We start from the raw sequence: 72,089 nt of genomic DNA, 5'->3' as shown, positions 1-72,089 counted from the left end.
CACCAGCCTAAGATAGAACAGTCTGTTACAGAGACTAGGGAGTGGTGTGTAAAAGGGTTTCAGTGGGTAATAGGCTGTTTTAATTACTTGGGACTAGCCCCAAAGAGAAATGGGAAGGAAGAGCCCTACCACAGGGTATTTGTGCAGAATTGGCTTCTCTGCTTCTTTCTCTAATATTTTTATTTTAGAATAATGGAAACGTGAATACTTTTGCTGGGGGCAAATGCATTGGTGAGATTCTACTGGACTTATAAGAGCCCACAATGTTTGTAACTAGCTGTAATACTCCATTTTGAGACAGGCGGAGGAGGTCAATTGGGCAGAACCAGTGGGGTGGGGCTAAGAGTCAATAAGGCTTGCTCCAGCTGATGAGGACTTGCTCTAGGATAGGAGTTTACTTTAGGTAGAAGGCTGCTCTGATCTTGGGGAGCTCATTCCAGGTTTGGAGTTTACTGTACTTAAGGAGCTTATTCTAGTCTGTGAGTATGGTGTGGCCTTGGAGCCCAGTCTAGGTTGGAAGTTTTATATAGCTCCTAAGGTTACTCTAGGCTGAGTTTAGTTTAGCCCAGGGCAGGAGCATGTTTCTGTTTTAGGAGCTCATTCCTGTCCTAGGAGCTGGCAGACTTCAGTTAAGGGTTTTAGTTAGAAGTTTTTCTACCTTTTAATAAGGTACTATATAAAGAGGTAGTTCTGTCTTATGAAGCTGCTATTTGGAGTTTTGGAAGTTAAAATTAGGGTGTGTCCTCTGGGATTTTCAATTAAGTCACTTATTTTTCTATATTTTAACGGACTTCTCATCTCTTCTGCTTGCTTTGCCTTTACTGCATTTATGAGTCTAGAACCCACAGCTGAAAACTTAGTGTGACAGATATACATGACTAAACAAGGGAAAGCTCTCTGGTAAGCTTTCTTGTTTAACTTGGAGGAAGAGCCCTTCAGTAGAGTATGTGGTTGAGAATACAGCAGAGCTCTGTGGAGCTGAGAGAATTATGTGGAGAATTATTATGTAAATATTTTATCACAAAAATTTCAATGGAATTATATATATATATATTCAGGAGTATTCACTGATAATATATCAGGCCTGCTAAGCTAGGTGAGTGAGGAGGAAATTTTCAATTTATTTGAAAACTGCCATGAAAATAACTGAATAAATTACTGGACAAATATTTGACTTGCTTTTTTGACAAGTATGTGACACCTTCCTGTTTTAGGCTTGTGTGTAATGAGAAATGAGGGGGAAATGGACAAAAGAACGGAAAGGCATACTGGTCTGCGATTTTGGTTAATCTAGCCCATGGATATCAGTCTAAGAGTCCACCTTTTCCTTTTTATCATTATAAAGGATTTGTATGATGGAGCTGAGAGCAAGATGCCATAGTTAAGAGCTAAAAGATATCCTATCTAAAGGACAACTAAAAGAGAGAGAACATTAAGTGCCAAAGTCAGAGAATGGATGGAGGTTGATTAACACCAGCTGAAGTTCTGGGACTGTAGTGCTTAATATGGGTGCAAGGAACAAAAGTGCTAATTTACAATAAAACCTTGAGGGCCTTATGCATTTTGTATGAGGGTCTCTCTCCTCATATGGGATGCGTGTTTTGTGGCCATATAAAAAGCTGAAATGATCAGGTACTCTAGTTACACGAGAATACCAGGTCATGGGGGGAGGACATTCAGAAAGAAAATCTGATCTGACATTGATGAACTGTAGTTAACAAGACCTCTCTAGGTCCATCCAAGCCCCAACACTTCTATGATTCTAAGTACACCATACAACTCCAACCAACAGACATGAACAAGCAAGAGCCCCTTCCTCAGTCCTTCAGTGGAGGTAGGATTGGGCCCTAGAGATATGAGTCACATTAATAGTTCTTACTAGGAGAAGTTTTAAACATCTAGATGTGGCTGTTTGACACTGACTGTAGAGTCATAGCATCAGAGTTGCAGTTCTCAGATTAATTGCTTCATGCAAGCTATCCACTGGTAATTTTCTAGTCAACCCAGGATGGGCCAATAATACTTTTTCATTTGGAGTAAACATTTTTGAATGGACTTTCTAAACACTCTCCTTTTCTCACCACTGCACTGATTGATACTGCAATGCATGGGGTGTTAAACTGTTTGGTATGTTCAATAAACTTTGCTTACTGATTTTGCTGCATCATCAAACAGAAGTTGAAAATATTTCCATTTGGACTATTCAAAAGTGCCAAGTGAACTCTCTCTGTCCTGAGAACGGTGATTATATAAGTTTCCTGTGTGTCAGCCTAGCTATTGATAGCTGCTAAATAAAAAGGATTGCAACATGCTGACCAAAAAAGAGAAATTATGGGTTATTTTGGGGTTTAAAAAAGTCTTCCCTCCAAGTCTTCAAGATCTCACCTTAATGCACAGCTGCAGTGTGTAAGGGAAAACAGGATGCAGGGTTGCCATGTTAGAGGAACTGAATGTAAATCAAAAAAGACAAACTCATTGCCATATATTACATGGGTTAGACTTCACCATTTTGAGCAAGGTGACTAGTTGTCACTGGCTTGTTCAGGGCACTCCCCGTAACAGGGCTGTCCAGCTGTTTTGTATGTTTATGCTGGGGTGTTAACGTATCACTTTTTCCTCCCACTGTGTCACCTCCTTCCCTTGTGCTGACAAGTGATTCAGACGCCTGCACTGGGAATGTAAATCAAACACAAGGGATAGAAAGCAGGGTTTCAAAGTTGTCCATTAACCAAGGCGGAAGGGGTGGTGCAGCAAAAACAAACATTTCCAAGTTCAAGTCTGAAACCATAGAGTGTGTTGAAAAATCCTTCCTCCTTGTCCATTGCTAGAAAGCTTCAGTGTGAGCCCTTTCCTTAGCGCAGAAAATATTTAGTGGTGCCATGACTTCCCAACCCAGGTGCTGTGACTCCAAATCAAGTCTGACACCAGACTTCAAAGACACAAAGAAGGTGCACATTAAAGAGGTTTGGGTTTTTCTCATTAGCATTTGGTGACCTCAGTCGAGTGTTTAACATTTCTTGATGGTGGGTTCTTGATTTCCTGCGAAAATTCAAAGCTGAGGCAGGCTTGATCTAATTTCCACCACCTAGTGATGCCAAGTTAACTGGCCACTGTTATGAAAGATTAATGGCATAAAGTTTGGAGACTCAGGGCTTGTGCCAGCTGAGCATCTTCAACTCCAATTGACTCCAGTGGGAGTTGAGGGCACTCAGTACCTCACAAGAATAACCCATGTGGGCCCAATCCCCCAGGCTTTAGTCAGCCAAACATTCTCATTAAAGTCAGTGGAAATTTTGCCTAAATAAAGATGAGGGCCGGGCCCGGAATCCCAGGAAAGTTTCAGGAAAATTTATTGGGATTAATAGATTTCTAACGGGCAGGGAAGTACCCCTGGTCAGTTTGAATACCTGATCATATTTCCTTGCTAGTCAAAATGAAATCAAAAAGCAATTGGGTCCCCACGGCATTCTTCAAAATCATTTCTGAGAGGCTTCTCCTAAAATCAGATTTACAGATGTTACCTCAGATTGTTCTGTAGTGTCACCATCACGTGCTGGGGTCGAAACTGCAGATTAGGTTTAAAGCACGTCTACCAGTAGGTGAATTTGAAAGTGCCCAAAGGTTCAGTTTGGCCAGTGAACCACACTAGAGTTTAGATATTTACCAGAGCCTTCCTTGAGAGGTTTCGCGGCTCCCTGGTTGCAGCCAGGCAGGAACTAACACAAGAGCATCCTTTCTGGCTGTATTTAGTCACTTTTACTTCCAGTCCTGACTAGAGCCAGGAAACCCAGCGTGGAGAGAAATTTACTTTTTTAGAAAAGTCTTGAGTGAATTTAGTGCTGGCAAAAGATGCTGAAAGAGAGAGCCTTGGAAAAGTGACATTCATCCATCTCCTGAACAGGAACCACATGGGTAGCACAAGCTTCCCTCCTCTGGCCTACCATTGTGCAGCATCCGTGGCCTGGAGAGGAACCTTTTTTGGAGGGGTGGGGGGGAGCGTAGCTCCTTGTAAACTTATCTGGTCCTTGGCCTCTCTGCTGAGATGGTAAGGAACTAGGTTGTGACCACCAATTCACCAGAGAGGCAGTGTTGTCCACGGGACAGAACCCTGGATTGGGGCTGAAGCGACCTGGGTTTTGTTCCTGGCTTTGCAACTGGCCTGCTGGGTCACCTTGGGCAAGTTATTTCACTGTTGTGTGCCTCAGTTTCCCCATATTTAAAATAATGTCTGCTTTGGAAAGTGCTTTGAGATCTATAGATGAAAAGTGCTGGGGCAGTTATTTCATGGGAGCCAACCATCAGCTGCCAGTTGGCAACAACATTCACTTGCTAACAGCCTGGGCCATTTTCAAACAGGCTGGCTGTACTGTTAGTCTCCTTGAACACTGGGGAACTTGGTCCTAAAACATATAGGATTATAACGATCAAGTAGCCTTTCTGTAAACAGTTCTGTGCCAAATTCGGCTGTACCGAAAGAACAAGTTGAAGGCAGCTTAGGGGAGCAGTGATGGGGATGTCATTGCCTGATCTGTTTTTCATGGAACGGCTGGATCTAACTCTCTTTATTTTTAGAATAACCATGCTGAGCTTTAAAATTGCCTTGATTATAACGTAGCATTTAAATGATTTGCCCTGACTCATTATTTTGCATTTGAAAGTTGCTACTAGCTGGTAAAAAAATAATAATAATAATAATTCCACTTTCTTCCTCTCTTGCTTAGCAAATTGCAATCCTCAATCTGCAGCTTCAAAAACATGTTGCCATGGAAATGATGATTGTGCTGTCGTAAATAAAAGTACTGTGGAGGCATTGGGGTCTGCAGCATACACAGGGACGGAGACACTAAAGGGGAAAATGCCAGAATGGTATAAACATATAGAAAGATCATTTTAGTGAGTTTATATTTTCAAACATTATCCTCCAGGCTGCTGAACAGGAGCGTCTCATTAGAAGCTTGGCACACATAACAAATGTCCTTTTAAAAAAAAATAAAAAAGAAAGAAATTATCTGCTGTTCGTATCCATAAAACCTGAGACTAGAAGAAAACAATACTGTGACCAGGCTGACAATATCTATGTTAAATCAGATCCGTATTTCCCACTGCAACGCGTTGAACAAATACAGTGGTCTAGTCAGTATCTTTATTCAGGGGCAGTTCTATGGCACTTGTGACCATAGTCCCTGCGTGCTCCAATGATGTCTAAGCCCCTCAGCACCAGGGGCTTGTCTACACTTACATTTTATAGCACTCTAACTTGCTGACTCAGGGGTGTGAAAAATCACACCCCCCCCGAGCGCAGCAAGTCTGAGCGCTTTAAAGCGCTAGTGTAGACAGGCTCCCAGCGCTTGGAGCTAATCCTCTCGTGGAGGTGGATTACCAGGAGCGCTGGGAGAGCTCTCTCCCATACCCCAGGACATGCAAAGTGCAGCAGTGGCCATAGTTTGACCTACAAAAATCAACTACCCTGCCTAGATAAATGTTTCCTGCTGCCCTCTCAAACAAGCAACTGCAGCACTGGTCCAGGAAGATGCTTGACCTGCTTGCATAACTGACAACACCCATTAGATGGAATAAGTAATACGAGAGCAGAGGGGAATTAGGTCCAAAGGAGCTGGCCAAAAAAGAAAGAGAGATAGAATAAGCAGGATGGCGGTCAGGGCAGCGTGAAATGCCCTTCGACTAGCTCTACATTTACAGCAGCATGTACAGAACGTACATTGCATGCCCGCCCTAGCATGGGTATAAATAGCAGCATAGATGGTAAGGTGCTGCTTAGGTGAGTAAAGACACACCAGAACTTTAGGGCATGTGCATTACACGGCTCTCTACATGCCCACGCAATGCCTCCCATGTGTTCACCGCTACTTTTAGCAGTGTAGTGTCCCGTGGCCTCCCCCAGCCAGAGCCTTTCACGGCTGCATGCAGCTACACAGCACAGCGGGGACACAGCCTGCCTTTCACTGCTGTGTGTACTACACGTACCGTACGCACCACCGCCAGCGTAAATGAGGCCTTAGAGACTTGGCCCCATCGTAATATACACAGGAAGGATGATCTGGTGGATCACTGGACCAGGATTCAAAAGGTCTGGACTCAGTTTTCACTGCCTCGGACTTTCTGTGTGATCTTGGGCAAGTCACTTAATCTCCCTGTGCCTCAGTTCCCGATCTGTAAAATGGGGATAACAACTTCCTGTCTCCTATCCTATTTATTTAGCGCATAAGCTCTTTGGGCCATCGACTGCCTCTTCTGTGTGTTTATACAGCACCTTGCACAATGGGGCCCTAATCCTGGCTGAGGCCTCCCAGTGCCACTATAATACAAATAACAGTAACACTACTCCTATAGGGTCTTCAATTCATATAGGGCCTATGTTAATTGCAGAAGTAACTGAGAGGAATACAATAGACAAGTATTGTCAGGGGCATGCACAAAGGGGGGGAAGCAGAGGCACAGAAATCCTCCGGCCCCGGCGCCACGGCGGGGAGAGCAAGTTCCTCCGGAGCCAGGGCTGCAGCAGGGACACAGAACGTGCACCTCCAAAAGCCGTCAAATGTTTATTCCTGCACGTGCTCCGGAGTACTGTGCATGATCCCATTAAAGCCAATGGTGCAGCCTCTGTACGGGGTGGGGTCTGTGCTTGCAGATCCAGGTTTGGGGGAGGGCCTTAGGTCGCAATTCTGCAATCACTTATGCATGTGCTTACCTTTCAGTGCATGAGTAGTCCCATTGACTTCAGTGGAATTATTTAGTATTATTATTATTTATTATTAACAAAAAATGGTATTGTGGTGGAGCCCAGAAGCCCTCATCATGGACCAGGCCCCTACTGTGTGAGGCATTGCACAAACACAAAACAAAATACTGACGTGCATAAAATTAAGCACATACACAACCATCTGCAGGATTGGGACCTTAATCTGGAGCTGAGCCAGTGGGGGGAAAATAAATTTGAGATCGACCACTCTCTTTAAGGCACAAACTTACACTGGAGAGGGTGTTCGTCACCCCCCTCCCACAAAGGGAGTTCTGGGAGGAAGGTGGGCTATTAAGTTATGGTGGGTTTTCATTTTCCAGTGGTCTGCTTGGTTAGGTTAAATGGCCAATACATAGGCAGTAGGGTTTATGTGTCAAGGATACATGCCCTTCTCCTTGTATTGTAATATCTGTACAGGCATCTAGTGCTTGGAGACTCACTTCAAATAAATCAAAAGAAATAGCAAATGCAGACCTGACTTGTTTACCCTACCTAGTGATTCCTAGTCTGGCCAAACTGTGGAAATAATATTTCCCGAGGTGCTGGAATTCATAAGCCTTTTAAAGATCCTGGGTAACACTGCATATTAAGAAGATGATTCATTTACTCCTTGGAGAAAGAAAGTACAGTACCAGCTGTATCACTTCTCCTTTGCTGAGTGACGGTACTGGTGATGTTTCCACTGGGAAGCCGCCTGCCTGCTGGTTTTGCCACAAGGGAGGCCGACAGTTATAGAACAAGCAAAAGGGAGAAAAGTGTAGCGAGGAGAAGAAACAAAAGAGAATTTGAAGGTGTAATTGCCAAGCTAACAAAAAAAAGTGTGTGTGCATTTGGTTTTCTACAAGAAAACAGCCTCCAATTTTCGGTCTGATGGGCTCTTTTCCTTTTGCTGTTGTGTGCGTGTGGATAGACAGCCCCCTCTGCTCCCTCAGCTGAGGACCTAGAAGCTCAGATTTCAGACTATTATGATGCTACCTTCCCTTCTCCAGTCCACCAATGATCATCCAGAAAAAAATAGAGACACCAAGACCTATAAGTCCTAAATTAAAGATAGGTGAATGAAAAGTCGTAAAGAAAAGAAAGCCCAGCCATATTGCCCTTGATTGTTCCTTGAAGGTGTATATAAATAGCTCAAAACACAAACGTGTTCTCCTTTGCACTTCACCTCTAATAGAAGCACAGCACCTGCAGAAAGGGAAATGTGCCGGGTATCAGACTGGTTCCATGTACTTACTGACAGATTGTCTGCAGGGCTGCTGGCCACAGCTTTGAAGGAACCAGAAGCTTCCTAGCCTTGTGGCTGGAGTTTTGGTATCATTATAGTGGTGGTTTGTTTATGGGTGGGGATGATGGAAAAATTGGGCTCAAAGGCTACCCAGACTACTGGTAAAGCAAAAAATTCCTACTGCCACTCCTACATTAATCAAAGGGACATGGAGAGGAAAGCCTCATGTTGGATCCCGCGTGCCCTGCCCGAAAAGGTTGTACATACATCAGCCAATCAATATGTAAGCAAATGCATAACAGTTATTAAAAAGAAACTTGAAAGCAGACTCTGCGGTTGCACTTTAGGTTGTGGGATACGGAGCCAGTTCCCTAACTGACAGAGATTTCATATTTGAAAGACATTTTAAAGGGACATATCGAATCTGATTTTATTTCAGGCCTTACCTGGTGCATTAGCCGGAAGTTAGCATTAGAGATTTGCTTTTGTATGTGATCTTAAGAGGTCAAAGTTCCTAAAGGTGGGGGGATTTTCCCTTCCTTGTGTGTTAGAAAAGTATGTGTCTCTGAGCTAGAACCAATGAATCAGAAATCAGTAACATTAAAACAGTCTAAAATGTATGTATACAAAGCATACAAAGATACAAAGCATCTACACTAAGCAGACAGAAGCATTATGTAAACACAGAAAAAGCAGCCATTTATTGCTCCAGTGGCAAACAACTCCGTTTATTTAACCAGGTTATACAAAGATGTTAACATGTTGTTAGGGAAGCATGAGAATTCATGCATTTTGGTGACCTCCCTCATTGAAACCAGCCATGTGTACAGTGCAGAAATACAGTCCCTGCTGAGCTTAAGGTGTCTTTCACCATCAAAGCCAGCTTTGCTGTTTAAAACACCAACCCTTTTAGGGATATGGTTACTATTCTTTTTTGCAGAAACCACCTTAGGTGGGTATTTAAGAACCTTGGGCTAGAATCACTTTATCCCTAGAATATTAAGGCTCCGTTTTTTTGTAATAGGGCCTGGCAAGTCCAAGTCTGAGCATTGTTTAAAACAACAAAACAAAAAGTTTACGATTTTAAGACAGTTTCCAAGTAACAACCAAGCTGAAAAGGGAGAGAGAACTTTAAGTAAGAAACTTATTTGGACATCATGGAATAGAAAGGTGTCTCTAGGTTCACTTTAGCAACAAATAAAATGTGGCACTCTTGTTTTTCTCTTTTACCCATAGTGTATTTCCCAATGTTCATCCATGCATGGAGAAATTTATATAATAATAATAATTAATAATAATTCTTAGCTCTTGTAAAGACTTATTATCAATAGCTCTCAAAGTGCTTTACAAAGGCGGGCCATACCATTAACCCCATTTTACAGATGGAAACTGAGGCACAGAGAAGCAACTAGACTTACTCAGGGTCACCTAGCAGGCCAGTGACAGAACTAGGCATAGAACTCAGATCTTCTGGGGCCCAGCCAGCTATCCACTAGACCAAACTGTCTTTGTTTAATTTACCTCCTGTTCTTGCAGTCATAGACCTATCATCTGTAAAACACGCTCCGGAAGAAATGTGCAATACTGTTTCATTTAAATAAAGCAGCAGATACCCTTTCTTGGTTAGAAGAAACTTTGCTTTCTTTCTGCAGAAACGCTACTGATCAGTTTAGATTTGCACAAAATTAAATGGCTCTATTACGCAAGCAATTCTTGTGTGGCTTTCACAAAGTGTTTCCGTTCTGATCTTCATGGCAAAGAAACATGAAAGTGTTATACTGTGGGATAATTATATAACACTGGGTGGATCCTGGTGCTACTCTGTTGTTCAAAACATTTGATTAGCATTATGGAATGAACTCTGAATGCTTATTAAAAGGAAATCATTAACCTTCACTTCTCATACCTTTGCTATGTTCACTATGTAAGAAGCAAAATATTAATCACAAGAGATGATTCATATCAGCCAGAGTCCTGTGAAAAACCGATCTTTGAAATCGTCATGTGTTGCTGCTTAAATAATCATTAGCAACTATGATAAAGTATAATGATTCTCAGAAAGCACTTTTTTCTTTTACTGTACCATGACCTAAGTTGCCACTGTCCGCACCTGGGTTTCTGCCACCCTGATAAACTGGAAAATGTCCATCCATACTCAGTGACTGAAGAACAGAGGTTCAAAGGAGGTCACCTGCACAAATACAGGCATGTGCAATGCCCCTTCTGAAAGCTGCATTTCTGCAGGCATAAATGGGTAATTGCAACTGCCTGTTTATGCATCCAAATTGGTTGCTAAGGTATAAAACTTGAAGGCAGGAGAGTGAGGCTGTATTTCCAGCTACGACACTGACTCCCTTGGTAACTATGCAAGTCACTTGTCCTCTCTCTGCCTCTGTTTCCAATAAAAATAATACCTCCCTCACAGGGATGTTGTTAAGCTAAATTCATTAACATTTGCAGAGAGCTTTGGAGGTCATCAGAGAGGAGGTGCTGTTTCAAAGTAATATGGTTATAGTTATCTAGTTTCAGGTGGCATGAGTGTGTGCACACCAATTGGCCCGCCTTTGATCATTCAGCAATAAATGTATTGCTACTGATGATACTGTGCTGTCCTGGATCTATTTTGCTGACCCTCTGTGGGCTCTGAGCCAAAACCCCATGAACTCAATGGAAAATCGCCCATTGACTTCAGTGGACTTTGGATCAGGCCCTATGGCCCAGACTTCAATGGGAGTTAGGTGCCTCAATACCTTTGAGGAGCTGGCCCTATGTGCTCGGATTTCATCCATATTTCTCATACAAAATTAAGGCTTTTCAGTGGGCAGTTTGGTCCAGTGGTTAAGGCACTGCATTAGGGTATCTGTCTAGGACACTTACATAGACCTTTTTACCATATATTACCATAGTATCTGAGCACCTCACAATCTTTATTGTATTTAGCCTCACAACACCCCTGGGAGTTAAGGTACTGCTGTTATCCCCATTTTACAGATTGGGACCTGAGGCCAAAATGAAGGGTGGAATCCATAAAGAGATTTAAGGGTTACAAAACTGAACAGCATGGCACCTAACATGTAGGCACCAAGAAAACCATAGGAACAGCACTGTGATCCACAACGCTGAGTTCAGCACCTGGGCTCCCTATGCAACGAATGGGGAGAGACTGGTGACTTAGAATGCGATTCACAAAAGCCAGTATGCTCAGCGGCTGCCTGCCTGAACTAGCCAATAGGAGACACTGATGTGCTATGCCCCACCCCTTTCTCAGCGATAGGTCCCTAAGTCCAGGCTCCAGGGAGGAGCCTATCTCTGCCTAGCTATCCATGAACGGGAACCCACCGCCTGGCTTAGGTGGCTACGTAGTTTCTTGCAGGAATGAGTTAGCTGCCTGCCTCGCTCACCCAAAACAGCCAGAGGAGGTGGAGGTGCCCACCTTACAACGTTTAGACCACGGATTAAAGCACAGTGGTTTAGACATGGGACACCCAGGTTCAATTCCCCCCTCTGTGGCAGAGCAGGGGAAGGATGGGAACTGGGGTCTCCCACCTCTTGGGAGAGTGCTCTAGCCACTGAGTCATAGGATTGTCTAATGTGGGGCACTCTCAGTCTCTCCTGCTGAAGCTGTGCAGTTGTGTATTTGAAAGAGTGATTAGAGCATGGGGACAGGAGCCATGGTCTCCTGCCCCCCAGGTGGGTGCCCGAACCACTGGCATACAACAGAGTCATTCTCTCTCTTGCTGGCCCAATCATTTTTTCCTTACTTTATCCACAGTGGCAGACTTTCAACTGGTGGAGTCCCACACCAGACTATCCCAAAGCTTGGTGTTTAGAGAATTCTCCTGAGACATGGGAATCCCCAGTTCCAATCTTTTGTCCCCCTCTGCCAGGGAGGAGGGCATTGAACTTGGGTCTCCTATATCCAAGGTGGGTACTCTGACCACCGGGCTAAATCTTATAAGGTGGGCTTCTCCTCCAGCTTTTGAATGGGACCTGATCCAGTGGGCACACTCAGAGAGTGGCTACTGGATCAGGACCCATGGGGGAGCCCTGAATATTGACTAATCCTCAGGTCAAAAGGGGTAACAATAATAATTAATACCTATTTCTTCTGTAGCGCTTTTCAGCTATAGACCTCAATGGTTATAACAGATGCCTGAATTTCAGAGATCATTTGAAAAGGGGAAAGGTTACTCTCTTCCATCGCTATGTGGCCTTGGTCTGATGCTAAACACAGTTTTCATTGTGAAATAGATATGACAGTTCTCATTACTCGTAACTGTAGGAAGGAGCTGTAGGATTTATATATGCCGTACCATCAAAACAGCAGAAGGGTAACATGCTTTTGGTTACAGAATGAAATTCCTGCTTCCAGGAGCACTAGAGACAAGCCAGTGGAATATGAATGCAACATAGTTAATACCGAATGCACGAAATTCTGATTAAATAAAGGGCAGACATTTGTATATGCTGATAAAATGGGCCTTTATTTTCAATTCTTTCATTATAGCTGAATTTTGGAGACATTTGGGTAGAGTTGCTTTGATATGCAATGAAACTGAGAATTGTGTTGCAAGTGCTACAAAACAAAAACAGGCCACAAAGAGAAAGTTATAACATTCAAGGCACCGAGGCTTTCAGAAGAGCCAGTTTCCCAATGCAGTGAGTGGAAGGGTAGTCGGGCCTGGCAGCAGCTCAGTCATTCTGAAATCGACAACTACTTTCAAAATCCTGAGAAGGAAAGGAAAGGAGGAAGAGAGGAGGGGAACATGGCGCTCTTCTTTTCCCTCCTTCTTTCTTTTCTCCCCCTCTCTTATTTTCAGTTTCTCTTTAGAGTTGTCCTTGAAGGCTTGCATCATTCTTCCTCCTCTCTGGGCTATCTCTGTCCATCACAGGCCTAACTCAGGCTGTTTTTTTGGCTGTGAACTATGTTTCATACATTGGTATTTGTTTCTTAGCCTCTGGATTACCTAAATCTAGGGGGGGAATGTCACAACAGGGTTGGACGAATACAGACCATAAGGGAATAATAAGAAAAGAAGGAATATGGAGTAATAATTCAGTTCTGTTGTGCTTATAAGATGCATATAAAATGTGCAAATCCTGCTAATGAGAATTTTGTGTTAGGCATTCTCTGCTACTGCCTTTCACCAGCCCCGACTTCTCTCTCTTTCACACACACACACACACCCCAACTGCCACAATCTGTGATGACAGAGTGATGTCAGGGTAGCCCCACTAAGCATTTTTAAGGAGTCCATCTCACAAAATGCCCAGTTCAGAGGTGATATAAATGCCTGGTGGCAGCACTTTGGTAAGTGGGCGTATCTTAAAGATGGGAGGGTGGGACTGCAGCAGGAAATGAATCCAACAGGATGGTGTAATAAACAATAACATAAAGCAGGGGAAGCTATAAAATGAAGGTGGAGCTGTTTATTCTGACTCCTTCCTTCACCCTCCTGGTGGTTGTTTTTAACTCCTATAAAGAATTAGGGTATGTCTACACTACAGCAGCTACAGCAGCCCCGCTATGAAGCTGCGGCTGAGCCACTGTAGTGCTGTAGTGAAGATGCTTCCTATATCCAGGGAAGGGGTTTTGTCTGTCAGTGTAGGTAATCCACCTCTCCAAGAGGCGGTCGCTTGGCTGATAGTGTAAATATTCCATTAACCTAGCTGCATCTACAGTGGGGGTTTAGGTCGACCTAACTGTCTCCCACGGCATGAAATTTTTCAGAGCACTAAGCAATGTAGCTAAATTGACCTAAGTTTTAGGTGTAGACCAGGCCATAGGCAAAATAATGTCCTCAGGGCTCCTTAATCACATAGGAAAATGTCACAGAGATACGTAATTGTTACCATCCCCAAGCTGAACAAGTAACAGGTAGTTATTTATTACTTCCATATCTCATCCAACATCATTATGCCTCAGAATAGCCATTAATAGCTCTCCTAGACCACTGAGTCCAACATCAGCAAGCCATTAACTGGGCTTTTGAAAGCAAAAAGATTGTTTGGTGCTAATCATCCAAGGTGAAATCCTAACCATATTGGGGATCAATGGAGTTTCATCAGTGACATCAACAGGGCCAGGATTTCACCCCCAACATTTACCTGAGCAAAGAGTGGCCCATCATGTTGTGACATGGCATTGTGAAGGCATCAGAAGATTTGCAAAGGCCATCTCTGCAGGCAACACATGTCTTCATTGCTCAAAAACAATCCTTCTGATCTATATTTTGTTCCCTAATATGGGAGAATACCGACTGAGTTGGTGTCCCCTTACAAGTTTCATCCCTTGATAATGCCCTTCATGGACAGCTTTTGACCATCTATATGACAACAATGTCTATATTATTGGATGCTTCAAATGTGTTCTCCCCACGTACCTGTGCTAGGATTTAAAGATCAGCGGGTTGTGGAAGTTAAGAAGTAACCTTTTATCTTCTGCCAGTCCAAGTGACTCACAATGCAATCAAGATAACAATAATAGATACATAGAGTTTAAAGTCAGGGACCATAAGATGATGAAGTCTATCCTCTTGTATAGCACAGGATATGTAGCTGTGCTGCCTGTAACCAAACAAAAGGGAGAGGAAATAGACGTAGCATTTCTTCTTATTTTTGCTGAACAGAAGAGTGGAGAAGGAATCCTAGAATGAGGCTAACCCTAATTCACAGACTGCAGTTCAACAGTATTTCCGTGAGTGAAACCTGAATACCAGACCTTTGGCAACCCGGCACTGCAAGAGACATAGACAGCTATCACTCACAAAAGTAACTGTCAAGTAATTTGTCCCTTCTATCCGCTAGTGTTGAACCTGGGCATGTCATTAGCTAGCTGTTGATATCCTAATCCCACAGAGGACCAAGCTCAAATCAAGATTAGCAAAGAAACTTGTTTTCATCAGGGTCCAGCCATTAATAGATGACCATGTCTGATTTTGCTGGTTTCAAATGTGCAACCCCAGCAGCAGGTCTATCAGCACATGGCATATTTTTTCTGCAGAAGACTTTGAAAAATGGTAGTTATTACAACCTGTAATTTCATTTTCAAATGTATTCCCTTCTTTAAGCAACAAATAAGCAACAGACATGAGTGAGAGATGTTAAAATGTTCTCATCTTGAGGTGTTTTTCCATTAAGCTCAATGCAGTCAGGATTTAGCCTTGAGTGCATTTTGACTATGCAGCTTGTCTGCTTTGCCTTCCTGAGAACTTTTTTTTTTTTAAGGGCCCATGAAGAAACACGTTTCAAAAGAAACACATACAAATAAACACAAATACTTGCAGGATAAATCCAAACTGTAGATGCTGCATGCTCCTTTCATTATCAGACAAAGGTCAGGAAGGGTTCACAAGTGTAAACGTTCACGTGAATTATGAGATTGCTGCTTGGTTTTCTTTCAAGTTGTAGTCTGGAAACAGATGGTGGCTGTAGCATTTATGACAGCACAACAAGTTACTGCAAGCCTCTCCATTTCTCTCTCTCTCCCCTCAAAAATGCAGCTGCAAGGAAAATTATGGAAAATCACATTAACAGTCTGCTCTGCCACATATTCCCCCCAACCCAGCAGCCTCAGCCAGATGGACCCAGCTACCTTTTGTACCTGCTAGAGGAGCAAGGAGGCTTTTCTGAGTCCATCCCTGGTCCTAAGCAGTTGTCACTGACTGTCTTGTTAAAATGGCTAGTTAAAAATAAGAGGCTTGTTACAACCTTAAGAAAGAACAGGTTTTTTTTCCTCAAGCGGTCAGGCACCTAAGGCTGTAATGGACACCATCTGACCTAGAATATCAACCATGAAATACACATACAGAGAAGAGATCAATAAAGCGCTTTAGCTAATTGTTTATCATTATTACTTATGCAGCAAATCCAGGCAAATGTAAGGTGAACATAAAGACAAAGGGTGATGTTTTCAAAAGCACCTAAATCTCTTAGGAGCCTGAGCCCCATTTTCAAGAGTGACATAGGCACTCAGAAGCCTGATTCCTATTGATTCTTCAATAAGACCAGAATTTTAAAGATATTTAAAGAAGCAGACAGGCATCTAGTGGGATTTTCAAGGTCACCTGGGTACTTCTGAGCCTTAGAAACCTAAGCCACTTTTTGCAAATGAGACTTAGACTTAGGTGCGTTCAAAAATTTTACCCAAGATTCCTGTCTTCAGGGACTTTGTGTTTTCAGTCTAATTTTACACTATGAAGGTTCAACAGACCATGACAGGGATGGATGGAGTAGGCAGGATAGTGGTAAAACAAACTGAAGGAACTACTGCTCTTTCAGAGGGCAGACAGTGGGAAATATTAAAGTTTCATGGGTAGTACTTTTTTCAGAGTAGCATCCGTGTTAGTCTGTATCCGCAAAAAGAACAGGAGGATTTGTGGCACCTTAGGGACTAACAAATGTAATGCTCTAATAAATTTGTTCGTCTCTAAGTACTCCACAAGTACTCCTGTTCTTTTTTTTTGGGTAGTACTTGAAACTTTAGATCTTTAAAATGATACATTCAGTGAAGTATTTCTGTGAAAAACAATTGATGCTCACCATTCTTTTGGTCACATTTCCCAACTTACTTTCTGAAGGGAGTAGCCATTTGATTTATAGATGGCATCGTTATTATTATTTATTAATTGTTTATATTACAGTAGCAGCTATAACTTCCAAGGCAGAACCCCATTGTGCTAGGTGCTATACCTACACCTAGTAAGAGACAGTCACTTACCCAAAAAACCTACAGTCTAAATAGACAAGAGAGAGAAAGGGTACGGGGTGGGGAAGGAAGTGTTATTTGTGCCCATTTTATAGATAGGGAACTGAGGCACAGAGAGCTCAAGTGACTTTCTCGGGTCGCACAGGAAGTCTGAGGAACAACCAGGAACTGAATCCAGTTCTCTGGAGTCCCACTCCAGGACATTAAACAAAAGATCATCCTTCATCTGTTGACAGATACTGAATTGACAGCTCTGAAGACTGAAGTTCATTAGTCACAGATGCAGTGAAGGCTGCAATTGTAAACACTTCAAGGCTTTCCGCTTAATGTGACTCAGCCCTGATGCAGAGGACAAGGGCTTGTGGTTAGAGTGCTGCAAATCTGCAGATATCCGCTTTATATCCACGGACTATGTTTGCAGATCGCAGATGGATGCAGATCCAAATTTTATATCTAGAGCCTGAAAATCTGTGGCTATTCACTCTGTATCCATAGATCATGTTTGAAGATCAGATGTGGATACAAATTTTGTATCCGCGCAGGGCTCTACTTGTGGTCAGAGGGTATTGTAGTCTCTACACCCATTCAGTCATAAGACTTTCCTGGTGAAACTGACAGCAAAGGTGCCAGTTTTTGATAATTACAAATGTTTTTTGGGGAGAGCTATGATTATCTAACTATCTCATCAATCATCATCATTGTACTATTTAAACAAACAAAAATCCATCAGACCTTTCTTTAAGTCCCAGAATATGTAATTTTTGCTTTTGGAACCCTCCTCGTGAGCAATTCATTAATATCCTATAGAACAATGTATTCTCTTTAATTAATGAGCTATAAAGTACGTGAGAAGTTTCCACCTCAGGTTTTAGCTTTTCCTGATTTATAGACCTAGCTTGAAAAGTCTTTTGAAGTTGCTGTAAGGATTCTTCATCCCTGCTAGTTCTGCAAAATATAAGATCAGTGTTGGTAACTGTTTTCTTAATTAAACCACATAAAGCAATTAAGACCATTTGATCAGGTTAATTTCACACCTTTTAAAATGTGTATTATTTTTACACTCACTGTAATAAGGAAACATGCCAAGGAAAACAAGGTAGGAAGTCTTTGATGGGGCTTGAAAAGGCCAACATTGCTATATGCTTTATGTTGCAGCCCAGCTCACTGATATTAGGCCACTAAGTGACTATGCATTCACCAGACACTATGGGACAGTTTTCAAAAGTTTGCATGCCACTTGCATACTGAGCATCATCAGCCTGTGCATGCACAAAAGGAGAATATTAAGCACACATGGTATTACCAAAGCAGGCTCTTTAGGGACCCAGTCCAGCAAGATGCTTAAGACCATTCCTAACTTTAAGCAAATGAGTACCCACAGGCTTAAAGTTAGGCTTTTGGTTATGTACCTTGCTGAATCGCAGCCTATGTGTATCTACGTAGCCAAGAAGCAACTTTTGCACCCACTAAACTACGCAATTAGATTAGTGCACACCACTTGGCTGCTGTTCACATCTGTGGTGTTCTGAAACTAAAGTTAGCTACAACTCCTAGTTTTGGGATTTCAGTGTAGACAGCTGTGCTTCTTGTTGCAAATAGGCATTGGCTGTTAGGTTACTCTCTTCTAAAGCACATGCAAGAGAAACATATATTTGTGTGTACCATTGAACAAGCACTGAAAATATTGTTTAAAAGGTGACTTTTGCAATAGCTACAATATACTGGAAAGGTATGAATGGTAGATGGCGCATATTGAATATCTGTGATTCATACACGTAAACTACATCAGTAATTTGTTATACCTATGGGAAACTGATGCTATCAAGACAGAATTCATATTCTGATGACCTATTTAAATGGGTTTCCTGATCTCAGGAAAACGTATGACAAAACTCCAATTTATTTTGATGTGGATGGGACTAGGCCACATACAGGACTTGATTCTCAGCTGCTGTCATAAGCATGTGAGAACTCTACCAACACATGCTGCCTTCACCTGAAGGTGAAGCCTTGGAGGGAGTCACCTTGAGAGAGAGCATGGTATGGGCCCAGTGCTGCAAGCTGTACAGCTGGAGGCAAGGGCCCACTCTCACAGAGCAGCTTGTAGTCTCAGAATCTGTATCTGCACTGCTGCTTTCCTAGGGAGGTTGCGAAGAGAGGCCAGCTTTAGGCTCCAGTCCCCTAAAGGAACCTGTGAGAAGGGCTTTAAGTTTGCACAGAATCCCCACAGGTATAAGGTTCTGCCCACATAGATCCCGTTGCAGGACAGTGGACTTGGACCCTGATTCTGCCAATACATGTGAATAGTTCCACTGAAATCAATACAACACTCATTTTATTGTAAGCCTTTTGGGACAGAGCATGTTTTTTTCTTCTGTGTTTGTACATCACCTAGCGCAATGGGGTCCTGGGCCAGGGCTAGCACTCCTAGATGCTGCAGTAATAGAAATTAATAATAATAATAGGAATGAAGTGAAGTATGTGTGTGTTTGCAGGGTTGGATTTTGCAGCTAGCATTCTAAAATATGAATCTAGGTTCTGTGTGGACGGACACATGCATACAAATGAACCATTTTGCACATGCATACAGTTTTTAATGAAAGTCTGGCCCTGTATATTTTTCTCACTCCCATGCACGATATGTACATAGCTACACAGGATAAATCATATAAAGTGTGGAAGTATGTTCTATAGAATCGTAGGACTGGAAGGGACCCCGACAGATCATCTAATCCAGTCCCCTGCATTCATGGTAGGACTAAGTATTATCTAGACCATTCCTGACAGGTGTTTGTCTCACCAGCTCTTAAAAATCCCCAATGATGGAGATTCCATAACCTCCCTAGGCAATTTATTCCAATGCTTAACCACTCTGACAGTTAGGACATTTTTTCTAATATCTAACCTAAACCTCCCTTGCTGCAACTTAAGTCCATTGCTTCTTGTCCTATCCGCAGAGGTAAAGGAGAACAATTTTTCTCCCTCCTCCTTGTAACAACCTCTTATGTACTTGAAATCTGTTATCATGTCCCCTCTGTCTTCCCCAGACTAAACAAACCCAATTTTTTCAATCTTCCCTCATAGGTCATATTTTCTAGACCTTTAATCATTTTTGTTGCTCTTCTCTGGACTTTCTTTCTCCAATTTGTCCACATCTTTCCTGAAATGTGGCGCCCAGAACTGGACACAATATTCCACCTAAGGCCGTATCAGTGTGGAGTAAAGTGGAAGAATTACTTCTCGTGTCTTATTCACAAAGCTCCTGCTAATTCATCTCAGAATGATGTTCGCTTTTTTTGCAACAGTTACACTGTTGACTCATATTTAGCTTGTGATCCACTATGACCCCCAGATCCCTTTCCTCAGTACTCTTTCCTAGGCAGTTATTTCCCATTTTGTATGTGTGCAAATGATTGTTCCTTCCTAAATGGAGTACTTTGCATTTCTCCTTATTGAATTTCATCCTATTTACTTCAGACCATTTCTCCAGTTTGTCCAGATCATTTTGAATTTTAATCCTACCCTCCAAGGCACTCGTAACCCCACCCAGGTTGGTATCATTCACAGACTTTATACTGTCTATGCCATATGTTAAATACAAACATATTTAATCAGTGAGGATGCCACATTTGATATGTCAGGAGGCTGCTGTAAACATGTAGCCATAACCATGGTAAATTGGGTGCGTAATAATGACTTTTCATGTTACTGCTGGGAATCAGCTTGACTGAAGAGCAGAGACTAAACTAGAGCCTGTCCCTTCTCCAACATTCACATGGTCTTAAGCAGGGCCACGATTGGTCTCCATTGCACGCATACAGGCTGTGAATGTCAAAACCATCTGGGACTTTTAAATCCCATTCAAATGAATGGGAACTGGATGTCCAAATCCTTTGGAAATCTCAGACAGAAGCATCCACAGATTCTGGATGAGTTTTGGTGCAGGATGGGGTGTTCTGAGCACCCACAACTGCCATTGACGTCAGAGACCACCTCCAAGTTTGAATGTGACTTGCATGGGAGATAAGCCCCTCAGCCCCACACAGGAGCCAGCTGTACATGAATAAACTCTTGCTTCCATGTGGTGGAACAAAGGATGCATAGAGTTTACTACTGCTACCCCAGCAAGCAAACGGACCTGTTTTAATAAGTAATTCTACCAACTGATTGCCAACGAAAAGTCTGAGCAAATACTTGGAATTTTTAACAGGTCAGAGACTTCTCTAAACAAAGTTGTTGGGTTTTGTTTTGTAATAGCACATTTTCACATCCGGATTATCAGTCTCGTAACATGCGAATTCCAGTGAGGATGAGTCTCTGTGGGAAATGGCCTCTTCTGATTACGTTATTTTAGCTGCTCCGGGAATAGAATCTATTTTTACAGCAATCCTAGTAGCAAAAAATGAAATCATTATCTGAGTCATTTCAAGAGTATTACAGTCTTTGGGCCCAATCCTCAGGGTGTATAAACCTCATCTCCATTGAAGTCAGTGGAGTTATGTCAATTTACGCCAGTTTAGGATCTGGTCCTTTATATGAGTAATTGGTTGATCAGTGACAAGAACATCCAGCTATCTTTAAGCTAAGGAGTGTACCATTTTCAGAACTTTCAAAGTTCATCCCAGCCCTGATATATATTGATAAGTGAAGTATTCAAGAATTATGGTCTGTGGACGATGATCATTAACTGCTGAGAAGCTCTAAACATTAACACATTTTCTGTTTCTACTTTCTGGCCACTGAATGATCATTAGATATACTGTATTTTCCAGAGTTTCTTTTCCAGCTGCTAAATGTACTAAGGGCCAGATTTTCAAAGGTATTTAGATACCTAAGACGCCTAACAGGATTTTCAAATGCACCTAGATGCCTATTTCCTATTTATTTAAAATGCCTAGGTGCTTTTGAAAATCCCGCTAGTCACCTATCTACACCTTTGAAAATTTGGTCCTAAAAGCTTGCCTACTTTTTCAAAAGTGACTACTGATATTGGAGGCCTTGATTTTTGAATGTCCAACTTCAGACACCTTAAAGGGGATGGATTTCCAAGGATAGGAATTCAGCCCTTTCTGAAAATTGAGCCTCTTGTGGTGTCTCTAGTTCAGCATCTCAAAACTGAGGCATCCAAAATCACTAGTCACATGAAGATTTAGGTGTCTAGATATTTCAGGTTTCAGAGTAGCAGCGCGTTAGTCCGTATTCGCAAAAAGAAAAGGAGTACTAGTGGCACCTTAGAGACTAACCAATTTATTTGAGCATAAGCTTTCGTGAGCTATTTCACATTTTCCAGAGCTTAAAAAAGAGGCACATTTATCGACATGTCTGTTTTGTCATATTTATTTTTTATTTGGAATCATTAAAGAAAGTTTGAGTGAGCAAAGGTTAATCCATTCAGAAAGTTCTATTCAACTGAAAACCAAACTAGCCAAGATTCAATTGCCTGCTAATGAATGGAACACAACTAATGACTTGATTCCCCTGTATTTATACTCAGGGCATATCTACACTTACCGGGAATCGACGCTGTAGCGACCGATGCATCGGGGGTCAATTTAGCGGGTCTAATACAGACCCGCTAAATGGACCGCAGATAGCTCTCCCATCAACTCCAGTACTCCACAGGAATGAGACGTGTAAGGTAAGTTGACGGGAGAGTGTCTCCCGTCAACCCAATGCAGTGTAGACACTGCAGAAAGTCGACCTAAGCTACGTCGACTCCAGCTACATTATTCACATAACTGGAGTTGCGTAACTTCGGTCAACTTACCCCCATAGTGTAGACAAGGCCTTTAGACTAAGACTAGAAGAAATAGCCTTAGTAAGAAAGAGACATGAGGTGAAATCCTGGCCCCACTGAAGTGAATGGCAAAATTCCCATTGACTTCAGTAAGGCCAGGATTTTGTGCATGGTCTAGTAGCCTTCTCAGGAAGTCCTGGCTCCTACTCCTGTGAGTTCTGTCCGTAACTTCCTTCTAAAAAAAGATATATATAGATATATATATATATACACACATACAGAGAAGGTGGAAGTTGCCATACAAACTATAAGAGGCTAAGTAATTAAGATGAGCTATTATCAGCAGGAGAAAAAAACTTTTGTAGTGATAATCAAGATGACGCATTTAGACAGTTGACAATATGGTATGAGGATACTTAATATAGGGAAATTTATGGTAAGTATCCTCACACCTTCTTGTCAACTGTCTAAATGGGCCATCTTGATTATCACTACAAAAAAATTTTTCTCCTGATAATAGCTCATCTTAATTAATTAGCCTCTTACAGTTTGTATGGCAACTCCCACCTTTTCATGATTCTCTATATGTATATCTATCTATCTTCTTCCTATATGTTCCATTCTATGCATCCGATGAAGTGGGCTGTAGCCCATGAAATCTTATGCTCTAATAAATGTGTTAGTCTCTAAGGTGCCACAAGTCCTCCCGTTCTTTTTGCGGATACAGACTAACACGGCTGCTACTCTAAATCTAACTTCCTTCTGTGACCTTGGAAGACACTTAATTTTCCTTCAGTACCTATAAAAAGGAGATAATACCTGCCTACCACATATTAGGATTAATTAATCAGTAAAAAATTGTAAAATGCTAGGTAACATTGCTACTACAAGGCTCATGAGATAAAATCCTATGTGGAAAACTGACAGAGAGGAATAGTGTTGCTAATGCTTTTCTCATTTTATGGAGCAGCATGTGTCCATAAATGTATGATACACAGACTGTTTTGCATAATAACAAGCAGTAATACATGCAAATTATACATTAATGAATCAATAATAAAAGCTAAAAAACACATACATACATTTTTGGGCAAGCAGCGACTGAACACACCATAACCGTAGCAATACTATGCAAGGAAAATAAGTCACTTCACCCTATGAGTTGTGCTTTTAATTTACAGCTGATTGCATATCCCCCTCAAATATTCTAGCAATTCAAGGCAACATAGCCACCTCCTTCCATGTGTACCATGATGATTCTGAGCTAGTTTTAAACATAGTTTACACAAATTTCTTTTCCTTACAAATCAAATAGTTAGAGCTAAGTAAGGGGACAGATAAAATTTCACAACTAAAAAAAACTTTGGCCCAAAATTTCTGTCTCATCAGATATGTTTGGCTTTAATGGACACACTAATACATGTTAGACAGCTGGATGAGTGAAGAATATGTTTTAAAATTTGACAATGCTTATCTCAACAATAACTTTTTCATCTGGATCTGAATGTTTCTCAAATTTGGCTTAGCTATAGAAATAACCTGTGTTTTCAAATGTCATGCTTTAGGTGTATGAGCAACAATCACATTAAGTGCCATCACTACAGATGTTAAGATGGTCCTATGTACAGCAAAGGATAGAAATTATTTTTTAAATCATGTAGAACACTGTGGGGAGGTCTCACAGATTTCTCTGATTGAAGATACTCTTATTTTCTTTCTCTTATTCATAGAGGCCTTGTTGCTCCATATTTGGGGTTATTTAATATACAACATACCTCAATACATTAAGGGCACACAGGGCTCAATCCTGCAATTGTTGTGGTCCCGATTCACACCTACTCCAGACAAGCACTAAAGCACAACCTTAGCCTTATCTGAAGCCAATGAGACTAAGTACATGCTTAAAGTTACACACATGCTTAAGTGTTGTGCTGAATAGATATGGATTTAGGCATATGCTTAAGTGTTTTCCCAAAGTGGGCCTGCATAAGGAATTCAGGATTGGAGCCACAGGAGAAAGGGATTTCTTAAGGAGGATACCAACCTCTATACAGGTAGTAGGAGGACTTGTGGCACCTCAGAGACTAACAAATTTATTTGAGCATAAGCTTTTGTGAGCTACAGCTCACTTCGTCGGATACAGGGAGTGTATGAGCTGGGGGAAAGTGCCTACTACTGTCTACTAAATCTTTGTAGATTCCCATAAAATCTGATTCTACAGTTGCTGAACCTGCATTTGTTCCACTTGCGTAATTCCCCTTGAAGTCACAGAAGGCTGAGTACTTAGATGGGCAGGAAATGTCTAGCCGATGATAGCGTAACAGACTGTCTACGTTTGCATGGGCAGAGAGCTGGATTTTCATCAGTCACTACTGCCTTTGAAGCTATGGCATAGTTTTTGTTCACGTAGCCCATACATGCATTCATTAGGCAAAATGACTTGCCCTCAGTCTTTACAGTATTTAGCCTTAAGGGTGGCAGGGTTCAGTCTTGGAAGGAACGCTGGCCATGTGGTTTAGGGCACTGGATGGGGAATCTGATCTGGTCTGAGGGTGGGTCATCACTGCAAAGTGAAGGTGTGATTGTAGCATGGGCAGGGGTACCCATGCTAGCTTCAATCTAGCTACCATGAGTAACAGCAGAAGTGCAGATGTGGCAGCACAGGCTAGCCACAGGAATTGAAGCCCTCCAGGGACTCTAGGTACGTACTCAGGGTGCGAACCCGTGCTGTAGCCCATGCAGCCACATCTACACTGCTATTATCCATGCTAGCTAGAATTAAAGCTAGCATGGGTGTGCTTACTCGTGCTACAAAGACACTGTCACTTTCAGTAAAGACACACCCTGAGGTTGTGCCATAGACTTGCTGGGTGACTTTGTACTAGTTAAAAGAACAGGAGGACTTGTGGCACCTTAGAGACTAACCAATTTATTTGAGCATAAGCTTTCATGAGCTACAGCTCACTTCATCGGATGCTCACAAAAGCTTATGCTCAAATAAATTGGTTAGTCTCTAAGGTGCCACAAGTCCTCCTTTTCTTTTTGCGAATACAGACTAACACGGCTGCTACTCTGAAACCTTTGTACTAGTTGCTTCTCTGTGCCTCAGTCTCCCCTAAAATAGGATAACAAAAGTTCTTTATCTCACTGGGGTGTAGCAAGAGGAAATCCATGAACGGGTGTGAGGCACTCAGACACCATAGTGAGGAGTAGCATAGAAAAGCCCTTGAATAAATAATACATTCTTGCTACAAACGTGTGGACAGGAGCGCAGCTACCAGTGAAAAAAGATAACAGAGCATAGGGAGAGATGAATTATTGGGCCTCTTTCCCTCCCTCCCCTAATTCCTTGAATTGAATCTTTGCTGAGAACTGAAAAAAATTGCTTCCTTTCCCCCACCCTCTAATTTTTCATTTTGATATGACTGTTGTGCTTCTGGGATCAGCTAGAACCAGGTGGAGAAATGCCAAGAAAATGGTTTGCCTTGTCTGGAAATATGAAACCCAACACACTTTTTTAAAAGCAAGACTTCCAGCCTAAGAGGGAGTCAGATAAACATCCAGGATGGGATTTTCAAAGTCACATAGCTGATTAGAGCCCTAATTGCTGTTAATTACCAGGAGGAACTGAGCATCCAAATCTCGGAGGCAGCATTGAAAATCCCACCCTTATGCTTTTGGTTGCTTATCGAAACTGAGCTATCAGAGGGGGCCATCTGATCTCGATTACAGCAATGTAAATGTGGTGTCTCTTCAATGGTGCTAGTCCAGTTTTACACTGGTGTAACTGGAATCAAAATTTGGCTGCAACATGGAACTCTTTGTTGAGACAGTTTTTCCTAATGCTAAGCAGGTGAAAACATGCCTCTTTTTCTCCAGTACGTGTATAACTATGTAACAGAGCACTGGTTTAAAGGCATGTGCAACGAACTATCTGTTATGAGGCCTGGCTCTTTAAAGCTCAAAGCTATAGTCTGAGGGCACATGACTAGCAGCAATCATGTGAACTACACGAAACCAAGTAAAGGCTATTTTCCTAGGCAGGGATATCAGACAGGAGAGATCCAGGGTTTGGGGAAGAATTTGAGAGAAATGCTTTACTCGGATCAGATGCATGGCCTGACAGAGTCCCAGGGAATTGGGATTCCCTATGGTAGTTAGGAAGAGGGCTAATGGATATAGAATGCAGAAGGGATTGTACTGCAGAGCCTAGAAGGAAAGCTGCCAAGTTTCATGTAGCAGAGAGACTGTTGAAGCCAAACTGAGGAACGATGGATTATCAAGCCCCAAGGGAGCTGTGAAACCCTGTTCCAAGGGGAGAAAGAGGACTAAGCTCAAAGGAACAGAAGGGATGGACTTATTTGTGAACCAACTGCTGCCCCAAAGGAGCAACTGCTCATATTTATTGTGCAAGTCTAATAAACCAGACCCCAGGTGGGGATGTTACTTGAACCAAATGGGGTGGAGTGGGAAGGGCTGCATTCAGCAGGTAGCAAAGAAGGGGGAAACTGAGATAGCAAGCAGGTGACACGGGTTAAGATAACCCTGTTACAATTGATTTCACTCACAAAAGCAGGTGAAGGACAACTGAGGAAAGAGGAAGGAAAGCAGAATACTGTATTAAAACACAGAATCAGTGACTGTAGCCAAAGTTATGCTGGAATTACATTTTCTGGCCAGTGCCTTCCTATCATGCGCTTTAACCAGAAAAGACTGCAAACGGGATGACTATCAGACCAGTTTCCTACAGCCGGTGATGATTGGGGGTATTAGCGGTGTCAAAAACATCTGATCCTGAAATCACTGAAGTACGCAAGCACAAGAGCTATGACATTTCAGACTGAGAATTACCAAAAAAGACATAATTTCCAGGTAACAGTGATTTTCCCTACTGCTTCATTACACCCTCGGCAATCCCCCACCTCCCAGAAAAGCAAAAACACGGGCCATCAATCAGATACCTCCTGGTTCCCGGGCGCCTGAAACTGTTTCTGTGACACTCCAAATGTTACAATTTAAACGTAAGCAAACAGGGATTCCTCTTTCACTGACAATATCATAAACAATTTCCTCCTGTATTTACACTGGAAGCAGAGATAAGACACCATTGCACAATGTTTGTGAATGCACAGAAAACTGTTTAATTTACAGCCACAATGGTGAAACAAACCATTTCAAAGCATGGAAATTCAAAGTTAAGTCTGACACTTTCTCAAACTCACCAATGGGTGCTTAAGTGTTGGAACATGATGTTACATTAACCGTACGCAATTATCTGAGATCCTTGCAGGACCTGAGACCAAAGGGGATGAGTAAAGGATAGAGGACCAGACCTTCAAGTGGTGTAAATTGGCATAACTCCATTGAAGTCAGTGGAGCTGTTGATTTACGTGAACTGAGGATCTGGCCCTCAAAATGCCCAACTTAACTTTGAATTACTGTCCCTTGCTTATGCTATTTTGAATCACAAGCCTTAATGTTACTGTTCCTCCTAGTTATATTTGTTATATCACAGAAATAGATGAGGACTGATTCAACAGACAGTAATGCTAGAAATGCTGCAGATAAAATTTCAACTGGAATAGAATCAATGGCCCCAATTATAACATTCAGCAATATTTTAGACTGTGGCCCAGATCTTCAGCTCATGAAAACTGAAGTCAACAGAGCTTGTCAATTTACACCAGCTGAGAATCTGGCCCTAAGACTTTGACGATTGCTACTGTGAGCCATGTAAACACTGGGTTTGAAAATAGACGTTGTATGCTCCTAATTCCTGGTAACAAAATGAATTACAGATTTCAAATCTCAGACAAATAATTACCAGAAAGTTCTTCATTCAGTCTTCATTCTCTCCTCCTTTCAAACTTGGCATCATAGATATCTATGCTGGCACCAGGCAAATGCATGCCAGTAGTTGCATTTTCATCAGGGATTAACTATACTCAGGTGGTGTAAACACACAGCACCATTATAATCGATGGGGCTACACCAGATTAAACTATCTGAAGATCTGGCCCAGGTGAGTGATTTAAATTAATCCTTATTTGTGCCAGTGTAACCTTAGTTGAAAAATTTGCTGAAGCAGTATTCCACTTAAGTGACCTTGGCATCCTTTCAAACCTGCACAATCTCTTCGTGGGTCACATAATATTTTTCATCTACATAAATTTAATAGATATATATGAATTCTTTTTTCATTAGATATTTTAGACACCCACCCCCAAAAGAAAAAGAAAACCAAAAAACTGAGCAACACTATTGGTATCCCACCGAAACATAAATATATAAATTACATTTTATACACTTTTCTTTTAAACGCAGACACGTACATTCATGGGCATAACATTGTGAACAGTACACTTAGTGAAGAACAAGCACAGACAGTTTTAGTAAATGTATTTCCAGTTTTGGTGCTCAATGTAATACACTGGGAAGATGATCGCAAAACAGGACAGCGATTAATTCTATCCTTGCATTAGCAGTTGAAACCAATGCCTGTTTGTTAAAATTGCTTTGCTTGGTTGAAATTGGACATAGCTCTAGTGAGTGGGGCAATGTGTTAACAAAATTTCTCTTTTTTTGTTACATCTTAAAGCTCTGAAGTTCATTCACATTTAAGACTTTTAATTCAGGGCGGACACATTATCCTCAAGACTTGCTCTTTTGACATTATGTACAAAGGAGAGAGAAATCTTTCATCTTATTGGAGACGTTTCATAAAGAAAAGAACCCAGTAGTTTATTTTACATGTCCAATGTGATAATCAAAATACTGTAACACAAGGGGCATATCATCTAAACCAACCAGAGTGGGGCAGTGATTTTGGCTAACAGGGTAGCCATGATATATATGGCACAGGCCTACATTTCCAAAGCAGCAGACAAGAATTAGCCATGTGGCTACCATTACAGTCCATGGAAGAACTGAATAATTAAATTCCTTGGCACTTTGAAAATGTAGGATTTGGTGCCTGAGTATTTTATCTGCCCTGCTATAGTTAAAATATATTTTGAAGTTATTTGGGCTACTCAACTACAAAAATATGACCACAAAATGCTTTTTTTTTTCTTTTCTTTTCTTTTTTTTTTTGTTCAAGAAAACATAGCAGGCTTTCTTAGGTATATAAAACTGTTAATTTTAGATAAAAATACAAACTTCACCTTTACAAAACACATATTTCTGTTGAATACACATAAAGCATAACATTTTACCAAAAATAAAGAATTTTAGGTTTTGTTCAACTCTTTGCAGCAAGGTCTTTCCCATGCCACAATGACATTGTACAATGCGGATACAAGAATTTGTACATTTCACACAGCGCCAACATGTGAAATAAAAGTATTTGTATACTGATAAGAATGGCAATTGCTAACACAATATCACTATTAGGCAACTGGCATCAGTCTCAAAGAAAAAAAGGATATTTGCATGGATATCCTATGATTTGTTTACACACATCAGGTTTTTTTAAATGCTTTAAATTACGGGGGAGGTTGGGAGACATAAACCAAGAAACGTCTAGAAAATTATGCATAGGTATACCATTTTTATTTTAATATATCTCATTAGTTCGCATCCCACTAGGAGAAATACCATAATGTTTGTGTTCTGCTTACTGTTACACCAGTCTTCTATATGTGTTATTGATAAATGTAGTCCAAGAGATAATAAAAAGCTAGGCAAAGAGTAAAAAGAAAGCTTAATAATCACTTTATGGTGTAAAAAAAAATCCATTTAAGGCTCCCCAGAAGGTATTCTTTTTTTGTATAGACTTTAAAACACCACCGAGCAAGGATGTATTGTTTCTATAGTGTTTGCGTGGCATTTGATACATTCCTGCTTTTTTGTGCCTGACGTATATTTGTGTCCATCCATCTTCATCAAGAACACAGGCACATTTCTTGACATAAAGCACCGTTGACTGCTCTGACAGAAATCCACTATTCACTTAAGAGTTTTGTCTTTTTCTTCTTCTTCTTCTTCTATTTTTGTTTTGTACTTTTGGTATCCTCCATTCATTCAACTGTCTTTTTATTTTCTTTGTTTGTTTTGTTGTTTCATGGGTTTTTTGGACAGGGAAGCTTCCTATTGTTTCACAGAGTGCTACAATACTTGCTTTGATGTCACATTAAACAAATGTACATTGTCTCTTTGTTCTCATTAAGTGTTCTTTTCAGCCAGTTTTTTTCACATAGGAGAACAAATAAAGTATACAGTCAATAAAGCACCATACATAGTAGGTTCAGGAATGTAACAAACCATGTACATCCATGTCCCAGAGAGAAGTTCTTTTTTTTTCTAGCTTATTTCACCTTACATCTGCAGGAGAGAAAAAAGATATAATAACTCCATGATTAGAATCACAGGGACCTTTCCTCTTAGATGTCTTTAAAAAAAACTATTCTGCATGAAATTCACTAACCTGGGACAAGAAGTTCTAAATGCTGTTTTGATTGAGTTTACATGCTGACTTTTAAAGTTGAATTTTACAAAATCTTTGCTTCTATCATACTACTCCCAATAAATACCTGTTAATCTGAAACAGGATATCAAGTTTAGCATTCTTTCAAAAAGATACAGCCATAGAAATGAAATCTGACATTGGGAGTTTATGTGCAAAAAAAAAAAAAAGTGCTTGAATTATTAAATACCCCATCATTCAGCAATTAGATACATTTGCTACAAATTCAAATTAAATCCCACTCAGAACACTAGAATCATCTGCAACTGTTGCAGCTCATATTATTTCAGATATTTTAGAAATACAAAATCCATATTTAATTTGGAAATTTTACTGTCACATCAAACTTCACTAATATGCTGATCAAGCCACTCTTTTGTATTGAAGGGTTTCTTGTTTTGTTTTTTTTCCTACAATGCAAACCTTATAAATTTTGATGCCATCCTATTTTTGGATCCTATTCTTCCTCTGAAAGCCCCCAGACCAATGAAGGTTCTTAGCTTTCTGATACAGGGCCTTGTTACAGAAGAACAGGTGTCCTCTTGTTTTGTAAATTATGCAGTGATTCCGATAATTTCAAATGCATATTTAATCAGTCCCCAGTTCAGGCCAAAGAATGTTTGATGGTCATGCATGTAATAAAATTTACCATACGTACTGAATGCTTTCACAGCCGACAGCTTGGAACATAAACCATTTGTAACCTGGCAATTCATTCATGCATTATCATGGGATGCTTAGACTTCAGAAATCAATAATAATGAAACAAAAAGCAGAGGAAATGGAACTTGAGATTTCCGAGAAGCTTAAATATTAGCACCCTCAATAAATAAATAAATAAAATGCAAAAGGAGGAAGTAGCTGAAGAATGTAAGATGCTTATGGTGATGTGTAGCTTAAAGGGAAAATACCAAGCAGGTAGAATTATCAAAGCCAATCACATCTAATCTCTTTGCAGCCTTGAGGTAGCAAGTGTCAAGATTTTGAACAGTGATTAAGCTGGAGTGATGATATTTGATTACGTTTTCCATTACTTGTGTCATTAGGGTGTTCAGCATATAGGTCCTACCTGATAAGCAAATAGTTCCAGTAGTTTTTATGTTGGTTTTAACCTTTTTCGTTTCCGTTTTTTACCTGTTTCCCTAGGCCTTCCTGTTAACATAAGGGCAGGCTGGTAAAAAGCCCTAAGATAATGCATTTTGTTGAAAATGAAGTAATAAATACTCAAGTTGTTATTGCTCACAGAATACTCATAATCTTTTGCATTACAGGTATTTCTTTATAACTTCTGATTTTGAAATTAATGTTTGCATAGGTAGAGTAATTATATAAAAGCAAAGCTCCAGTAACCCAAGATGGTGTTGGTGGTGACAGATCTGCCTTGTAACTACTGTTAGCATATTGTATTCAATATTTGCCTTCCATCCCTGTAGTTTAGTTATTTTAAACTTGCCACCCGTAACATTTTCTCACCTATAACTATGGATGTGAATCATTGTCTTCTGCCATTGTGATCACTTCCTTCAGAAGCCTGATTCTGAACTGACATCCTATTTCTCTCACATACACACAAGCTTTTCATCTTGAAAATTCAACTGCTTAGTCGTTGTCCACAATAAACATTTTGGAAAGTTGAGCTTGATTAGATAAGATTTTGCATGTATGAAACAGAGAACAATTTACAAAAATATGAAAAGCCACCAATTTTTCCTAAATGTTTTGGTCCAGTCTTAACGCAAACTAGCTTGGACTAAAATCATCCAGCTTGATTCACCTGTGGGTGCTTAATGACAGCCAGTGCATTTTTCAGCTCTCCATGTATATTATAACTTCCCCGAGAGGCCTATAGGAGGTTATATGTAAAGCAAAGCATGTCAAGAGAACCTGAAAGCTCTTGTAAGACAAACAGCTAGGTAAATTCTTCTGACATGAGCTTCTGAGTCCAATAAATATAAACCTGCAGCTCATGAGCCTTGCATTTGCTAAGTCCCTGCGCTAGTAAGAGGTCCTCTGAAGAGGTTAAAATTTACACCAGGTGTCTGCAGGACATGGTAACCTCTGGCAGGTTCTCTCACCCAAGTTACAATCTCAGCCAGGCATCTGACAGAAATTGTAACCTCTGCTGGAAAACTGAGGCAAATTAAAGCCAGCACCAAAAATATCCAGCCAGTTGCTTTCCCATCTCAGTGACATCAGGCCAATGGGCTGCCCACGTCTACACTCCAGAATAAAAATATAAAGGGGAAATGGGAAGCCTGGACCTCCTAGGCAAAGGTGTGTCATCGGGGGAAGGAGATAGCAGCAAGAAACTTGCCTAAAACTCAGGCCTGGTCTGGGGAACCTTAGCAAGTTTCCTATTTGTCAGAAATCCCAAAGCAGGCAAGTTTCACCCGTTCTACTTTCCTTATAAAAGTTTCAGACCCTTTGGGCCTGATTCTCCTGTTCCTAACACCAGTATAAATCAGCAGAAAATCTACTGAAGTCAGTGGGCCACATCCTCAGCTGGTGTAAACTGCCAGTTCCATTGATACCAGGGGAGTTGATCTGCACTAGCTGAGGATCTGGCACGATGGAGTTATATGGTGGAAGTGAGGGGAGAATCAGGCCTTTTGTAATCAATAGGAGTACAACCTCTGAAAAATCCCTCATGGCAGAGATACGCCCCCAGCACTGTCAGAGTCCCTGGGGCAGTTATAGTATCCATGGGCACACGCAGAGCTTATTGACCAAAATGTTCCACAGCAAGACGCCGCCAGGAGAAATTGAAATAATAATAATAATAATAATAATAATGGAAAAACCCCAAACCCACACCAACGAACCTGTCAGACAAAAGACTTTCAGACAGAGAATTGTGGCTGCAAATATATTTCATGGGAGGTGGGCAGAGTTACAGTTAAATAATAACAATAAAATGTTCAAGAGTAAGGAAATTACGGGTCCTGGATCAACCTTAGCTTTCACCCGTAATCCTGGCTATCTGCTAGCTGCTACCTAGAGACGACCCGTCCCTCTGTTTATTGTTGTCCAATCCCTTCCTAACATGGAGTCCAGAAATACACTCTCCCTGCCAAAACTCTACAGACAAATTTATAAACTAGCTAACCAGCTAAGGCCTGATCCCAAACCCACTGAAGTCAGTGGAAGTCTTTCCACTGATTTCAGTAGGCTTTGGATCAGGCCCCCTAATCCATATGGAATTAAGACTTGATCCCTCACCAGATCATCCTCCCATTTACAGCTAGAGATTATAACATCTTGTGTTCTGGTTGACTGCAATGGAGTTACACAGGCACCAAACTGGAATCACCTAATGGTTTATCAGACCAACTATTTTCTCAGCAACAGAAAACACTACTTTATCTCCTGATATAGGCAAGACATCACACAATAACCCCATGAATGTTCCTACTACAGTCTGCAGGAAAAAAAACCCTGCCACAGATAGGCCAAAGATCTACCTGTACCTGTCCTCCCTATACATTATCTACCATCGCCAGCTGCTACACTGCCTGCCTCATCCCTGGGGGCACCAGCACTCCACCAAGTCTAAAACTGGTGTATGACCCTTTAGGGTGCCCAGTGATCTGGCATAACTTAAAGTAAACTGCTAGGCTGCTCTGACTTACACCAGGGTTGGGCCAAGGCCTGGGCAGCTTGCTCCGTACCCAGCTTCCTGAATGCCTCCTAGCCCCTGAGATCAGTGGATCTGGGTACAGGAGAAAACCTGGGCTATCATAAATCCCCCTTTTTTCTGTAATTCATATTCTCAACAAGCCAGGCATAAGTTTAATGTGATAACTGGCAACAATCTCTGCAAAGATGGGTAGAGAAATGAAAACTGAATAAAGGCTGCAGTAGGAAACTTAATTCCAAAATTCCTTACTTTTGAACATTTAAATTCTTTTTAAATAAAATGTTCTATTCGTTTCAAACCTGGTTTTCCCTTTAGTAAAGAGAATTGTCAGCCTTAACTCTATCTCAGAAGAGTCGTTACTTGATAGAATTTACCAGCAAGATACAAATAGCATAACCTTCAAATCAGTTAGGCAAGATCTTTATGTTATGCAGTTTACGTTTAATTTAAAGGCTGCACTAAAGAAAACTGCTACAATTTCAACTTTGAATCCAAATTTTTATATACAACCCAAATCCTGTTCTAATTTCACACCTTCAAACCAGAGGGGTTCTCAGTGAGGTCAACGGGAGCAGGGTTGGGTCCATATTCTTTACTACAAATATAAGTTCCCATCTGATAAAAGTACATGTACAAAAATAAAAGGATGACATACCAGTCTCCTCTTCTCGATAATCTGAATTAGAATTTGATGGTGTGCAGGTGCATTCCATATGCTCTTCTAACCTCACCAGAACTTCTTTTAATTTTGGCTTTTTTCTAACATACTCCACTTTTGCCACCTAAAAAAAAGAATGGTGTTTGTACTTAGACACATTAATGCATAACAGGATTTAAGACAGGTGGTTACATATCTATATAAACCACCTCTATCCTGGTGGAGCATCACATACATCACACACTTATTTCATGACACATCCTTTATACAAATTCAGCAGTTCCAAACAGACCAGGTTTTTTTTCTCCAAGAGTTTGATTTCCCATTCATGGGGTTTGAGCAATTCTATATTTCAGGATTTTTCTAAGTCAAGGTAAAGTTTCATATTCAGTCTCAAATCTGCATTTGTCTGCTGAATTTACAGATTCGAATATATTTTTCTCTCTACAACATTTCACCAGGGTTATGTTGAACTACCTGTTGTTTTTAAGACTAAGGCAAACAGCGAAGACATGGAAAGCACCAGTGCTGTTTTGAGAACCTAGCTCCAAATCTCACAAGGGACACCCCCTCTCTGTCCTGCAAGCTTCTTGCAGCAACTCTGGGCAATCTCCAGGTAAATGAGAGCTCACTTACCTTTAAAGGAGAACTAGAAAGAAAATGAAAAGGAGATTAACAGCTTTTTTTTTAAAGTCTTTGCTGAGATACATCCATCTTGCTTGATGTTCTCTCTCTACTGTATGGAAATGTTACCTCTTCAGATATACTGAGCACATATTTCACTAGTATTTAGGTTCCAGGTACATTCCAGGCCCAGCAAATATGCTTAAATACAGTACAAACAGGTTCTAACACAGTTTGGTGGGCTAGCATGGACCATATTCTAGCTCTGGAAGAGAGCGAAGATAGAACACAGATTTTAAACCTTGTTCTAACTTGCACTGGCCCCATTCATGCTGGCCAGCCTAACCTTCTTAGAGCCCTGTGCAACCACCACTGAGATTAAACCTGAGTGAAACCATTATAGACAGGGCCTTGTGCTGAGGAAAGAACCACACCCAAAGGGGAATCTTCTAGCTGCTTTGCAGTCCTGCTTGGCACTAGGGAGACATCCAAAATGTGCCTCCCATTTGACAGTGGGGGGCTGTAAAGATGGGCTGTCATGGACAGCAATGAAACCTAATAGTGCGGATACTGTATTATTTTATACAAATTAGAGACAGAGAGAAATCGAGAGACTGGGCCTCTGATCCCTTGCACACTGAGATGATTGACACACATGTGGTGCTCTGAGGACATAGCACCAGTCAATCGGTGTATCATTAAAATAGGCAGGGTTGTTAAAAAATGGTCAGTGTCCACAATTTTTACTAGACCCTTTTGCTAACTGTGTATTGATTTGTTTGTTGGGGGTTTTAATGCTCCTTGATCTTAGCACTGAGAAAACATTGACCCTCTGTCCTTCCAAAAGTGGCAAATCCTTCTCATAACATGGGGAGGGCGGGGAAATTATACTTCCCAGCTGTCAGAAACCATCCTTTAGCTTTCTGGACACACATGACCAATGGACAACTGAATGAGAGTACCCAGAGCCTAGAGTGAAATACTGGGCCCCGTTAAAATCAGTGGGAGTTTTGCCACTGACTTCAACAGAGCCAAGATTTCAAACCTACATTTCAGTCACGGCGCCCTTTTGTCAACAAGATCTGGAGCCTATTTGCATTTGCCCAACAAACAATAGTTCTGCACGGACAGATGCAGTAGTTAAAATGTCCACATTAAAGACATTTTCTGAGGCTGTCAGATTTCCATACAAAAAGATTTAGAGCTGGTTCTAACATGTCAGAATGCTCTGCTGAAGGGTCAACAATGGGTCACAGCAATATGTTTCAGGCTCATCTATCAGAGTATAACTCTAGCAAGGCTTTGAATGCAAAGATTTGAAAGTGTATGGTACATTTGAGTCATCCGGCATCAAAGGATAACTAATCCTGAAAATTCACAATAACAAACAGCGATTAAGACCTCCATAACCAGAGACCTAGAAAGAGACAAAGAAATTATGAAATGGCTTTGATATCTGCCATGCATATTCCAATTGTTGGAATTAACCAGCATCATCAAAAATTACTTGCAACTAAAACTGTAATCTAACTTTATTTTAGGCCATCTCTATTTTTTTCCAAATTGAAATAACTACATATACACACCTTCCACTCCTTACTTTATACTACATGCACTGGAAGATGTAGGAGGAGATACTTAGAGACTCTATGATGATAACCTACTTCACATTGAGCAATTAAAAGCTACGGTTTTTACTGAAGTGCATTGTAAATTAAAACAAACAAAAAAGCAGCCCCAAGGCTCCTCTTTCTCCTTCAGGCAACGAAAGTTAAGATTGAAGATTTATAAAGTGCTGTAAACATTCAATTTCTCAAGTTAAAGCAACATCAAATACAATTAAATTCATAAATCTGTGTTGTTTCATAACACCTGCTGCCACCATGGGATCTATAATTAATGCTAAGCTAAAACATTAGGCTCTGGGCCAGATTCTCAGCTGATGTAAAACACCATGGCTATTTTGACATCACAGGATCCAACTCTAGGTTAGCATTCTTTTTGTCCCTATCTTGTTGCTTGCAAGAGAAGGATAACTACACACTATTGTGTTCTACCCATTGCTTTGAAATGGTTAGTCTTCAGCAAGCCACTGATTTCAACATGGGCTTCCTTCATCTTTCTCTAATGCAACAAAACCAAAAACCTTCAACAACAACAAAATCCACCAAAAATATTACTTATAAAAACAATGGGGAGACAAGTTCCATTTGTGTTTCTTTTTAATTTCCTCCTAATATTACATTTAAATAATTGTACCATCATATAAAGGTTAGGGTCCATGTTTTGTACCTCTGTGGTCTCTATTCCACATTCCTATGTGTATGAGGAAGGAGAGGGGAGGGAGTGAAGGGAAGAGGGGAAGGGAGCATAGGGGAAAGTTATGTTGCTCAGATAAAAATATCTGGTCTGGTGGGAACACTTGATGGTATCCTCAGCCCCAAGGGGAAGGCAATGTTTCAAATTGTTCAACAGTGATACATAAGGAATGGCAATGAGTTTTCCCAGGCAGGCTGCAATGCAGAGTCTCATGGAAATCAGAGACTCAAAGCAGAGGAAAAAGGCAGGACTCTGGGCATGGAAACCCTGAGAACTCCACCAGCATAATAACAAAATTAATTCTGTACAAGAACTTACAAGAAACCTCTCAGCATGGGAGATGACTTTTACTATAACACTCAACAACAACAAAACCCACTTGGATGGTCCCTGTTTAACATACCAGGCATGAAATAAAATCCTGCATTAGGATGCTTTTCAGAAATGAAATGACTAACAAAGGCATCAGTTTGCTCTAGCTCAGAGGTGGATTAGCAATGGTATGATGGAATGAAGCTCTATGAACCTGGGCAATTCTAAAAATTGCAACTGAGGTGTCAAGTTAAAGAACGAAGACAGAGATCTGTTGCGTTTTAACTAGACACAAAGAAGTCAGCTGGAGTCAAACCACAGCTGAGGCAAGGTGCATTTGCCTATAATAGGTCAAAAAGTCATTGCACAATTGTGTTTTATGGAACAAGAACTATTATAACACTACCTGTTATGCGGTTTGCAATTGCTCTTAAAGGGAAGTTAAAGATCAAGTATTGCCTGGTCCCATTTCAGCACAAAACAAGAGAATACTGAAAGATGTAGTCCCCAGAGGGACACTGGAAATTGTATGATGCAGCAAGACATGATGGGAAGAAGCAACAGGGAATTTAAGGAGCAGCTTTCCCTCAGAAGAGGAGAAACTGGGGAGAGATCAGACTCGATGTGTGGCTCTTCACCAAGAGAGCAGAGGAAACAGCCTGGAAGAGGCTGTGGCTAGGACCTAGGAAGAGGCCTAGTGAAAGAAACCCAGGGTAGTGACAAAGCACATGAAGGACAAAGTATAAGGCAAAACAGTATTGGTGAGGGATTGAGGCCTGATTTTGGCTACACAATTAGGGGCTCAGACTGGTGCTTCCAGAAAGAGTAGGAGGAAGTCCCTTTTTCACTCCCCTACATGAATGGGAAGAGAGCTGTGGACCAAGGAAGGAGCCATTTAGCTCTGAGTCACAGGAAAAGAGTATACTTAGTGCAGTGAGGACAGAGAATCTGATTAGCTTTGCCTCAGGAATGAGGATTGTTGAACCTGGGGAGGACCAGAGGACCATTTTGTATCATTTTGCTTTGGATTCATGTGGTTGCCCTGGAAGGGGAGGACTTTTGTTTTGACTGAAAGCACTAAACCTACCTCAGAGGGAAACTACGGCCTGGCCCTGGACACTGGCAGGGACACTGAAGAGATAAGAATCCACTACAGTCCTCAAGAAATGCTTTGTTACAGATAGATTCTTGCTACCTAGATGTCCATGGCCCCTAAACCATACATGTGTGACCTCATGGACCACCTACCAGGATACGCATAATTAGTCCAGAAGGCCTTGCTGGTAGAGGAACCACTACAGTTCCATTTTACAGTGTAGAGGAGGCCAAATAAGGGAGCCATGAGGGTTCTTTGGGTGTAGGGTTGCTGGATTTACTGCTGCAGGGACTCACCAGCCACTGACCCCTGCATGTGATGGGGGATACAAAGACTGTAGAGGCTATTGTCACAGTTAAAGGGCTATCTGCACCTCTGTTTCCTTTCTGGTCTCACTGAATGCATCTGCTCTCTACTCTACTCGTTCTTATACTGCACTCATCACCATATTATCTGAACACTTCCAGTAGTGCACCAAGCAACACATATCTGTCATGTCTCCCAGTCTGCAGACCTTAACCCATGGCGGAGTGGAATTCTGCAGTTCTCCCTCTCTTACACCAGGCTCTGGGCTACAGCACTCTGTGGATCAACCATTCTTACTCAGCAGGTCTAACTGAACTTGGATACCCGCAGTTCTTTCCTTCAGGAGTCTAGTGATATCCAGGGATCAGACAGTCTTCTTAAAACCAAAGTATTGTTTCTTTTAACAGAAAGAACAAGACATTTCAAGAAAAAGAATTTTATAACAAGAAACACTCTATCTGCTTGTTTGTTTTACCAAAAGGCTTATCATCCCTTGACGGTCACGAAGGAAGATACCCCCATCAAGTCCATGCATCTCAGTCTGGTTCTCCTGAACAACCACCTCTTTCTCTTGAAGAAGTGTTCCTTTTTAAACGAGCGAGAGTTCTTTTGATCTCTTGCATATCTACCCTTTCCTGCCCTGGCATTGTCTCTGAATGACTCTCAAGTGTTTGTCTGCTGAGAAGTGGCTTATCTTGGGCTACTCTTTCCCTTCCTGCTTGTCTTTCCCAACAGCCCCCTATTGAATTACACCAGCACCTCCATACAGTAAACATCCCATTAACCAGGTCAATGTGCAACATTCATAAATTAATGCAGAGCAGCTCCAAATCCATCAGAGGTATTACACCTGAGGTAGCGGATAAGGAGAGTGGATGGAGCCCTTCTGCTATTGCTCCACAGATTGGAAAGGAAGATTGCTCCCTGCTGTTCCTGCAGAGATCCCTAGCACCCAGCTCAGCTACTCGGGATTGGCATTGGGAACAGGATTTGCTCCATAATGTTCACATCGGCTGTCTTGGCTAGGAACAAACCAGCAGATCTGTTGAATGGAAAGATGTGGGGTTTTTCATGACTGCTATTGGGCTGACCCAGTTAAGTAAACTTCAGGAAATGCCAAACAAAGGGATATTCCAGGTCCTTGGGTTGGTTAAAACTTCATCTACCTGACATATTTATGGAACAAATATAAAACCAATGAAACCTCTAAGCATTATGAATTGAGTTTTGTTGCAGCAACAGGCACAGTTAAAGAAAATGCTTCCACAAGTGACATTAAAAAAAAAATCACACTCCACCAGCTGGCACTAGGGAGCGACTGGATTCCTTGCCATGTGCTAATCACAGAGGAATTCCCAAAGTCAAAATTCTGCAGGACCAAGCAATTTGCTTTTGCACCGTGGTTCAGACTTTTCAGTAGCCGGGTCAGAAAAGATATTCAGAGGTTCAATAAAAGAAACGGCAAACACTTCAAGTCTGGTCCAATTACTGAATCCTCGAGTATGTTAGCATAAAAATACAAGCAACAGAACTTGTGCTTATATGCACCTGAGGGTCAACAAGGGAGAGTGACTTTAAAACAGGCATTTCATTTCAATCAAACAGGCGTTCTTTCATGCTATTTATGAATAGACTGTTTAAAACATATTCCCGTGGGGAAAGGGAGATACATCGGACATAGGTGCTCTCTGTGCTGCCATGCAGCAGTTCCACTTCTCAGACACTGCTTTTTGTTGATTGCTCAGCGAGGAAAGAGATTCCATAGTATCAGATGGCTTGTTTTCAAGCTAAGAATAAAGGATCACGCTGTGACTATTAAAACTATTGGCTGCATTTGGAGGTAGGGAGATTTCAGAGGGGCCTGAAGGCAGAGGGAGCCCCAAAAGGAGCATATCCTGGACTGTGAGCTCCATCACCCTCTGAAAGGATGCAGCCTGTGCCCGGCTGTATTAATGCCAGCCAAGTCCACTGGCTCATGTGGAAGTGGAGAAAGGTCAAAGCACCCCTGTCCCCATGCCCCTTTGTGGGAGGCCAGCACTGCTGGCCCAGAGCACTGCTTGGCTCCCCAGCAGCAGCCCCCTGCCTGGTGTACACGGGGTCTAATCCAAAGCTCACTGAAGTCTATGGGAGTCTTTCCATTGATCTCAGTGGCCTTAGGCTCAAGTCCTAGGAGAGGAATGCCCCTAATGCCTGCACCCACCTTTAATGCACCTGCATTAAGCCCTCGCATTCCAGCCCTAACACTCTGACTAATTGATAAATGATAACTTTGTCCACAAGAGCATAAAGAAACCTCCTTTGCTTTGGCCTGTGAGATAATACGTCTGCAAACCCACTCACTGACCTTTCTGGGTGGACATTTTTGCAGTGTGACTAGGCATGCTATGATCTCACCACCTTGTCAATGAAAGGGGAAGGAGGAAAGCCCTTTCAGTCCTAATCAAAAGAGCGCTTTTATCCAGCCTGACATCATGGAAAAAACAAGAGAGCTCTCAACTGCATTCCAGGAATAACCCAGACAAGCCCCCCCAAAACAACTCCTACCTTTCCTGGGACCCTCATGCAGGGCTTTGCTAGATAATGGCATGCACACCCCCTGAGCTCTAAATACAGGATTTCCAAAAGGCTCACCAAACAATTAATTATATCAAAGCCTATGAGAGAAGCCAACTCTGGAGGATACAAATACAGATTCTGTTCAGAGATTTCTGATGAGACTGTGGGGTCAGTGGGCAACCTCGACAATGAGCATCCTGTTTCTATTTGACCTCTTGTCCTTCTTACTTCTTAATTACTGTTTGGAGCAGGGGACTTGCCTTGGAATTTTCTGAAGAACTGGCCGATGTGTATTCAATATCATTGGTGTCACCTTATTAACGCTGCCTATAAAATCATCTTGCCTGATAGGGTAACTTTTAATAAAATTAATGTAATCCTGAAGGGGACCAATGTGCATCACTGAACCGTGTGAGACAGTGAGACAGATTCCTTGGCGCAGTAATGGTGGGGAGATGACAGGCCCAGCACTGGCATAACTTAAAGCTGCTGCCTAAGTTTTAAACTCTATCACTGGCTTACGTTCCTTAATACATCCTACGCCAGTGGGGGATTGCTGTGGCTTGCTCACTCCCTGCCCCCTACAGTTCAGTGGGAGATGGAGGGGTGGAGACTGGGTTGTGGTACAGATGCACCAGCAGAAATTCTCATCAGCCAGGGAAATTCTCTGCTCGGCATTTGCAGCTTGATTTTCACCTCTTTGCACCATGTTTGCATATTAACCATAGAATCTGGCCCAGAGAACTCAATGGGAGCAGGACTGGGCCCAAAGGTGCTAGCACTACATTCACCAGTGACATGATGGTCACAGGTAGGGAGGCACTTTCATTCTAGGTCTCTATTTTAAGTGGCTTTCACTTTGGGGCTTAGACTTCTCCACTTTGTTCTCAGCCCAGCAGTTAATCGAGTTGTCCCTGACTTATTTATTTTTTATTTTTTTAATTATATTTGCAAAGTGTATCAAGATCCACAAAGGAATGATGGCATGTAAGTGAAAAGTATAACTATTTTTGGAAAGACTGAAAAAATCTGTTCAGATGTTTTCCAGCTTATCAGAGTGTGAAAATTTTCCTCGCCCATTAAAAAACTCAGACACTTTTTCGGGGGTTCAGATAATTCATCATTGGTTGGGATGTCGCGCTTTGTACTTGGAATACGCAATGACCAAATAAATGTGTTAGAAGCACCTCTTATAATTACTCAGTAAACCACAGTGGCTGCTGCACTCCTTAAATCCTACCAGGCAAATCCATATTTGAGTTTTTAAAAAATAGAATTTTGACCTTCGAATTTTCAGTCACGCATGGGGCCCAGAGGTTAATGAAATGTGATTCTGAAATGTGATTCTCACTCATGCTGGTGCAACTCCGTTGACTTCAACAGAGTAACTGCTGAATTGCACTGATCTAAATGAGAGCAAAATACAAGAAATACCATCCACTTCATGTAATATTTACCAGAAGCCTGTGGCAGGGAGAAATGGATTTTGCTTAATGAATAAATATAGCATGAAGCCTTGAGTCTCTTAACCGCAGGGATACAATAACTTGGAAGACATTTTTTCAGATCAAAAGTGTTATATTGTCACATATAAAAGCCCAATTTAGGCTGCACAATATTTAATTAAAGAAATGTAATTCTGTGCAGTGGGTTTTGCAGTCCAACGCCCCTCGAGTCATTCTATCTTTTAAATTCAAGATCTGTTCTGGGAGAGATCGTGGGAAAGACACAATCAAAACTTTTTTTTTTTTTTTAGATATAAAGGAAAATGAAAGGAATCCATGAAAATCAAATCCAAAAATAACATTTTCCACTAATCATATTTTATGAAAGGCATCTGCTCACTTACAAGGGAGCAAGATATCTAACTGACTTTGCTAGGGTGAGGGTGGTAAAGGTAGATGCTAAACAGGATGCACACAAGAATGTCTGAAGCTCCCAAACTCTTACAGTAATATCCCTACAACCAGAATTTGCTCACCTTGACACTTCTGTGATGTATCCGTGATGGCTGGCATTTCATGCTGCTGGTATTGCAACAGCCAGTACAACGTTTCACCTCCACACACGGTGGCCATATCAGGAAATTAGCAGACGTGGGATCGATCTGACTCCGAGGTATCTCGTATATAACAGTTCTTGTTTTGCAGACGGCAGGAATGGCTTCCTCTGCAAACAGAAGAACCCAGACTTCCAGGTGAACAGCTGTTCTCGCTTTAGAGCACACATGCTTACACCATTACGTGCTTAAGAGAGTGATTCCCACCCAGGCTTTTGCGACAGGTGCTCTATGCTCCGATTGCTGACATTAACGAAAAGCCTTTGTGCTGGGCTTGGATAAGCTGTTACTGCTTGCCTCCCGTTCAATTGTGCATGCTACCCCAGAGTGAAGACTGAGTTGCTCCAAACACCCAGCTCACGAGACGACGGCTTTCCACCGCCCAAGTCCCAGTGCAGCTCAGAGTGCGCACAAATAAATGGGAGGCCAGACTGTCTGAAAGGTGACAGCAGGCAAGGACACCGTCTGAAACTCTCACTGTTGTACTAGTTCCTGGTCAGATAGCTGGATAGGGACTGGTCCTGAACCATAGAAGTCAGTGGAAGCTTTGCTGTTTTCCAGGATAAGGGCCATAATGTGCATCTATGTATATTTCACACATACAAAGCACATTTAATAAACTGCACACAATCTGCTTCTGTAATTGCTACACCATGCACCATCCCTTAGTTTATGACACAACCTTCTCCAACTTTCAGTTCTGCAGTGGTCTTAACACCAAGCGGTCATAAAAATGGCAGCAGTCCTTATTTCTGAATGAAGCTGGGAAAATGATGCATGGCTTGATATTTTTAACAAGGCGAAACCATGACCAAAAGTGTCTCTAAGGTGCCACAAGTCCTCCTTTTCTTTTTGCGAATACAGACTAACACGGCTGCTACTCTGAAACCTATAATACTATGTTCAGCTGTGCAAATTATTTTACCAGGTCTCAATCTACAGCAACTTTCTGCTGCTGAAAGACCAGTTTACAAACAAAAGTTTCAGGCATTTGAGGGTTAGCTGTATAATGTTTGCTGTGCAATAAAGCAATGTTGTGAGATATTGCTCGGTGACAGCTTAGTCACAGTGCATTTAGCTGACATATGAACAATCCAAGATCCACAAACCTGAGATCTCTTGCAGCCTGGGATGATAAGAACTAGGACTACTGAAGAAGTGACATTCTTGACTCCAGGACCAGATGGGCTGGCAAAGAATGCTTTATCTCTGTTATGGCAGCCCCAACGGGGAAATTTGAATGGTGAGAATTTATTTGAAGGCAGCTTGTTTTTTGCTGTCCAGTTAAAGAGGCTAAGCTGCTGGGGTATGATGAAGTTGGGATGCTCTTCAATATCCTCAATAGAAGTATAAAGAGAAGAAAATGTGATCTGGTTTGAACCTGTAACTTGAAAGCCTAGGATCACATTTGCTTTGATTTGGTTTGGGAAGAGGATCGTTTCGATGGGCAAGCCCCCAGAGGAAACTTAAAAACAACTCTATAGGGTGGGTAAATATCACAGCAGAGGAAGGATGCTTCTCACTCCCTACAATGCTGTTAACTAGGCCAATTAAGGGCCTGACAGTGCAAGATACCGGGCAGCTCCTACAAAATGCTAAGACCGCCATTCCCATGACTTTAAATGGGACGCATTCAGCACCTTACAGAATAAGGTGCCAAGTGTAGCAGGTGGTTTTAGAAGCATTGTTCTCTAGAGGCGTTCAGTGTGAGGAGTCTGCAGTTGCCAATTCACAGTGCAAATCCATGCTAACAGTGTGCTCTGCTGTATGTTTCATGAGATCTTAGTCTAAAGTTAAAATATACTGATTAGGAATTGCCCACAGCATATAAGAATATGCATGTTTTCCAAAGATATATTAAATGGTAAATCAGTAAGACCTAATCATTTGTAACAAGTGTTGCATAAAAATGCCATTTTGAAGTCAAGTAACATCTATTTCATTTTATATCCAGGCTTTTGTTTGAAACCATCATTAATACTTATTAGAAAAATGCCTTGTAAACATGCCTGGTCCCTTGTATAATGATGGGAATTAATGTCATAGCACTTCAGTCTTGCTCTCAATTTTTGGATAAACTGGTTTTGAATTAAAGAGTCAAGCTGTTTCCTTTTCTAGAGCTTCTGTCCTGAAAACTCTACCAACTGTTGATGTTTTTTTAAAAAAAGGAAATTGCAGTAGTTGTTCCCCACACTACGAATTATACATTGAATATCACCACATTTTCCAACTAAGGTTTCCCTTTTAACGTGCTGCAACACGACAGTGAATGTAAAGAATTTATTCATGCTTGTCTCTTGTGGATAGATTACCCAGCAGAAGGTGACTGATGCAACAACTGACTTTGGAAAAGTGACATACTCAAAGGAAAAGACCATTTTACTTTCTACTTTTTATTTTGCACAATGAAGTGTCTTGCATGACTAATCAAAGGAGCCCCCCACGATTTTGTTCTTTAAGCACAAACAGCTTGTTGTTTCTTACCAATGCTTCTTTTTCTGCGAATGGGTACAGGGTGATTCTCTTGAACATGTTTAGCAGAATGAATACTATGAGATCTCAAGTTTGTTTCTGAAACATCATCATATCCTAAAGTAGAAAACACAATATCAGACCTTAACTGTGTCATAAGCACGACAGTCACTTTAATTCTCCACCATTAATGTATAAGAATATGCGTCAGCCATACATATAGGATCAAATCCTGCCTTAATATACAATCCTGTGAGACTCCTGCCAATAAAACTGCAGGGGCATAAGGGCAGAACTTAATGCAGAATTTCTCACATAAACATGTGCATTTTTAACTCTTTAATATTTGTTTTATGGAAAAATATAGAAACTCTCTGTGTTGTATGATACAGGGGAAATTCTGTTTTAATTCTGTTGCATTTTTCCTGTGAAATGTATAATAAACTTTCTAACTGGATCTAGGTGTAGAAATTAGAATAACAATATTTCATGATGCTAATACACAGATTGAAGTTCTCTTATAAGACGTTCCAGGAGTTCTGGTGGTGCGAGTCTACATAATACAAAATATGGTGTTGTAGTAAGAATGCTGTTACTATAAACTTTCTCTTGTCTGGCTAACTCAAGAACAAGCAATAACTAGTTTGGGTTTCCTTTTGGTCTCTCTGTTGCAGAACAAATCCCTTGTGAAGTATCCTAACCTTTGGAGGGGCATCTGAAGCTACTGCAGACTCTGGGATTGCATCCAGGCTTGTCTCGTTCCCTAAATAAGCCTACCACATGGGTTAAAGGGCCATGAGAAAAAGCAAAGATGGAAAACTTGGCATTTCATTTATCATATACAACAACAAAATGACAGCTCCGCTATTTGGTTTTGTGAAGTGAAGCCGTCCAGGTCGTGTCACGTGCAGTGGGTTTCAGAAGGATATGAGCACATACTGCATTGCTGGTATAAACAGAATGCGGACGGAAATGTAAGTAAATTCCAACACATCTCGTATGTGTGGTAATCTGCCTATTGGAATGCCCTCTGTGACACCATGGGCTGTTGTATCAGTTTCACCAATGCCTTCAAGGAGAACTGTAACACGCACACAAAATACAAGTGGGTGGCATACAAAAAACCAGTTACACTCTCTGCTTGCTAACAGCATGTAATGGTCTCCTGTTTTCTATAGCTTTGTATGCCTTCTAAACACTGCAGTCCTTTCTGCTTCCAGTGCATTCATATGCATGTTTCATAATGTATCCAGACTCTAGTGGAACCTGTTTTACACTCAGCTATGTTAACAGTATGGATCACACATGGCTGCTCTATAAATAAACTGACTCCTTCCCGCCCCACGCACACACACCCAAGGAATCACACCCAACAGAGCATGCGGCTGTGAAATAATTGCACGCCTCGGGTGCATAGTGAGACATAAAGACAGAGCCCAGGTGCCTTCAGCACCCTAGAAGGAACCACATGCCCTCAAGTGTGTAATTCCTCTTTTCTTATAAGTGGAAAAAAGCAAACTAAGTGGGCTATGCAATTGTAGCCTCCAGCAAACGCTTCCACTCATCTGTTGGCAAATCCTGCCCATTTCCTAAAACGGTGGGAATGATCCTGTGGGGGTGGTGTGAATCAGCACAGTCCCGTTGAACCCAATCTGTCTAGGTATGTATGTGGCCTTCATCACAGGAGTGTCTGAACACCTCGCGATCACTACTGGCTTTTAGCCTCACAACACCCTTGAAGGGTAAGGAAATATTGCTCCCATTTTACAGAAAGGAAACTGGGGCACAGGGTGGATTAAGTGACATATCCAAGGTCACCTAGGATATGTCACTTAATCCACCCTGTACCTCAGTTTTGTATCGTTACAATAATAGGAAGTAGGTAGCTGAGCTGGAAACTGAACCCAGGTCTCCCAAGTCCCACCCCAATGCCACTAGGCCATCCTTCCACTCTTAGGTGAGTGAAGCTATGCTGATTTACACTAGCTGAGCATCTGGCATGTTCTTTTTACTCAGTGGGGTCTGCGAGTACTCACCACCTCTCAGGACCAAACCCTTAATGATTTCCCATATGCTGGGAGATCATTAAGCACTGGCTACCTCTCTCTCTTTGATGCAAGAAACTATAGTGCAAAAGCAGGGCAACCATATGTCCCGTTTTGGCCAGGACAGTCCCTTTTTTAAGCCCTCTCCCAGCCATCCCGACTTTTTTTGGCAAAACTGTGCCTTTGCCCTGTTGGCTCTTACTGACTAAGCATCAGTGGGCAAGAACAAACTCGACAAACACACAGTTTTGTAAAGAAAAAAAAAAAAAGTGGGTTGTGACCCTTAGCAGGGGTGTGGAAGTACACGCGGGGGGTGCAGGGGGGGAGTGGCAACACCTGTCCTGCGCTGGAGGGAGGGCTAAGGAGAGTGGCTTGGGGGGGGGGGACGGACTTGGGCCGGCCCTTGGGGGGAGGGGGACCTCAGGCCAGTCCCAGGTGGGCGGGAGGGGGCCTCAGATGGCCCCAGGGAGGGGAACCTCAGGCCGGCCCTGCGAGTGGGTGGGCAGCGGGGCGGGCTCAGGCCGGCCAGTGGGGTGTCCCATTTTCTCTTTGGGGAAATATGGTCACCCTATGCAAAAGCAAGCTGCATTCATTCTGCTTAGCACAAGAGCCTGACTTGCACAGGGTACGAAGCCACTCTGCTTACCTGCAAACAGGGTTTAAAAAGTAAAGGCTATCTGTAAAACTGATACTCCTGAGCCTAGCCTCCTGCTGGTAGCGGCCATCTTGCTGAAAAAAGAAATGAATTGTGGAGCAGCCCTGAGTACCAGATTCCAATCCTCCGTCCCTTACTGGGCAAAGCTCCTATTTAGCATAACTCAGTCATACTATATTGCTTTATGAATCAGGTAAGATCCAGGAAGTAATCTCATCAACTAACCACTATGTTAAACCACATGTTTATGAGCCCGCAGTTGCACAACTCAGAATTCCATTTAGTCTTATGCTACCATCAGGTTACAAGCAAAATGACATGTTGGATGTGCTTATTCTAAGATAACTTGTAAGGCGCTGAAGGCCCTTGGCTTATACTGTGTCTTGCTGTATCACTATAAAATGCCATTGGTTCACAACCATATGCCCAGCTGGGTGCAAGTCCTGAAAGCAAAAAAAAGTAGAGCTACCCTATTGCGAACACAGCTGACTGTGAAACAAGTTCCACTGAAATCTAAATGCATTATGAAACGTACATACAAAATGCTTTTTTTTCACTCCATCATTGGTGTCTTTTTATGAACAGAATTGTGGAGCATGTGGTTACTGCAAGAGTTATTGTAACTGAAAGCAGTTAGCCTATATTGTATCCCTCTTGGCACCTGGGCCCACAAAGGTATTTAGGCTCCTAACTTCCATTGAAATCAATGAAAGAAGAGGAATTTTTACCATTTTAATGGTTAAAACAACGCTGTTTCAGCAATCCAGAATAGAACTCTCCTGTTGACTGTTGAAGCCTAGAAATAAACTCACGATTTGACTAAAGGGCTCCTGAACGAATGGTGTCAGAAATTATGTCAATTTTTCCTAAGTTAGAAGTGATCAAGAGAATGAAGCTGCAGCGTACCAAGTGCCTCAGAAATGCAGAGTTTCCTGAACTCCCTATTAAGTCAGGAGGAGCTGTGGGTGCTAAGCACCTTGCAGGATTAGGTCCTAAGAGCAGAGAGTTGAGAAATGTGAATGTAAGAAAAAAAGTATGATTCCCAATTTATAAACGTTGAAAAGTACTGGTTGCTAAGTCAACTTTAAGGATGCTGTGCTGAGCAAGATGAATGCCACTCTCTTTTAAGATGGGGTAGTTCATTTAATAAAACAAATGTTTTCATGGCAGCTGATCAAATAATTTCTCTTTAATCTTTTATGCACTGATGCACTGACAACATTCTGATGATGGGTAGAAAAAAATTCTAGCCATTAGCTCTGGTCAGTCCCTTAATGTAGTTGAAATTGTTCTTTTTGTCAGATTGGCATTTTTCCACTATGTCACAGAGTAGCTAATACATAAATCTCAGCATTCTTATAACACTGCCAATAATGTGATTACTGTACTCTCTAAATAAGCATGTGAAAAGTGCCCTAAAACTAAAGCAACTGTTACATACTTATATATCTGTATGGTATCCTTGTTTTCACATGTAATTTTTGTGCATACGGTACAGTCCCAAATGGTGTGCTTAGTTGTATTCTGCTAAACAAGTATCATCTTGATGTGTGTACAAGAAATGGAGGCCCAAGGTTCCTGGTATCATCATCAGCTTATGAAATTCTCATTGTTTCTCTTTCAGAATTCAATACAATGTACAATAACAAATACAGTCTCTCTTACAAATCAGTCCTACTCCCAAAAGCCCAAGGCAAAATCAGACAGTTTGATCATATTTCTATCCGGTCTAAAATATGCCCTTGTGATATCCAAACTCAGAGACTGTCTAAGTTTTAAACTTTGATCTACTAAAAGAAATTAAAATAGTAACATGTAGGATGCATTTTTCTGTGGAGAGTTGTAATTTAGTAACTAAAAAGAATAACATTATAGTATTTAAGCTTTCCAGAGCCACATTCCCTACATCATGTCGCGGGAGGGGAGGGGGAAGAAGAGAGCAAAATACAGACATATCTCAAAAGCTTGCCTCCTTCACTGTTTTCAACTGGCCTAATAGAAGATAATATCTGCATCCTTGTCCATTTTTAAACTGGGGCTTGGTCCAAAAACTGCTAAAGTCAACAGGAGCTTTTAATGAATTAGACTCTTTGTGATTTAATGAACTAACATAATACCAATTTTTCCGTGTGTGTGTGTTATTTTATAATACACCATTAGAATTTAGCATTGTAGCAGCACCAGAATTTCCTGGTTGATGCTCCAACATCATCCACTAGTACAGGGAAACTATTGTTCCCTCTGTGGGAGATTCTCATCTCAGTCCAAGCAGTGATGAGGCAGGAGGCAAATCTACTAGATGATTAAATGAACTCTACCACCCACAGGACAGAAGGGAGAAGGTAGTGTGTGAATAGTAAGAACCACACTGCTAGCGAAAGAGATTTTGCAGGCAGAGTAGAGGAAATGCCTCTTTTTTGGTGATTTATTCTCTTAGCTATTAGTAGTAAAGTTGTGGACCTTGAATGCTAGAGATATTTACTAGCTGGGATCATGCATGCTTTATATTTTAAGTAGCCAGGGTTTGATTCTGCTCTCAGTGGAACTCAATGGATTTACATCAGTGTAACTTTCACAGGGACCTGTTTCTGGGATCCTTACTGAGACAAAACTCCTATTGCCTTCCGTGGTAGTTTTCTCTGACTAGGGAGTGCAGGATCAGGCCATAAGAGCATAAAAACATAAGAACGGCCATACTGCGTCAGACCAAGGTCCATCTAGCCCAGTATCCTGTCTTCTGACAGTGGCCAATGCCAGGTGTTTCAGAGGGAATGAACAGAACTGGTGATCATCAAGTGATCCATCCCGTCACCCATTCCCAGCTTCTGGCAAGGAAGAATTTGGCCCAGATTTTCTTTATTGAAAACATTGATAAGCACCGTGTTGGATAATGTTTTGCTTTAAGTAATATGCCAGATGGTGTGGGGGTGTGGTTTCTAATTTTATGAAGGGGTTATCAGTCATCCTTGCAGTACAAGATCGAGTCAAAATCTGTCAGAATGCAAGGAAGAGCTACCAACCCTTTTAAAATGTAGTTATTATTCTAAGTAACAAATATATTAAACCAAAAGAAAGAGTATTGCGTGAAATGTTATCTTAGCAGTGCTAACCATCAGACATCTAACTTTCTAGCCCATGCTAACCTCACATACAATAAACACGCCCAATCCTGCAATCCTTTATCTCCAGAGTATACCCACTGAATTCAATTTTAATTGATTTTGTATAGCTATCATAATACTTGGGGTCTAAGGATTACTCATGAAAGTAAAGACTGCAGGATTGGGTCCAGTGATGTGTTTAAGCATAAACTAAGATTGTAAATGCCTACCTACCTCCATCAGGGCCCAGTCCTGAAACCATTAGTCAGAATAGAGTAATAGAGTTTAATGCTTGGAGAAGGACTACTCACATAAGTAAAAATAAAGGTGCAGGACTGGATCCTTGGAATTTTTATAAGTTCATGCCCTAAAATATTAATGTTTCATGTTCAAATATTAAAATATTTATATTTCCTGTTTTTTCTGGTGCTTTCTGACTGATGCTTTGCAGTAAAACAGCAAAATGAAATAACACATTTATGGTTAACTTCTTAATTTTTCAGTACTGTTTCTGCTTGATATTTGCAATTAGGTAAGTAATTACAGCCTGGAATAAGTTCCTCTGCTCTGCTCCATTCACTGCCATATTTTAAAATAATATAGTCTTGTATCTACCAGTTATTGACTCAAAGGCACAGGAAATAAAAAATCTGTTCAAATTCCAAAGTGCTCAGGCATCTCCCTCGGGAGCTAAAATATTCACTAACTCCAATGGAATCAGCATTAGGTCCTTATTCACTTGAACGGTATAAAGCACAATTTTAGGTGGGGACATATGGATTCCTTATTTTGTCCCTATTGTGAAAGCTTATTTAATCGCAATGACAATCAGAGCAGAACTTCTCTCTAAAAATTTCAGATCAACCCAAAATCAAGATGGATAAGAGGGTTTTTGAAGAAAGAATGTGTTTAACAGTATTAGTAATCAGCCATTATGGCAAAGCAATGTGAAAGGAGATGAGTATTTGAAACTTCAGTTTAATGGGACACCAGTTACTGCTCAGCATCACGAAAAAGGAAAGCCATGTCTGTAAACTATGTTTCTGGTACATTTCTGTTCACTATTACTTCACTTTAAAAAAAAATAAGACAATTAAGTTAACATTTAAAAAGATGTTGCAACATTGAATGAAGGGGATTGAGCCTAGTCTATATTTTACCAAAATGCATACCATACGGTTTCAATGGAGCTCTCCCAATACCAATGCAAGCAACAACTCATTGACTTTTTGTTTGTGCTTTTAGAAAGGTAGAGGTTTACCCTGGGTTCATAGAGGATGCATCTGTTTGTTTTATTCTTTCACAAACTAACGGAAGAAACCACCAACAGCTAAGTGCATCAACTGCAATGTAATGATTCTGACTCAATAATGCAATGATTCTGAGATCTGATTCCAAACTGCAATCATTTGTTCCAGTGTAGAACATTAGTGAAGTGTACAGTCTCACAAGCCTAATGGTGCAGAAAATAACCTCCTGCTATTCTCTTCTGAATGAGTGTCTGTAAGCTCCATAGGAAGGTTCCTGTTTAAAATCAGTATGGACAGTTTATTTTCCTTTCAATAAGCCCCAGATTTTGGAGAGACATTACTTCATTCATAAATATTGTTGCAAATATTTTAAATGACTCTCACACAGTAGTTTAAAGATAACGGTGCAGTGGAATAACAACAATAAATATTATGGAAATTCTTTTTTTTTTTTTTTTTTGCTGATAAAGAGGTCTCACAGTACAAAGGTCACTAACATTAATATTACACAGAGAAAAAAGTGCACCAAGTTTATTTGGTGTCTGCTCACTTTTCGATGGTTTTATTTTTAAATGCAAAATAAGCCTGGTTTGGAAATGGATCCTTGTCTGGGGTAACTGTTCTTGGACTTTCCTAAGAACCCTGCTGGGATTGGGGAGAAACGCCTGACTCATCATCTTCCTCCTCTGGTTTCCCTGCTTTGGATTCTGATCTTTGGGCTAGGTCTGTCGGCCCACCCAGCGCTAGAAAGGAGGGAATGGAATATTCAGAAACCGTCTCTTTAAAGCCATCCTCACAAACAGACACGTGCTGATCTGTGGGCCCAGGTGCCATCCCTCTGAACAGTGGAATAAAAAGGGAAGGAAGGAAAGAGACTAATTTACCTACGGAATCAATCTCCAGGAGGCGCTGCAAATCGCGGATGCTGTGGATTTCGCTGTGAGCCAGCCTCTCGATTAGCTCCTGAGGGATTTCAGCTTCCTTCAAACAGACAAAACACCAAATCATTGCTTCCCCCTCCTGCTCCAGGATCACCTCTGAGTACATGAGCACTGCAGGCTGAGCGTGCCTATGGACGCCCCTGAAAGCTCTGAGCTGATTCTACCCTGCACCCCACTACGCAAGTGGAATGGGGCTTTTCGCATGAAATTCTATTCAACAGGCTCCTTGCTTAACATTTCCAAGTAACTCATTTTAGGCATCGCCTTGCGTCGGAGGACGTGTTTCGATGAGACATTTAAAATCTCCCCTCCACAGGGTTTGGAGTCGTCCTGCGTTCGCCACCGCTTGATAGCCCCGCTGTTGTGCACAGGCAGGGGGAGAGAGAGGGTGCCTAGGTGTTTATGATTTCATAGAGCCATCACCACCAGCAGAAGAGATCAAGTTGAAATGCGCCACGACTCTGAAACCCAAACCCCTGAGCAACTGTTTAACACTTTCATCTTTGAGCTGGTTTAAAGTTTCTGCCAGGTGGAGAGATCCTTAAACCTCCCAGAAACTCACAGGAAGGGGATAAAACAAAGTTTTCAAGCTGGTTATAAGCTCACACCAACCCAGGGCGTCAGCAGCTTCCCCCAACGTCTGTCGGGAGGCAGAGAGAAATCACGTATCCTAGAACAAGTACCCACGCTGTACGTATAAACGAAAATGAAACTTACAAAAATAATAATTAATGATAACAACCCCCCAGGTATGATGCTTTGGGGTGGGCATGTGCCTTGTGCCGCTAGCGAGAGGCAAAGTGGGGTTTCAATTGTCTTACAAATTCCCTCAAATTTCCCCCTACAAATGGCCACCTGTAATGATCCCCAGAGAGACAGAAAATCATGTTTCTCTTAGATCTCTCTCCATAGGAATCTACTGCCCACACATACGAATGGGTTTAGCTCAGACTACACCCCACTGCTCCCTGATTGGGCTCCAAATAAATAGGTGCAAAGGGATATTTATTTTTACATTTTTGGCCGCACAAGAACAACTTCAGCTCTGAAGAGGGGAGAGGAGGTTTTAATGATTTCGGTTTTAAACCCAGATCGTGTGTGTATATGAACCCAGTAGAGTAACTGCTCCTCGGTCATTTTATTAGCGGTTTCATTCTAGTTTCTTGTTAGCAGGAAACCGCGCTATAATTCCTGCTCCTTGCCATGCAACAACAGGTCCGAGCACGGATTTCTTTGCAAATAATCCCAAGGCCGTTTGCGTTCCGATGGGTGTCGCAAACTGGAACGGGGTGGGTATGCAATTTTTTTTCCAAAAAGCATGCAGCCAGCAAACAGCCCTGGAGCAAAATGCACGGTCATTCCGTTCACCCATTTGCACCCTACATGGCAACTTGGTTTTTGCCTTTGCAAAATTCTAGCAACCGCGGTGAATCGCTTCCCCCGGCAGCAATACTGAGAGATGCCCTGGAGGGAACTAACAAACGATCTCCCCCGGCCCGGGTTAAAACTAGGAGCTTTCCCCCTCCCAAACGACCTTCTAAACACTCTTTCCAAACCCCCCCCCCCCCCCACCGCTGCTGAGCCCTAGGAATTAACAATGCAAAAAGCCAGTCTCACCTACCTCAGGAAACGCAAAGGGAAGGTAGCAAAACCCTATCAGCAAAATGCAAGCCCAGGTCCTCATCGCGTTCTAAGACACTGGGGGCACGAATCAAAGGTCAGGGTGCTGTGTCGGAGCTCCAGCCCGGCTCCTGTGGCTGGGAAATTCAGTACCATCCCTCGGGGAAAGACACGGGTGAGGCGTGCGGCTCGGGGCTCTTCGTCCACGTTGAGGTGTGGGGGGGGGGGGCTTGCTTGGGGGATTTGTATGTTCCCTTGGCTAGAGGAGCTCCGCTTCTGCTGCTCTCTCGCGCGCTCCTCTTGGCTTTAGGACTAGACCAGCCGGTACTTCTGCATATTTGCTTAGATCAGACCAAAGTGAAACCCAAGGAGTCAATCCGGAGCGCAGCCGAAACGCCCATCACCTGTCTGAGACAAGCTCGCCCCCCTCCAGACATGCGGGAGCGCTTCAAACCCGCCTCCCTTTCCCGGCAGGAGGCAAACCCCAGCAGCAGCAGGTTCCTTTAATTATTTATGTATTGCAAGATCGCCCCCCTCCCCCGGTCCTCCACTACCCTTTCCCTCCCTCCCCCCAGTAAATGGATCTTTATTTATAGGGACCGAAATGTTTCTCTTGCTGAAAAATGCCCCCCGCTTTTCCCTCCCCCGCCGCCCCGGCTGGGGTGAGGTTAAAAAAAAATAAATCGGAGCAATATTGCAAGATCACAGGCGGCCTGGTGCAGTTTCTTCCCCACTTTGCACGGGAGACAGGCCAGGTTTAAATCCCCGGGGGGCCGGCACCGGCTCTGCCGATCGGAGCGAGGAATCGGAACTCCCAGGCAGGGTTCTTGAGCTGTCTGGAGTGTGAAATAATCCCGGGGAGGAGAATATACCACAGGCACCCTCCCACCCCATGCGCCTCCCCCCCCCCCCCCCCCCCCCCAGAGTACTCCAGGCAGCAAACAACAAGTAGTGGGAGGGGCTGGGGGCTTCCTGCGGCAGTCTCCAACCTCGCACGCTGCAAAGCCACCTGGCAACTGAGCCCCGCACCGGGGAAAGAAGAGACCCTGCAAAACCGGGGGAGGGGGCTATTTGCCCCCTCCCGCTGCCAGCCCAAACCCTGTCACCTCTGCGGCACTGGGAGGGAGGGATGAGCCAGCAGCTCCAACGCACAGGGAAGGGCTGAGAGAGCTTCTGCGCAGATCTAGGCTGCAACCTTAAAAGCATCCACCTTGTCTCGCTTATAAGGCAAAGGAAAATCGCCATTATTCAGCAACCTCCTGATACGCTCCCTCCCCCGCCAAAAACCCAAGGGCTGCCTGGGGAGGGTCACGTCGCGTCACTCCAAGGAGACAGCTAAGCGGCAGAGCGAGCTGAGTTTCTCCCATACAAGTGAGCAAGGAGGAGATTATTAATGGGTCCTGACATGGTCCCCTTCCCCACCTTGCAAATATTGTGGGGGTGGAAACACTATTGTCCTGCTGCTCGGAGAATGCCAAGCTCAGAGGAAAGCGCTTGCAATAGCTCTTGGGGGGGTGGGTGTGTCTCTGCCTCGGAGGGGAGCAGTGGCTGGGGGGGGGGGGTTCCCCAGCCAGCAGGGCCAGAACTTCCCCGTCGTCTCCACCCTACGCCTGCGGCACCTTTCCCCTCCCACCCCCTTTTTCCTTTGCACACGCATGAAGTGCAAGGTTCCCTCCCCGGGCGCCGCGCGCTCTTCCCGGTCTGCTGCAGTCCAGCCGCTCGTGATCGCGTGGGGAGGGGGAGGTCACTGGGGTGGGCACATGTTCGCCCCCGCCTCACTCCCCAATCCCCCCTGCGAAAGGCAGGCGGTGGATAGGGAGCTGGGGCCATCGTGCAGCAGCCGGGAGACTGCCACGGGCTGGAGCAGCTGCTTGTTGCGCCCTGGGTGTGTGTCTGTCTGGGCGCGCAGGGGTGGCTTGACTTTGAGCAGCTCTCTCCCGTGGAAAGGTTCAAAGTCAACGCGCAGCAGCTGTTTTGTGCCCTGCCCCTTATTCAAGGGCCGACTCGGTTACATATTAAACCCGTATCCTATTGATTCAGCCCCTCCTTTCCGCGTTGTATGCCATGGAGCTGCAGGGCAGGGTTCCTTGGCCACCGTTTACACAACCGATCGCCTGGGGCAAGTGTTCTTATGACACTCCGGATTGAGCGAACTCGTTAACAATTAATAATTGGCCTGGGATTTGGGCGCTTTCTCTGAGTGCTCAAATCAAAGGCGTTTCCAGCCTCCTCCTGGGGGCAAAAAAAAAATACCCCCCTTTCCCCGCTGTAAACGGGCACAAGGTGTCCCCTGCACCCTGACATCTCACTGAACTCATTGTAATTGAAATAACAGCCCTTTCTCGTCTCAACAAAGCATCTTAATAGCAGGAGCAAAGAATTCAGCTCATCTGCAAATCCAATAGCCTTTAAGTGGATTAACTGCAATAACACAACTGAGGAGTGATAACTCTCCTTCATGGAAGACAATAGACTGTAACTGCACAGCCAGGAGACTTATCCTTTCATCTCGGTGTTTCCTGCAGCATTTCAAAAGGGAATGCTTTCCAGAGCCCCCGAAGGGGTTTACGTGCTACTGGCTTGGGCATGCTTCTAGGAAACAACCTGTGCTTTAATGGGCACTTTGCAATTGCATAGGACTTGCCACCAGAACAGAAGTGGCCTTTCAAGTGCGGTTACTGCTCTCTCATGAGGTCATATAGGCTCACTGTGGGTGGTCTTCAGGACCAACAAAACACAACACCTTGAAAGATTTGGAAGCACTTAAAAGGGGGGGTCTTTTCTGGAGATGGAAATCCACGGAGCCAGTGTGCAACCATTTCCCAATGTCTCCTGATAAGGGACGATTCAAGGGCCACCTTGCAGCGCACACAGATGTACGTCTGTATAACATAGCTCTACAACCAGCAGAGTGATACAGATACGGAGTCGTGCAGGGTGGATTGTGGGTTACCATCCCTGGTTGGGAGGGGGAGAGGGTGACATCACCCAAGCGGAAAAGTGATGACTTAAATTTAAACTGTATAATTTCTTCTAATCATTTGTGGGGGTTACATTCAAACCTGTGGTCAGTGTTGCCATAGCAATAATAACAATGCTGTCCCTAAAAGGTTGGGAAGAGTCTAACGATGCAAATCTCATTGAGCAATTATTCCTCCCCCTCATTAGTTCATTGGCTAATGTTTATCTAGAAACATAATTGGCTGGATATTCAGTGGTAACTCCTTAAAGAGTTGAACCTTTAGTAAAAACCAACTTCAGGAGTAATTTTAGCTGTTATCTAGTGATAAGAAGTCTTTCCTATTTCTTGTATGCGTCGTTTCATGAAAAATTTACGGCATCTGCATCGTTTTTAAATCTATCATGATGATCAGATGGGCATCCTTCCTCTGGAGGCATTTTACACTTGACTGTTTATATGGTTCATTGCAAATATTTGATAATGGGGCAAAATATGTAAGAGCCAAAAGAGTCCAATGGTCAGAGCCTAGCTTGCAGAAACTTCTGCATGCAGTTTTATTCCTCTCTGAAAAGTTATTTCTATGCTTATGAAGGAAATTCTGTATCTAAGTAGCCTTCTATATGAAAATCCCTAGGTTGTGTTTAAGAATTCTTACTAACAGGCTAGGACACTTTTATATGGAAAAATGTCACATAAAAGTAATATACAATGCACTAGAGTTTTCAGTGGCATCGTCCATGTAAGTCTACTGTACGTAAGTGTACCATAGGTGGATTACTATAGTTTTATACAATATCTATATCTATTTATATGTAGGGAGGGATGATGTAGGAGTTTTAATGGGTGTGAATGAGGATTAGTGCAAATTATAAGACGCCATTGCATTAAGTAGGACACTTTTTTGGCTTTTAGGGACAACAGCTACTCTACACACTTCAGAAAACACAAGAGTTATGAGTTATATTTTTACTTAGTTTGTAAGCTTTTGGGGGCAGACACGATCTTTTTGTTCTGCGTTTGTACAGCACCTGGCACAATGGAGTCCTGCGCTGAATATAAAGTTCTTTTTCATACTGTGGCCCAAATCATCTCTGCTGTACCCAGTTCAAACCCTATTTTAAACCAGTTCAGGCTAAGTGAGTATAAACAGTGCTAGGTCAACTGGTATAATGAAACCAAATCACGTTTTTACAAAGTTTGCCCTTGGCTGCTGATGAGAGAGGCCAAGGAGCTGTGACGGGGTTTAGGAGGGAAGTGGTCTCACAGCAGGAGAGCGCAGGAAGAAGCTGCAAAGGAGAGGAGTGGAAGGGCAGGCATCTCTGGCTTCCGACAAGTTAGCCAGAAAGAGCTAAAGGAAGCGCTGGGGGCAGCAGGTGGGAGTTAGGACAATTTTAAAATGGCCACCGACCAGCTGGCTGCAGCTACTCTAATGATTTGATTTCTACATTGCTCTGGCATCTGACTGCCTGACAAACAAGGTTGTATTTTTGTCATCAAATGTGAAAGTTAACCCTGCAAAACCTCCCAGATTAGTGTACACATTGATTTTCAGTTTGGGGATTTGTCTGCTTCTTAATCATGTTAAAAAAATGATAAAAATATTAGTCACGTGTTTTGTTTGTTCTTCTTTGGATGGCCGATTTGTTTTACGGAAGGCGAAAGGAGACCAACATTGGAAGTAACCCTTAGGCAAGTCACTGTCTAAACCATTTTACTGGGCACATTCTGTAACAAAGGCTCTGTCACATAGCAGATGCAAAATTACTTAGAGCAGAAAGCATCATGGCTCCAGAAATAGACCATAAGGAGCAGTCTCAGAGAATAGGATCCCAGGTCTTTCAGCAACAATCCCAAACATTTATAAAAGCCATGGACAGAATCTAAAAAGCACAATCTGGAAAGCAACATAGGCAAATGGCTTTAAATAAAGAGTGCATTTAAAAGGCAGCTCATCCACTTCTTAAAAGGAGAAGGATGTCAGACTTTGAACACTCATTTCTTTAGCCTGTGTTTTCAGATGGACTGAGGAGGCCTGTCCTCCCTCTCCAGGGGCACATTGTTTGGTTCTTCAAAATTTGCTCCTGTAGCTTTGAGTCTGCATAAATAAATTACATGCACAAATCATCTTACCTACCAGTACTGTTGACTGCCTGATTTGTGCCTGTCGTCAGATAGAGACAGGCTCACGGTCTGCAGCAGGTTTATGGGCAAAAAAATTACAAGTGCACAGTGTGGAAGGTCACCCCTTTTTAAAATGCGGCCTGTGACGAGGGACCGCACAAGAACTGAAGAGAGCAAACAAGGACAATTTTTGCCCTCTTCCAGTTGTTACACCTATGGATATTTGTGCCTCCCTTTTCAGCCCTTTCTTTTGGGCTCTTCTGTTGGCCTATTTGTTCTGGGCTGAGCTCTGTTTTGTTTATTATCATTTTGCACAGCATTCCAGATACTTTCATGGGAGACAGGTACTTCGAAAAATCACACATGCAAATCAATGGAAATGTTTTGGTAAGAAAAAGCGATCAGTAAGGAGGAGTCCATTGAATATTCACATGATCTATCCAATGAATGTACAGAGATCTTCTGGCCTGAACAACCTGTTCCTGCTCCTGTATTTTAAGTCAAAGTGTTTATGGAGATGGACTAGTGTCTTTTCTAATGGGATGGTATCTGCATTCAGAGCCTGAACTTGTTCCACTGAAATTAATGGGCATTTTGTCATCGACCTCCATGGGAACAGGATCAAACCCTTGTTACATAGAAGGCTATGGGCAGGATTTGTATAATATGCAAATAATATTTCCACCCTAGAGACAAGGTGGGTAGCAGTCACTGCTGGGTGACACGAAGTTCACCTTCAGGACTGAGTGTATGAACTGGCCGGGTTGCCAGACTGGATAGTGAGATACATTGTTTGGCATTAAACCAAGCTATTTGCATACCAGCACACGATTCTGGTGGCATATTAAGCTGTTCCCTGCTCCCCTTCTCCACAGAACAATGGAATGACAGCAAGTCAAACTAACATGCTTATTGGAGAGATCTATTAAAAGTGCGCTGTACTTTGTCATTGATATTTAGCGCACTTAGCTGAATACCTGTAAGAGTGCCAACACAGTTTAAGGTATAAAATATAGTTGTAGGAGGTAAATATATCTTACACCCTGGGGCCTGATCAGCCACAGCTGTGCTGCTTGTGTCGTCATTTATACCCGTGCAAAGTCAGTGAGAAACACCATCATTCTCATTTCGATTTGACTCCAGGATGTAACTCAGCCCTGCTATCTGCCATAAAACTGCAATATTATTTCTTATTATTTGGATTTTGGTAGCACCTGACCCAGCTCAGGTCCGTTGTGCTAGGACCATGTAAACACAGTATGACAGTTCTTGCCTAAAAGTCTAAAGCTGCAAGCCCAAATTCTTACTCTCCTGCATCCATGCAACCCTGTGACTCAGCGGAGCTGCGTCATCTGTACGTGAATAGCCCCCCTGAAGGAGGGACTGCACACGTAAGGGCTGCAGGATCAGGTCCACGGACACTGAATTAACAGGGACAACAAGCATTATCGTGGAAGTGGCTAATTTGTGGTGAGTTGGAGATGTTTGTCGTGACTGTGAAATTCCCTAGTTGGATCTCTGGCCCTTTGATCCACTGATCCTAAGGCAACATGCAGAGATAGGGAGATGGTAATTCAAAGGATACAATTACAACACTGCTGCGCATCTCACCGCTACACATCTCCCTTTTGGAAGCATATTTTGGCTTTTTCTAAAAGCTTAGGGGCCTGATTCTCAGCTGGAGTAAGTCAATTTGCTGTGGCTGAAGATCTAGCCCAAAGTTCCTGCAAAACTGCACACGCTTAACTTTACTTAAAGGAGTAGCCCCAATGGAATCCCTCTGCTTAAAATGAAGTATGTGCTCCAATACTTTGCCGGATTGGGGCCAACAACAAAGTCCTTCTGAAGGTAATCGTCTCTTAATCCATCTTTCTAGCTGTTGTGAGACATTCACTCTCAAATGATTACATTGTGTGTCACGATAACACTGCCCATTTCAGTCCAAACTACAGACACACAACGCAATAAATAATAACAATGGCTCGTGCCGTCAGTTCTTCGGCACTGAATTCAATGGGGCGTTCTGCATAAGAGCTGCTGAGTCATACAACTCAATAATGTGAGTAAGAATACTCTGCCCTTCTCTAGCATCTTACTCAAAGCACTTTCTAAATCCAACACTGCCCCTTTATATCCATTTGACAAGCTAGTAATCCAGCCGCGTAGGCCCTGATTTTAAGATGTATTTAGGCATTGCTGAGCTCAGCGCTGTAACACCTAACAGATTTAGGAGCCTAAATCTCATTTTCAAATGGCAGGCACTTAGGAGCCTAAATCCTATTCACTGTCAAGGGCCCCATTCCAGACCCTTGACCCCACACACTTCCGTTTTTCCTAGCGAAAACATGAATGGATATTCCGGTGAGTGTTAGGATTGCCGTATCACAAAGTGCTGTTAACAAACTTGTAAAGAAGCATAAAATATTCAAACTATTTCAACTATGTCACATGTGGTTGTCTCGATCCTTGTTGCCTTGGTCCTGTGGCCTGTGTTACCTATTTATAAATCAGCAGACTAAGCAGCATAGCTGAAGTGTCACATATCAGAAAGGATACATTCTCTACTCAGATCTGCACCAAAAGTGGATTTCCTATTTTTCGGCAAAAGATGAGCCACCCCCAGCATCCTCCCTTGGCTTTGTAGAATTCAGCATTTGTTCACCTTTAAATGGGTGACATTTGACTAATAGATCCTGCCATCGATCTACCTGCTGAATTCCTTCCCTGTTGGAAATCAATGAGGAGAGCGGTGTAAAAATCGATGAGAGGATATGACCCTTTAAGCTCTGTCTGTGTTTAACTGTAGTGTGATCCCTCGTGCTCCTCAGTGCTTTCCATAAGCAGCAAGTTATCCTGGAAAGGGAGAGGATGATAAATAATTCTGTTATCCACATGACTGAATTCTTCCATGAAACTGGGAGGAGGCAAAGCACAGGGATGACTCTGCAAGGTTTGAGGGAATAAGGCCAAGGGAGGAGATAGATGGGGGAAGGTGCTACAGTTACCTTGTGTTAAAATAAAAAATAAGCAAAGAAGCAAGGGTTAAAAGAAGGTTAGAAGATAACATAACTCTCTCCCTGAATCTCTGCTTTGCGTCTCTGGTTAGGGCCAGGTCTTGACTCCGGTTATGGGCCCATGCAGAGAAGTAAAGGGATATAAAAGTCCCTTAAGACCCTGCACAGGCTACCTGTAACATGGCAGGGAGAGTAGCTGCCAGGGGATTGCTACTGCCCCTACCATGCAGATATGTGCAAAGTGGGCAGTCTTAGCTTCATCCCAACATGCTAGCCAGCACATCTAAGCCAGTGCAGAGGGGGAAGTAAACTGTGCCTAGAAAGGAACTGGTACAACTTACTTCTCATGGAGCAAGGGGGAAGGAGGGAGTGAATTGTGAGTCTCAGTCCATGCTGTGCCTCTGGGAAAACACACCTGCATGCTAGGTCTTCCTGGGGCTGGATTGCAAGTTGCCAATGCAACCTTTAGCACCTTGGGTAGGAGCATATTCTCCTGCATGTCTGTAAAGGGCTGCAACACTTCTCAGTATTAAATAATGAATAATAATACACATCAGTTTTATTGCTATGATGTTTTCAATATAAAAACAGGGGAGCAAACTGTTCTTTTCTCCATAAAATACCTTTCTGTAGCAACCATGTAGGAGCCAATTCTCCTCTCCCACCAGTATAATTCCATTGACATCACTGCAGTTACTCCAGGTTTACACCAGTGTGAGCAAGAAGCCCTTGGCGTCTAGGATCTATAAAGATAGAAATCCTCTCAATACCCTACATAGATAGATAGAATAGAATAGAATATTTAGGGGTCAGATTCTCTGCTGGTGTAAATGGGTGCAACTCCATTGACTTCAATGGATTTTTGCCTGTTTACACCCATAGAGATTTTGGGCTTATGTCTCTGTTTCACCTTTGATGTGTATAATTCCCATAAAGGTAATCTGTGTGTTGAGAGAGCAATAGATGCCTTATTAAATAATGCAAAATCACTAGGACTTGTCTATCTTTCCTGGGTCACCATGCCAAACTAGCAGGTGGTGTCTTCATCAGGCATTATATTAACACCCTGCTAGGTATCTCTGGTGGCATCTGTTGCGTTAATGATTGTGTGGTGTTTAATGGCTGCTGTAGCTTGCAAGGTTATGGGCAATACACCAGCCACGGTGTGTATGCATTTCAAATTGCTAAATACACTCCTGTTTATAACACATTCTATATCTCCCATTTCTTCTTTTCTACTCTGTACCCATTCTGTTTCTTTCTTTCCATTCCTTCCCTTCCTCCTCTCCATACATCTTTATTCCTTTGTCCCACCTCACTTGCCTTCCTTACTTTTCATTCCCAAATCTCCGCTCACTTATGTGTTTTCTCTGTCCCTTTCTCCACAGCTTTCATGTCTCATTTCATCTTGTGTGGCTACTAGATAAGATGCAAGTTGCAGCCTAGTAACCCAAATACACTCTAATGGTGCCAGAAGATGATTGGGTGTTCTTGTAGCACACTCACCCTGGATTTCAGTGGTGAAATGATTACGCCTCCTAGCATTATTTACCTGTGACGTTCAGAGTACCTTTCCCAGACCTGAAGAGCTCTCCCTAAACTCAAAAGCTTGTCTCTCTCACCAACAGAAGTTGGTCCAATAAAAGATATTACCTCACCCACCTTGTCTCTCTAGTATCCTGGGACCAACGTGACTACAACAACAGACTACACTCTTCAGAGGAACAGCCGTGTTAGTCTGTCTTTGCAAAAAGAAAAGGAGGACTTGTGGCACCTTAGAGACGAACCAATTTATTTGAGCATGAGCTTTCGTGAGCCCATATTATCACACCCCTTCCATGTCACCCTCGTGTACTATCTCCGAATCTCACATTTAGATGCATCCGATGACGTGAGCTGTAGCTCACGAAAGCTCATGCTCAAATAAATTGGTTAGTCTCTAAGGCGCCACAAGTCCTCCTTTTCTTCATACTACACTCTGTGACTACAAAGACCTGGAGATACTGTCATGTTTACTCTGAATGCTCTCACAGGCTGTTCTGTCAGTGAAAGGGCCCGTGGCAGGGATTGATGCAGTTTGAATGTCCAATCCTCTTCAATGCTAAATGGGGCCAACGAAGCATCTTTGGTGGAATTTTGTCTCTGTTCAAGACAAAAACCTGCACGACTATAAGACCACGAGTGAAATCCTGACTGTATTGACAAAACTCTCATTGACTGTAATAGGACCCCAAGTCTCTAAAATAGTTACTCACGACTTTTAAAAGTATTCAATGGTCCAGGGTGCAAAGCCCCCAATATGACAGGAGTTATCTTGCCTGCTTCTCTTTTCTCAGAGGAGCAACTCAATCCTCATCTAGTCACCCCAACCATCTCATGACTGACTGACCCTTCTGCCTCCTAATGGGCAAGGCCAACCAAAGTCCAGGTCAGCACTGTGGAAAGGAGGGATAAAGCAAATGCTGGCTCTAATAGACCTTTTAAAAAACTTGCGTGTACAGGGCCAGTGCTGGGATTCGGGTGAGATTTCCAGAGGTCGCTAAGATAATTGAAATGGGAATTGGGTGCTCACTCCCTTAGGTGGATTTGAAATGGGCCATTGTCCTTTCTTTATACTTTTTCATATTATGTTTTGCAAGTATAGTGTCAGAATTCAAAACTACCAGACAAGTACACTATATGACTTAATTTCCTCATACTTCCTGTCTGCTAGCTTATATGATAGTCTCTGGCTGTTATCACTGTCCTTCATGGAGCCTTTAACTTTACCCCCAAGGTAGGAATCTTGATCTCAACTGTTTTCTTCTGCATTTCCCTTTTATTGTCTCTGCTTATGTTTTCTTGCACATTTCCATTGTGCGTAAAGGGGTCTTTCTGCCTCTCCTCACCCCCAGCATATAACTGCTGATGAATCCCTTATTCCTGCCTTAATCACTTTCTTCTTGACGCTCATGATCTTATGTCCTCTTAGGGCTTACTAAATCCCTAGAGGGTAGGGGACAGGCAGGATGCTGAACTCAAGAAAGCGAGACCTCAGTATGGCTCAGGTTCAGCAAGGTACTTAAGTACATGCTTAACTTTAACACCATGAGTAGTCCCATTGATTTCAGCAGGACAACTTCCATTCTTAAAGTTAGGCATATACTTATGTACCTGGCTCAGTCAGAGCCCATATTATCACACCCCTTCCATGTCACCCTCGTGTACTATCTCTGAATCTCACAACCAGTTGCTCTCCTAGTTTTCAAACGTATTTGTGGACTGTCTCCAGCCCAGCTTTCTGACCTCATAACCGCACATTCCCCAACTTCTACGTTCCCCATATCTTGGATTCCTGATCCCGCCCTACAGTAGGAGTTTGCTATTTCATTTCTGCTTTCCCAACCATCTGGAATTCAGTTTCTGTTCCTCCCTCCAAGTCCCGGAGTCATTTATTCACCCTAAATGTCATCAGAAAAACTTTTTGCTATGACCGACTCTGTGTATCGCATCTTGTAATTCTTTAGTTTGCACTCAGATCGCACAAAAGTGGCTGTAAAGTCCATTTGAAAAGCCAGTACTTCATATTAGGGGCTAATCATTTTTGGCATTTGGAAAAGATGAAGTGAAATGGCTGAGATGGGAGACCAGATGGCTCGAGGGACAGGTAATGAGATCGGGAGTCTTTTACTTCTGTGTCACTGCTTCAAAATGACAGGTTTCAGAGTAACAGCCGTGTTAGTCTGTATTCGCAAAAAGAAAAGGAGTACTTGTGGCACCTTAGAGACTAACCAAATTATTTGAGCATAAGCTTTCGTGAGCTACAGCTCACTTCATCCGATGAAGTGAGCTGTAGCTCACGAAAGCTTATGCTTCAAAATGCAGCTTTGATCTTCGGTGACCTATGTGGTCTCAGTCCAATTTCTAGCATACATATGTTCACATCAGAAAAAACACCCTCATAACATAACACCTTTGGCAGCGAGGCCCAGGACTAAAGAGGCATGAAGGCACAAATTAATTTCTCAGCACTCCAGGTGATCTCCCAGAACAGGATCAGAGCTCAATGGCAGAATGGGCTCAGAGTGGCATTCTCCATACTTTGCCTGCTCTGTGGTTAGGGACATTCAGTTTCCAGTGCTGTCAGGCTGGCCAGCTTCCACAGGGAATACACTTCATTTTTTTTTCAAAGTTAACTTTCTCAGTCATTTATAGAATAGCTAATTCTCATAAAGATTGTAACTGCATACACCAAAGACCTAATTTTGATCCCACTTATGTTGGTTTAAGGGTCTGATCCTAGGCCAATTGATGTCTGGGAGGGTCTTTCCATTGATTTCAATAGGTTTTGTAACAGATCCTAAATAAGAAATAATCCCATTGAAGTCAGCGGAGTTATACTAGCATAAACCCAGTGTACGATCAGACTCTAGTCCTAGGCACATGACACAAGAGGCCGTAATAGATTAACAGAATTTCAATTTATTGTGGCCAATTCACTTTCATAGCAGAGTTTTTATTATTATTATTTTTTAATCTAGCTGCACATTAAGAAGGAAGATGAATGTACACATGAAGAGTCAGCATTAAAATGCTACTAAGGCTCTAACGTAAGTGAATACAAGACAAGCCATTCAGACTTGATGCTGAATTTTGTCCCGTTATTATTCTATTTTCTCTAAGCTGTATGGTAAGGATGGCCTTTGAAATCTCTCCCTGCAGGACTTAGGTGCAACAGAGCAGAGTAAGGGGGACTTTCAGTATTTTATTTCAGAGGTTCCTTGGCTTTTGACAGTTTCCAACATTTTCACCTCTGAGGGGGTAAGTCATGTCCACTGAATCTTCTGATCCGCACTTTCCCCCTATCTCTCTTTCCCCCTATAAAGGCTGCCTTTCATAGAGCCCTTTCTTCATGATGAGGAGGGCTGGAGTGTGAGTTCACCGAGCCAAACCCTGCTCCAGGAGTCATCTGGAGGACTTGCTAGAGAGTCGCACAGGTGCTCTGTCACCCAGCTAAGGGCTATTTCCGGTGATTTTGGGGACAAAATTCCCAAAGGAGCCACCAAGCCAGACACGTTGTTTAATTGGATAGTTAGGCTGCTCTCTTCAGGAGCCTACACAACTCCCGCTTCCGTTCCATTTCATCTCCTTTGCCCTCACTCAGGAGTGCCCTCTCTTGATGCCCACACAGATTCCATGAATGTTAATAGCACCGCTGTGCATGCACCACACAAGGCATTTACAATGCCTTTGTATGTCCTTTCAGTCTTTTCATGCTGGACATAATGGGATAACGGTCTGCATCAAACTGCGTTTTTTTACCATTAGGAGTTGTGTTTGGTTTATCGCGATGTATCACGCTGAGAACCAGAGCCAGCCTTTTCAGCTGCTTCCATCCACACTGGCTACAAAGCCACTCAGAGAAATGAAACCTGGAAAAAAACCTTTCACAGCAAAGTGTTCTCCTCTCCTTAGGCATCAGTGCTGGGCACAGTTTTCCTGACACTCCTCCACTGCTTGGAGGCAGAGTCAAAGCAATTCAGTCTCATTCTCTCTGGCCAGGGAGAGATTAGCAGGCAAGCAGTCTCTCCCCATTCTGAAGGAAGAGGCACATTATATGTGACCATCTTTCCCAGAACTTTCCTAATTGGCTGAGAAAAGAAACCCTACCCCACCTTATCCCACAAGGCTCTTGGTCCCAGACGCCGAGGAGAACCCTAGCATGGAGTTTTCCAGACACCAGCTGTTACCCTGGGACTGCTTCCTCTCTCTCAGCATCTGCCTCTGTTGGTCCCTGAGTCTCTGTCTGCTGCAGAATGCCTGGAATGGGGTGGCCTGGCCCCTGAGATTTACCCTTCTGGGCTTAAAGGGCCAGTATAACCCATTACAATCTCTCTCTCTCTCTCTGGTTTGCATATATAACTGCCATTATATGTGTGTATAAGCATGGATGTAAATTTGCATTTGCCCTTATTTGATTTAGTGCCATCAGCATTTGCAAGTTCAGCTAGTTTACCTGTGCGCTCTCGCTCTCTCTCTCTGTCTCTTTCTGTGGGTCATTTATTCAGAATAAAAAAGAGGAAAAGGCTCTCATCCTGACCCCTATTTCCCACCCTCCCCCCACAGCTGGACACACTGTTAACTGATCTCTCATGCTCAGTTTTCTATTTGAAACCATATATTTTATCATTTCCATGTCCTACCCCCTGAATCCTTAAAGCTCAGACTTTCAGCTGCAGGCTCCAGGCAAGACTTTCTGAAAGATCAAAATAAATGATGTCGTGTGTATTGCTGTCATCAGCCTTCCCAGTCGCTTCCTCTTTCTGCAGCTATTTTTGGAGGATTAATCAATTAAACTAAGGTGTGGTAAAGCAATGGTTAAAGGGATACTGCAGATCTCATTTAGGATGGAGCCCGCTGGACAGCCACAGTTTAACAGAGTTCTTTACATGCTTTTTTCTTTTCTTTTCTTTTTTTTAAGCAAAAAAGAAGAGGGGTTGTTTATTTTTTTTAAGTGTTGTGAGAAGAGGAATTTTTCTTTTTTAGCCAATTCCACATACTTTTTGTTGTGGGAGAAGATTGATCTGAGGGTTTTAGCAGAGGCTAAAACAGGGGAAGACTGGATCTATTTTGGTAACATATCAAGTGAATAGGAAATAATCAAAAATGCTGTGTTTAAAAAATGAGTTTAACAGCAGCTTGAGGCACACACTGTTTAGGAGAAAGAAATCTCATTACCTGTGGTCCACTCAGCAGAGCTAAATTGTTGGGTGCAATGTTTTTAACATTAAAAGGGCAAAAGCTTTTGGCTACCACGGGTTTTTGCACTGCTGCTTACAGCATTGCACCTCGCCTGCTGTATCAGAAGTTAATACACATGTCTCACATAGGGCTCAGTCGAGGCTTTGTCGCAGGTCTGTGTAAGGTTCTTCCCTTACTCCAGGGGGAAGGAATCTGAATCCACCTTATCCCTTGCAGAGATTACTTCCCTCTCTTTCAGCTGTTCTCATGTGCTCCCTGGTGTTTTGGGGGCAGGGGCGGAGTCAGAGCCCAAGCTCCACCCACTCCATCCGTGTTCGATTTTTTTTATGGCAACCCAGAATGTTTTTGCCAACAGGGGAACTTTTTTCACAAAAATTTCTATTTGGTCAAAAAGGTGTTTTTTATTGAAAAAAAATTGAAAAAAAATTGACTAGCTCTTGAAATGAGTTCTGAGTGGAGATTAGCCTATTATCTGTATACACAGTATTGGAGACAAAAGGCCTATGGTAGTGGTTTTCAACCTGTGGTCCGTGGACCCCGGAGGTCTGCAGACTTTGTCTAAGGGGTCCACCAAAGGTGATGATGAAAATAAAGGGTCAGATCCCAGAAAGGGCATACCATTTTTCTGATCAATCAAAAGTATGTGAATATCTCCCCCTACAGGTCAAAACCCAGACCTATTGTCGTTACCATAGAAGCCTACAGTT

At 42.4% G+C, this 72,089-nt stretch overlaps 1 protein-coding gene across 5 annotated transcripts; it reads right to left on the bottom strand.

The window, feature by feature from the left end:
* Nucleotides 1-27,546: 27,546 nt before the first annotated feature.
* PDGFA (platelet derived growth factor subunit A) lies at nucleotides 27,547-57,081 on the bottom strand. Of its 5 annotated transcripts, XR_007358868.2 has the most exons (8): nucleotides 56,546-57,081; nucleotides 54,868-54,964; nucleotides 46,945-47,049; nucleotides 44,383-44,570; nucleotides 35,186-35,312; nucleotides 31,963-32,045; nucleotides 30,855-30,968; nucleotides 27,547-30,751 (listed from the first exon to the last, which is right to left on the bottom strand). XR_007358868.2 is itself a non-coding variant. In XM_048867213.2 (7 exons), the coding sequence occupies exons 1-6, from the start codon at nucleotides 56,606-56,608 to the stop codon at nucleotides 31,990-31,992; spliced, it is 636 nt and encodes a 211-aa protein (XP_048723170.1). In that variant the 5' UTR covers nucleotides 56,609-57,081; the 3' UTR covers nucleotides 27,547-30,751; nucleotides 31,963-31,989. The 5 variants fall into 5 exon arrangements, 3 of the variants coding, with proteins under 3 accessions (XP_048723170.1, XP_048723172.1, XP_048723171.1); XR_007358869.2 differs by lacking the exon at nucleotides 31,963-32,045 and having other exon boundaries at nucleotides 56,546-57,080; XM_048867213.2 differs by lacking the exon at nucleotides 30,855-30,968.
* Nucleotides 57,082-72,089: the final 15,008 nt, after the last annotated feature.

The sequence above is a fragment of the Caretta caretta genome, chromosome 10, assembly GCF_965140235.1.
Source record: "Caretta caretta isolate rCarCar2 chromosome 10, rCarCar1.hap1, whole genome shotgun sequence".
Classification (NCBI taxonomy): domain Eukaryota; kingdom Metazoa; phylum Chordata; order Testudines; family Cheloniidae; genus Caretta; species Caretta caretta.
Note: the sequence above shows the minus strand (reverse complement) of the source record. Positions and strands in the feature narration are given on the sequence as shown.

Bases quoted from the DNA above. Each gene is read 5' to 3' on its own strand.
- PDGFA (XM_048867213.2), bottom strand. From the start codon at position 56,608: ATGAGGACCTGGGCTTGCATTTTGCTGATAGGGTTTTGCTACCTTCCC. The intron at 47,050-54,867 runs GTAAATTAGTCT...TTTCTACTTTAG, and splicing joins CCTGGAGATTGATTCCGTAG to GATATGATGATGTTTCAGAA. The intron at 32,046-35,185 runs GTATGTCATCCT...TTATGTTAACAG, and splicing joins TTATCGAGAAGAGGAGACTG to GAAGGCCTAGGGAAACAGGT.